Source organism: Tamandua tetradactyla, chromosome 5, assembly GCF_023851605.1.
Source record: "Tamandua tetradactyla isolate mTamTet1 chromosome 5, mTamTet1.pri, whole genome shotgun sequence".
Lineage (NCBI taxonomy): Eukaryota > Metazoa > Chordata > Mammalia > Pilosa > Myrmecophagidae > Tamandua > Tamandua tetradactyla.
Genome location: NC_135331.1, coordinates 85,207,727 through 85,273,315, shown reverse-complemented (window position 1 = coordinate 85,273,315; position 65,589 = coordinate 85,207,727). Strand labels below are relative to the sequence as shown.

Here is a 65,589-nt window from a genome sequence, read left to right as displayed (position 1 = left end):
TTATATGTTCTTGATATTAGTTCATTATCAAATAGGTATTTTGCCAGTATTTTCTGCCAAAATGTGTGGCTTGTTCTTTTAATTGTATCTTATAAAAAGCAGAAGGTTTTTTTTTTTTTTTTTTAAATTTTTTATTAATCAAAAAAAAGAAAAGAAATTAACACAACATTTAGAAATCATTCCATTCTACACATGCACTCAGTAATTCTTAGTATCATCACATAGATGTATGATCATCATTTCTTAGTACATTTGCATCGATTTAGGAAAAGAACTAGCAAAACAGCAGAAAAAGATATAGAATGTTAATATAGAGAAGAGAATTAAAATAATAATACTAATAATATATATATATATAAAAAGGAAAAAGAAAAAAACAAAAACAAAAGATACAAACACACAAACAAACAAACAAAAAACCATATTTCAGGTGCAGCTTCATTCAGTGTTCCAACCTAGTTACGTTACACTTAGGTATTATTGTGCTGTCCATTCTTGAGTTTTTGTATCTAGTCCTGTTGCACAGTCTGTATCCCTTCAGCTCCAATTACCCATTATCTTACCCTGTTTCTAACTCCTGCTGGTCTCTGTTACCAATGATATAGTCCAAGCTGATTCTCGAATGTCGGTTCACATCAGTGGGACCATACAGTATTTGTCCTTTAGTTTTTGGCTAGACTCACTCAGCATAATGTTCTCTAGGTCCATCTATGTTATTACATGCTTCATAAGTTTAGTCTGTCTTAAAGCTGCATAATATTCCATCGTAGGCATACACCACAGTTTGTTTAGCCACCCGTCTGCCGATGGACATTTTGGCTGTTTCCATCTCTTTGCAATTGTAGATAATGCTGCTATAAACACTGGTGTGCAAATGTCCATCTGTGTCTTTGCCCTTAAGTCCTTTGAGTAGATACCCAGCAGTGGTATTGCTGGGTCGTAATCCATTCTGCCATTCTATGTCTTTTGATTGGGAAATTCAGTCCATTAACTTTTAGTGTTATTACTGTTTGGATAATATTTTCCTCTACCATTTTGGCTTTTGTATTATATATATCATATCTGATTTTCCTTCTTTCTACACTTTACTCCATACCTCTCTCTTCTGTCTTTTCGTATCTGACTCTAGTGCTCCCTTTAGTATTTCTTGCAGAGCTGGTCTCTTGGTCACAAATTCTCTCAGTGACTTTTTGTCTATAAATGTTTTAATTTCTCCTTCATTTTTGAAGAACAATTTTGCTGGATATAGGAGTCTTGGTTGGCAGTTTTTCTCTTTTAGTAACTTAAATATATCATCCCACTGTCTTCTAGCTTCCATGGTTTCTGCTGAGAAATCTACACATAGTCTTATTGGGTTTCCCTTGTATGTGACAGATTGTTTTTCTCTTGCTGCTTTCAAGATCCTCTCTTTCTCTTTGACCTCTGACATTCTAACTAGTAAATGTCTTGGAGAACGCCTATTTGGGTCTATTCTCTTTGGGGTGCGCTGCACTTCTTGGATCTGTAAATTTAGGTCTTTCATAAGAGTTGGGAAATTTTCAGTGATAATTTCTTCCATTAGTTTTTCTCCTCCTTTTCCCTTCTCTTCTCCTTCTGGGACACCCACAACACGTATATTTGTGCGCTTCATATTGTCATTCAGTTCCCTGATTCCCTGCTCAAGTTTTTCCATTCTTTTCCCTATAGTTTCTGTTTCTTTTTGGAATTCAGTTGTTCCATCCTCCAGTTCACTAATTGTAGCTTCTGTCTCTTTAGATCTACCATTGTAGGTATCCATTGTTTTTTCCATTTTTTCTTCTTTGTCCTTCACTCCCACAAGTTCTGTGATTTGTTTTTTCAGATTTTCTATTTCTTCTTTTTGTTCAGCCCATATCTTCTTCATGTCCTCCCTCAATTTATTGATTTGGTTTTTGAAGAGTTTTTCCATTTCTGTTCGTATATTCAGCATTAGTTGTCTCAGCTCCTGTATCTCATTTGAACTATTGGTTTGTTCCTTTGATTGGGCCATATCTTCCATTTTCCGAGCGTCATCCATTATTTTCTGCTGGTGTCTGGGCATTTGATCAGATTTCCCTGGGTGTGGGACCCAGCTAGTTGAAAGGTTTTTCTGTGGAATCTCTGGGCTCTGTTTTTCTTTTCCTGCCCAGTAGGTGGCGCTCGTGGCGGTCGTTTGTCTGCAGGGCAGTCGGCCCGGGAAACCGCGCGTGGAGGCGGGGGTCGCTGGCCGTGGCTTGGGGGAGTGCTGGTCCAAATTGCCCAGCTGGCCCGAGACGCCAAGCGTGACGGGAGGGCCCCGCTATCCAATGTTCCCAGTCAGACCGGGGAGCCACGTGCGTGGAGGGGACCCCAGACGCCAGCCACCCCAGCCGGGAAAACGTGCACCCCTCGGGTATCTCACAGCAGTGGATTCTCCCTACCCGTTCAGCCGTTCCAGAATGGGGTACGCTGTCTTTTTTGGTCTCTGTCGTGACTCCGGGAGCTGTTTCGTATTGTTTCTGTTTCTTTAGTTGCTTTTCTGGAGGAGGATCTAAGACCCGCGCGTCTTACTAAGCTGCCATCTTCTCCGGAAGTCAGAAGGTTTTTTTTTGTTTTTGGTTTTGAGCAGAACGTTTTAATGTTGAAATAACGCATTTGTTTATACTACTTAAACTTTATTTTACACAGACATTTCAATAGTTATTAATTCAGTTCTGAACAGAGCTTTCATTTTGGACCAAACTATTTCTCATGGCAATATTTGGCATTTGAGAAAAACCAATTTTTGTTTTTGACGTAGTGTACTCTTACATTTAAAAAACTATGTATACATTCTTGAATTTCAGTTTACCGAAAATAGGATAGCTTCTACTTAACAGCATAAGCTTTTGTTTTCCTGCCAAGATATTCAAACCTTATGTTACATTCATGTTCCAAAGTTGTTTACAGCCTTAACTTCCTGTTTTGTTCATGACATAAGTAAAAACAAGTTTGATAACACACAGAGACAGTTTTACTATAATACTAGTACAAAATTAAGAGTTCAAGATCAAATACCAGAAGCTGAGAATACTTTAAATGTGACTTATGAAAAAGAGTGGCTTATTTTTTAATGACAAAAAAACAAAATCACATTTGGGTGGGCCACAGCTCAGCAGACAGAGTTCTCAAAGACGCGGGTTCGATTCCTGGTGCCTGCCCATGCAAAAGTAAACAAACAAGAAACCAAAACATCCAATAACAGGACCTTTTGGCTTAGAATTAGAAAATTATTAGTCTGTTTAATTAATTTAATTGAGTAAACAACCTAAGAAATGAAACCAATTCTGACCTTATCTCTAGTAACAAAGTTAGACATCTCTGTGTGTATATACAAGCACATCTACATACCGTGAAAGTGAAAATACGATTTTGAAAACGATTAGAAAAACTCATCTGATGTTTTGTTAGCAAGTATCAGTTTACACGCACACTACTCTAAGGGCTATCTGGGATTGCCTCCAAAGACAACCTAATATCTCTGTAACCTGGAGCCATTCTTTGAAGTTGGTTGGTCCATAACCTTCCTCTTTTACCTAGATTTGTTTTCCACACTATCCAATTTTCTGACTACCGTTACTCCCTTAATGATGCCTGCCTTTTCTGCAAACTCTTTCTTGGGTTTTAGGCAGTTTAAGTACTGGCATATATCCACTGACTACAAACACACTCTTGACCCAAATGTAGATACACATTCTCCCGCTTGGTTGACAGAACTTAAATATGCTAGATTGTATATTATATATGGCTGCAATGAAACCTCCTTAAACAAGGGGCATGTAGCACGAAACCAGGAATGAGGCTGCATGCCTCCAAGAACGTTAACGTGGAACAGGACTGGAGCGTGTAGCCAGGAATGAGGCTGCAAGCCTCCAGGAATGTTATGCCAAAACAGAACAAACCGGGAGTGAGGCTCCGAAGGCTCAGGAAGTAGGTTTTATTAGTCTGTGACCATAGGGCTCAGCCGAGTAGCTTCTGAAAGTCAGCCTTGATGAGGGGCTGATACAAGATATTTATAGACAGAATGGCTGATAGCATTTTCCTGCTGGCATATACTTGAGGGAGGTGATTGGCTGCTCTCGGGTGGCCAGAACCAGGAAGTGTTGAGAAAGCTGTTTACGGATGAGGATGGGAGGTTACGAGGGTGGAGGAGGGGCCTGCTTGCTGCCAGGAACTTGTTTGCTACCTTTCTTCTTTTGATGCTTGCTCACACTAGTGAGCAATTGCATCACTTACATCTCATCTTCCTGTTTTGTTTTTTTTTTCATTTGTTTGTTTTTTACATGGGCAGGCACCGGGAAACAAACCCAGGTCCCCTGGCATGGCAGGCGAGAACTCTGCCTGCTGAGCTATCATGGCCCACCCACCATGATCTTCCTGTTTTGATAGGTACTGGTGTTTCCACACCACCAGGACCTGGGCCGTTGTTTTCTTTTCAACCAGAGCCTCTATGTGGAGCGCCACAGACCGCCTATCAGGAGCTATAAGAGGCATGGCACAAGGAGGCATATGCCTAGAAGGCCTAGGACACTGATGATCAGGATTTTGAATCCCCAAAAGGCAGAAAACCACCCCCGAAATGGGTCACCTGGGCTTCAACTTTTCCATGTTTGTATAGGCATATGGGCTAGTTCCCTCATCTGATTGGTTAATTCCCTGATGACTTTCCCATGTTTGTGTATTTGGAGGCCACAGTCAGCCCAATTAAACTTTCCACAAACCTCTCCCTCATTTGCCAGAAGATAGTCTAGAGCCAGCCTGTTTGATAGATTGCAGCTCGAATCTTCAGCCAGGGAGTTTAGGGCCATTGCGGTCCTGTTGGTTATTAACTCCAACATGGCTTGAAGACAGATGACGCGGTTAAGCATATAAATAGGATTCTATAGCCCCAGGACCCATCTTTTGCCCAGGTTGCAGGTCCATAATACTGGATTATTCGTTTTGGGGGTCATGCATTATCCTTCCAATTCCCAATGTTTATTATTCCTGCACTTACACTTCTCTTCTGTCTGGAATTCACTCACATAGGGTATCCTAGTTGTCCTCCCCATGCTAGAAGGGCTAGGAAAGGCTGGTCTGATGGTTCCTATTGCGCATGACCCAGTCCACCTGGTGGATAACTGCCCATAGGCTGTCTCCCCACGTATCCAATAGAGCCCTGCGGGAGCTAGCCAAGGGCCAGGAGTGCTTACATCCTCCCAATATTTTGTCAGATTAAGCGCAGGAAAGGGGATGATAGGCTGTTACGTTCATTCTCTTTCCAGGTAGTTTTCCTGGTGTTCATGTTGTACATCTGCTATCCTAAACATGGGAGCTCACTGACTGGTATGGTGAATGATGAACCGCATTGTGCCATGCAATGTTTCCCCCCCCATAGCAGTGGCTGGACTCCACTGGCTGCCCTGAGGCTCAGGAAATTCAGGGAGAGTGATACTTAGGTTTGCGGGCACTTCTCATTCCTGGGCTTCCCACGGCCACTGATCTCCTATTCCTGTTCCACAGACATAGCATGAGGTGATATTGAGAGAGGCTATCTGCTTAGCCAGCTGTACAAATAGGTTCTGGGTGCGTCTGGGCAGGTCTGACTCTTGTCTGAAGTAAGTGGAGTAAGGGGTCCTGTTTAGAATCGGTTGGTAGGCCTGTGTTATCTGGTATAGCAGGATGGGACCCTGTGCCATTTGTCGGCATATTGGCCCTGACTCCCAGTTAGGGGATCCCCAGGACTGTGTACACCTGTCTATGAGGAGGACTGGGAGTGGTAAGCTCCTTAACCAGCGGAGTTAAAACTGTACTGAACCTGGGTGCAAGAGGGAAGTGTCCTGAATGTCCCTGAAACCTGTGCTGGTGGGTGGAGCTGACTGCCAAGCTCCCTACCACGGTCATGCAAATTTACAATCAGGTGTGTGAAGCCTAGCATCGTATATGTGTGTTGAAGGTTAGACAGACTGGGGCTTCCTTCAGGGGCAGTAGCAACAGTTTTTCCTTGGTAGACCAATGAGTATAGCATTACTTGATCCAGTGAGGTGGGGTTATAAGATACCAGGGGACCTTTCTTTAGGCTACATACAGAATACTGGGTTCTGTTAAGAATGCAGGTCTGAGAACTTCCCTAGTATAAATACTGGTTATAGAAAACTGTGGTAGTTTCCACCTTTTCCCCAACATTGGTGTTCTTGAGGCATGCCTGGCATGCGTCATTCCCCTTGGAAGGGCTTATGACTATGCCGAGCAGAAACAGAGGAGTGAGGAATACGAGGCTGGCTATGGGGAATGCCACCACATGAACGTACAATTTGCCTCAGGGAAGGAATGGAGACACACACTCTGGGCAGTGGCTAGGAAAACCAGGAGCATCCAGGAACACAATTAGAAAGAACAGGAGGCTAAAGGAAGTACACACAGCACAGGAGCACTTATGTGCTGGTTCACAGCTCCTCAACTTCGGCCATGCATAGATCAATCAGCTTCTGGGGGTGACTGAAGCAGGGCTTGAAGATCTCCTCAGGCTTCAGCTTTGGGTTGACTAGCTGCTTCTGGTGAGCTAGAGCAGGGCAATAACGATCACTCAGGCTTCAGCCATAGGCTGGTCAGTTGACTTTGGCTGGGTAGGAGAAGGGTACAGTGGTTTCTGAAGGGTGATGTACACTGGGTGTTCAGTATCAGGGGTGCACTCCCAGGGGTTGTCTGCAGTGGCCCTCTTGACCCGAGAGTGTTGGATCCAAGGATGATCTGGGCAGCTTTTACAGCTGTTGGCATAGCTAGAACAGCACGGTAAGGACCTTTCCATTGAGACTGGAGGGACCCTTTTTTTTTTTTCAGTCTTTTACCCATACCAAGTCCTCTGGCTCAAATTCATGTATGGGGGTGGGGTTAGGTAGATACTAAAAAACTCGGGAACTGCTTCTAACGCTTTTCCTTTTAGCTCACTTAAAGCTTCTCCTAGCTGAATCAAATGCTGGGTTAGACTTAAGTTTCCAATTTCCCTGCAAGATTCTGGTAAGGGGTGGTAGCCTCCCATACACTCCTTCAAAAGGGAAGAAGAAACCTTCTTTCTTTGTAGAGGCAGATCTAATTCTAAACAGAGCTACAGGATGTGCCTGTACCATGTCAGTTTTGTTTCCTGTCAGATTTTTTTTCTTTTTTTTTTCAATTGTCCCTTCAGAGTCCAGTTCATTCGTTCCACCTTACCACTGCTTTGTGTGGCCAGTAGGCAGCGTGGAGCGTCCACTTAATCTGTAAGGCCTTTGCCAGCTTTTGGAGGGCCTCGGCTACAAGGGCAGGGCCATTGCCTGAGCTGATGGTAAGTGGCATTCCATACCAAGGAATGATGTCCTTTAAGAGGGCCCGTGCCACCTCCTGAGTAGTTTCCTAGCGGATGGGGTACACTTCCACCTATCCTGAGAAAGTGCAGATGAATACCAGGAGGTAGTGATACCCTTGTGCCTGTGGCAATTCAGTGAAGTTGACCTGTAGGTGTTCAAATGGGCTTAAGCTGGCTAACTGGTTGTTTAGTCCTCCCATCCTGGTGCTAGGTTGTTTGGTGTTGTTTCTTTGGCAGGTAACACATCTTTTATGTGCTAGCTTTACCCAGGAGGGGACCCTTGGTGTATAAAGATGGGTGCCCAAACTGGCAGTGAGGGCCTTTTTCCCAAAGTTGGAGTTTTGCACAAGGTGGTCTGATACTTGGTGAAGCTTGCAATTGACAGCCAGAGGTGTTCCTTCTGTTCCCTAAGGCTGGAGGTTGAGTGAGGGACCAACACAGTTAACTTCTGCCTCATGGGCTAGGAGGGCAGTGGCGGCAACGACTTTTAGGCAGGAAGGCCGTCCTAGTACTATGTGGTTCAATTGTCTGGCGAGGTATGTTACAGGCCTTCTCCATGATCCGATCCAAGGGTTTGGGTTAAGATCCTGATGGCTGTCCCTTCCCACTTGTGGACGTACAGGGTGAAGGATTTCTCCAAGTCTGAGAGGCCTAGACTTGGGTCCTGTGTGAATGCCATCTTTGGATGCTGGAAAGTGTGCTCTTGCTCAGTTTCCCACTGGAACAGGCCTCTGTCGCTCCCCTTTGTGACTTCGTAGAGAGGTCTTGCTAAAAGTGCATAGTTTGGGGTCCAGACTTTGCAGAACCTGGTTACCCCCCAAAACTCTCTGAGTAGTTTTCTGGAAGTGGGTGTGGGGATGGCACTTAAGCTCTGGCCCTAGGCTTTGGGTCCCTTGCTGTAGAGGCCCAGATATTTGACATGCTGCTGGCAGATTTGGGACTTTTTCTGGGACACATGGTAGCCTGACTGGTTCAAGTGGCAAAGAAGGCGCTCCATCCCTTGCTTTCAGTCACTGAGGAGTTTGGCGGCAAACAGGAGATTAGCTACATAGTGTAGGACAGTGTAGTTGTAATCTTTAGCTGGAATAATTGCAAGTTCTTCACTAGTGCTTGCCCTAAAATAGTGGGGGCGGTCTTTTTTGTTTTTTTGTTTTTTTTTTTTTTTTGGTACCATGCTGGCAGCACTGACTATGTCTACCTTTCAGCCTAAAAACGGCTGAGCTCTCCAGGGGCTGGGCTACTACCGAGTGTTTGGCACCATAATCTACCATCAAGTCCAGTGCTTGCCGACCCAATTTTACCTCAACCATGGGTTCCTGGGGGCTAGAAAAATGGAACCCGGTCTGTCCTAGTTAGAAAGCTCATCACCGGCTAGGGCAATGGTGGCAGGATCAGGGTGAGGCCTGGAGCTGGCATCCTGCCTTCTCCTGTGTACCGGTGGGGCAGATTTGTTGGGGCACCTCTTCCAATGCTCTTCCCCCTTGCAGTAGGCAAACTGGTTCCATCTCAGGGGAGCTAGAGCTTACCGGCCTTTTTCTGGCTGGGGTCCTCTGTTTTGTTTGTCACGCCCGGTCAGGTCCTCAGCTGCCATCACTCTGGGACCTCCGGAGTGGCCGGACTCAGCAGGGCCTTGGGTGGCATTTCTGGGCTACTGGGGGAGTCTGGGCTCATCATGAGGAACTCAGCAGGGCCATGGGTGTTGGTGGCACAAAATAAGGTGGGGGGTCTTCTTCTTCTTCTGGTGTACTGGATAGAACTGGGACCTTGGGCTTGCATTTCGATTTCTTGCAGAACTTGTCTGCCACTTGGGCGAGAAACACCTGGCACCGCCCATCTGAGCAAGTCTCTTTCCACCCTGGCTTCTTCTTTGAGACTTCCAGCCAGGTAGCAATGTAGGAAAACTGATCTGGGTGTTCAGGTGCCCCTGCCACTACACTATAAACTGCCTTTACCTTTTCTAATTCAGAAGTTCCCTCAGATGGCCAATCCACCCCAAAGGTGGTCCATTCTAATTCACACAAATTCCTAAGTTGGCCGGGGGTCAGCTTGACTCCCCAGTCATCAGTAAAAAGCTTTCTTAAAGTTGGACATCATGCACCATAATGGTTTCTTGCTGATGTCCCCTCCCATATCGCAGGCGCCAACAGATAGGGAGAGAGTTAATAATCGTACAACAGAGGTTTCAGACAAACAGTCGCTTCATTCAGTCTGGCCATCCCCAATGTGGGTGCAGGAATTGCAGGGTCCGGTCTCAGTCGCAGCCCGGAACACCACCCCTATAGCCCAGGACTTCCTTTCACCACACAGTCACACACATTCAACCCAACACGTCCTTCCCAGAACCAGACCAGAAAACTTCCCTGGCCATCTGGATAGAGACTGGTACTCGGATAGTCTTGGGAGGTGATCAGGCTTCCCTTTCACTCAGGCTCCCCTACCCTTTTTATGAGTGGGCTGATAGCTAATGTATCCAGGCGCTTACCACTCAGACAGGCAGTACTCCCTGGTGCCTGGTTCCAGAAACTGTCCTGGATCCGTTGCCACTCTGGCAGTGATGAATGCCCTAGCCAGGGAGGTCAGGAATCCAAGAGATGGGGAAAAGCCCCATTGCTGGCACTAGATTCCATTGAGTCTGTGGTCTAGGTGACGTCGCCACTGCTGGCGAGAAAGGTGAGAATATCACCTGCCTCTTGATCCTGGATGAACCCCCAGAAATGTAGCAGGAAACCAGAAACAAGGCTGCAAGCCTCCAGGAATGTTACACAGAAACAGAACAAAGCCGGATTGAGGATCTAAAGTTTCAGGAAGTAGGTTTTATTAGTCTATGGCTATAGGGCTCAGCCAAATAGTCTCTGAAAGTCTGAACCTGATGAGGGGCTGATACAAGATATTTATTTATAGACAGAATGGGTGGTTGCAGTTTTCTAATATGGTAATTGGCTACACTTGAGGGAGGTGATTGGTTGCTTGCTGTTGGCCAGAACCAGGGAGGGTTGAGAAAGCTGAGCTTACAGAAGCGGATGAATGGTTATGGTGGGGAGGGGCCTGCTTGCTACCAGGAGCTTGCTTACTACAGGTGAGGTTGTAATATTTTGAATATGGGCTTCAAGAAATGCTTTGCCAGTCTCTGCATTGTAAAATTTAATTTCCACATCCAGTAGTTTGGGGACCTGAAATTTGAAAAATGTTCTAAATATGTTTTTTCTCCACTCTGGGTTGTATAACTCACCATACACACCAAGCTTCTCTAAAGACCTGAGAGTTTGGGCTCCAATGTCAGATAGCAAGACAGAGTGATATCTGCTGGTCCTTCTCTCCCAGGTTTCCTTGCTTCAGCTTCTGACTTCTCTGTCTGTGGCTTTTTCTCTAAACTTCTCTGGGTGTTTCTCTCTTTTAGCTTCTCTATGAAAGAATCCATTTTTTTTTCTTTTATGGGCCATGCATCAGGTGTCATATTTAAGAAATCTATCTAATGTAGGGTCATAAAAATTTTCTCCTACATTTCCATCTAGAAATTTTAGGTTTTTTAATAAGTCTATAATTCAGTCTGAATTACTTTTTTATGTAAGGTGAGATGTATAGGGAGGTGGTGAATGTTGAGGTTCACTTTTTCACATGTGTATGTCCAGTTGTTCCAGCAGCATGTGATGAAAAGACTGTCCTTTCTCCATTGAATTTCCTTTGCATATTTGTCAGTATGCAATCGAGTACATGTACATATTATTTTTGGAATTTCTATTCTATTCTATTGATCTTAGTGTTTAACCTTTTGCTAATAGCACACTGTCTGGATTACAGTAGCTTTATGATAATTTTTCAAATCAGGTACTTTGAGTTCTCAGCTTTTGTTTCTTTTCTTTCCTCCCCCCACTACTTTATTGAGCAATTCATGAATTGGGCAGCTTCCTATTCAGAGAGTAGAAGGGAGCTCCCTTGTTTCTTTTTAAAAATTGTTTTGGCTATTCTAGTTCCTTTGCCTTTCCATATAAATTTTAGAATCAGCTTCTTGATTTAAAAAAAGAAAAATCCTTCTGGAATTTTGGTTGATATTACATTGAATCTGTTGATCAATTTGGAGAGAATTGACAGCTTAATAATGAGAATTTCAATCTATAAACATGTTATATGTACACTTATTTAGGTTTCCTTTGATTTTTTGGTTATGTGTCGGTGGTTTCAAACAGATACTGCACAAATTTTGTCGCATTTGTTTTTAAGTATTTCATGTTTTTTTGGTGGTGTAAATGGCATTAAAAAAACTTTCTTGTTCATTTTGAGGAGGTAGAAATACAGTTCAGATTTGTATTTTGACCTTGATAAACCTGCTTATTAGTTCTAGTATTTTTTTTGATAGATTCTTTGAGGTTTTCTTTGTAGACAATCATGCCTTCTGCAAATAGAGATAAGTCTTATTTCTTCCTGTTCAACGTGGATGTTTTTATTTCTTTTTCTTTCCTTATTGGACTGTCCAGGACCTCCAGTAAAATATTGAATAGGAAAGCAAACATTCTTGCCTTGTTTCTCTTCTTGTAAAAAGCATTAAAATTTTCAACATTAAGTATGATATAAGCTATAGATTTTTTGAGGAAGTCTTTTTCAGATTAAGAAAGTTCCCTTCTGTTTCTAGTTTGCTGAGCGTTTTTATCATGAATTAGCATTTCATTTCATCAGATGTTTTTCTGCCTCAATTGATAAGATCATGTTTTTTTTTCTGTTTTAGTCTTTTAATATGGTGAGTTACATCGATTGATTCTCAAATATAGAGTGAGCTTTGCTTTTGAGAGTAAACCCTACTTAGTCATGATATATTATCCTTTTTATAATTAAAATGAATCAATTTGTTCACAATCAATTGAACACAATCAATATGTTTATGAGGGATATTGGTCTGTAGAGTTTTCTTTTTTTGTAATGTCCTTGTCTGGTTTTGTATCGGAGTAATGCTGGCCTTATAAAATTAATTGGGAAATACTCCCCCTGATCTGTTTACTGGAAGTGATTATATAGAATTGATATTGTTTCTTCTGTAAACATTTGGTGGGATTCATCAGGGAAGTCTTCTGCCTTTTGTTCCTTAGATAAGAAGTGTCAAGGCAGGGCTTTCTGCCTTTTTACTATGGTGTCATTTCCTCTGTAGCATGAGGGAAGCTTTTTCTTTTATCCTCCCTGCCCCTATCTTTCTCTTGAACACCCTGTGGAAATTTGTGGAGAAAAACCTCCAAGTGAGTGTGAACTCCCTGTGTGTAAGTGGCATAAAAAATAAACAATAGAGGCATTTTTCCCTTTAACCCTATTGTCTGAATTTATGTTTAAACTTGATATACATTTTTCCCCTGATATACATTTTAGAACACTAAGGTTATAGTTTTTTCCCTATATGCATGCTTTTTTCCCCTCATGGGCATGCACTGAGAATCAAACCTGGGTCTCTGGCATTGCAGGTGAGAACTCTGCCTGCTGAGCCACTGTGGCCTGCCATATAGACATGCTTTTTTAAGATAATGATTATAAATGCAACTAATTTGAGACAACAGGAAAATAAACACTTTCACCTGCTGGTTTTTACCTCATTATCTCCTTTGTTATTAAGATGATAAGGCTGTGGAAATTAATGTTGGGATATAAATAGTTGATACAATTTTAACATTTTCCATAATCTTGAGAAATTTCTCAGTATCATATAATCAGAACATCAATTAAAAATACAGATATACATGTTGTATAAAAACACATTTAAAAACAAGACTGGGAAAATTTTTAAATACTAGGTCATTATTACACTGAAGGTGAGGTGGTATTATGAAGAGGCTTTGATTCCTTTCCCTTTATCAGGATATTCTTCCACATTAGAGGAAAACATCAACTCTTAGATCCATGCCTGGTCTATAAGACAAAAACTCCAAGATAATCCAACCTGAAGGGCACCACCTGATTAACTACAATCCATGGATGGGAATCTATTCCTTAATTCCTGCTGCCCAGAGGCTACCATTAACAGAAAAAGGTGTCTAAAGGTGGATTCTGTCACTTGTCATTTGTTGACTCAGGGATAGTATAAGAGCAGTGAAGTACAAGAAAGATGTTAATGTGGTTGGATCTAGGGTAAGAAAACTTCAGATGTCTACTGATGTTTTAGCAAAGTCTATCCTGTCAAAAGCTGAAATTGTACTTAGAGCCAAAAGCATGTAGAGAAGACTCTGGAATGGATATGCTAGTCTTGTATTGCTGCAGAAGGTTCGAGAGATTAGATAACTGATCTCCTGCTAGAACGCATATCACAACAATATTACACACAGCACAGCCAGCCAAGGTGCTATGAGAAAAGAGACCATTCAACCTGAAAATCCAGTGCACTGGAAGTGCAACATCTCTGGTTGTCCAGGAAGGCTTCACGTCCATTGACATGTCTATGTTTTCTATGATCTTTATCAACTCTGAATAATCAGTGGCCTGGAATAGGCAGTTTTTTCCCACAAATACTTTGCCTACAGGTTGGATAAGGCCAATAGGTGCAGTGAAGATAGACTGTTGCTCTGGACTACTCTGCTCATGGTAATGATGTCTTCATCTTCCTCTCCTAGCTCATTAGTGTACAGTAATTCTGCTGGCTGAGTCTTATTTTTTTTTCTTTCGAGGTTTTTTAGTACATTCCTCCCCAGCTGGCTCCACATGGATACCATTTTCATTTTATAATAAAGATGGACTAGACATCTACTTTTGAGTAAAGGAAGTCTCCAATTCTATGGACTGTGGTTAGGGATGAAAAAATGGAAACAGGCAGTTTTTTTTTCCACATGTCCAAAATCACTTCTTTTACAACCTAACATTGGTTTCTTCACATACCAAGAAGTAGTCTCATCTTCTTTGGTCTACTTTGAACTGGAAATATGCATGGTGTATGGATTCTTTAGTTGGGGGTTAACTGTCCTCAGATGACCTATGGACAGCAGCCTGATCAAGATCTTCCAAAGAGGCACTAGCTAGCATGCTTTTTCCTCTGGGCTTCCTTTTCTTAGGACGATTAGGTGGAATATCATCTTGAACAGCCCTTTTACTTGGCACAGGTGGAAGGGCTCATGGAGAATGCACCTGCTTCCTTCCCATATTGTCTAAAGCTGCACTGGGGGGAATGTAGGTGCCATCCCCTCTGTATACTCTTATGCTAACCCACACTTGGCCTTTAGAAGTTCATTGAAAAAATTTAGCTAATACTGACGTTCTAGTTTGCTAGCTGCTGGCATGCAACACACCAGAGATGGACTGGCTTTTAATAAAAGGGGATTTATTTCATTAGTTCTTCAGAGGAAAGGCAGCTAACTTTCAACTGAGGTTCTTTCTTATGTGGGAAGGCACAGGACGATCTCTGCTGGCCTTCTCTCTAGGCCTCTGGGTTCCAACAACTTTCCCCAGGGTGATTCCTTTCTGCATCTCCAAAGCCCTGGGCTGAGCTGCAAGTGCTGAGATGAGGTATGCTGAGCTTCTTGGGCTGTACTACATTGTGCTCTCTCATTTAAGCACCAGCCAATTAAATCAAACACCATTCATTACAGCAGGCATGCCTCTTAGCTGTCGGAAGATGTAAATCAGCAACAGATGAGATTCACGTACCATTGGCTCATGTCCACAGCAACAGAGCTAGGTACCTTCACCTGACCAAGTTGACATTGAACCTAACTACCACAATTTATTATCCAGGTAGATGGCAATCCCATCTTCTTATTCTATTCTGCCTCTGGCAAGTACATGCTCACGTGCTGTCTCTCCTTTAGGGCACCTGTCTTCATTTGTATCTCAGTCTCCTTGTTTTCCCCATAACCTCAACTTTCTAATGGGTTTAAGAAAAGTTTGGATTTTGCAGATGACTGTTGCCAGGGTGGTAACAGTACTCTTTATAGCTTTTCAAATTCACAGTGGAAGCCGGTAGTAAAAAAATCAATGCATTTTTGGTGTTCAACTCTAGATGATTTGATGTTTCTCCACAAAGAGCTTAATAAATAGAAATGGCTATTTTCTGAGTTTGAATGATGAGTATCTTCACATACCAAGACTTGATGACAATGCAGAATTCCTCAACTGTGCTGCCAATTTTTGTGCATTTTATTATCTACCCTGAAGCTCTACTGTCACGACTCAGACACCACCTGGATCAGGCAGCCCTTTAAAGATTTCTTGCAAGGTCTGTGCCTCATTTTTTTCTAATGCAACTTTATTGAGATATAGTCACATACCATATAACCATCCAAAGTGTACAGTACATTCAGTGGTTCGCAGTACCATCACATGGTTGTGCATTCATCACCACAATCAATTTTGGAACATTTTCATTACTCTAAAAAATAAAAATAAAAGAACACTCAAAACAACTCACACCCTTCCCCCCTATTATTTATTTTTGTCTTTATTTTCTTACTGGATAAAAGTAGTGTCAGCATATGGAAGCTATATAATTATGCAATCATCTTCAAGAATAAAGGGTGCTGGATTACAGTTCAACAATTTCAGATATTTTCTTTTAGCTATTTTAATATGCTAAAAACTAAAAATGGATATATACTGCATTAGAATAACCGCCAGAATAACTTCTCAACTCAATTTGAAATTTCTCAGCCACGAAACTTTATTTTATTTCATTTCTCTTCCCCATTTTGGTCAAGAAGTTTTACTCAATCCCATGATGGCAAGTCCAGGCTCATCTCCGGAAGTCATGTCTCCCATCACCAGGGAGATTTACATCCCTAGGAGTCATGTCCCATGTAGAGGGGGGAGGCATTGACTTTACCTGCAGAGTTGGCATAGAGAGTAGTGTACCTCATTTTAACTGTTAAATTCCTTGGTCTCTGGCTAAAAAGTCTTATTCCTCCTGGACCAGTTATGTGACTGAATGTAAACCAGATAATTCTTGCAGATGTGGTCCCCTGACTTTTGATTCTGGGTGGTTTTCCAAACCTCAGATTGGGTAGGGATGTATCCACTGATAATATATACTATGGTAAATCCATCCTTATCCTTCATTTTGTTTATCTATCCCAAAGGAAGTCAACTAGGAGTTGTTTTCAAGCTTGTCTTCCCCCTCATAGAAGTGTCTCATGGTGTACTATCTAAATTGCTGAAAAGTTTTAAGATTTAATTTCCAGTAGCCTTGGGAGTATGATTCTTATTTGGGTCACAAATTCTTATTTACTATGGAAATCATCATTTCTCATTGTTACAGAGAAAGTCCCTAGAACATTGAGGATACTCATTAAGAAGGAATTTCCCAAGTATTTAAACAAAGAATCAATAGAAAGCAAACTTGGATTCAGAGAGTGTGCTAGGTCCCATGGACAATAAAAGAATGGTTCTTTCCTTCAGGGTACTGAAGTGATACCCACAAATACAGACAATGCCGGAGCATTTTTCTAGAAAATACAGCCTGTTCCTCACTACCTGTAGTTTTGTTCATGCCTCTTTTACAGTTGTATGTTATGTTCATATTCTTCCTTTTTCTTGAGGTAATCATACTCTGCTGCTTCCTTCCCTTTTGCTTTCAAATCACATTTAAAAATGTTTGACCCTGCTGATCTATGTAGCAATCAACTTCTTCCCTTTGCTGTGTCAGAGAAGTGGTCTACATTTCTGCTAGTTTCTTCATTTCTTATCATTCTTAACTTCTGCAATCTTACTACATCTTGACACTCAATTTACACATCCAGAAGCCTTTCCTTAATCTTCTCTGTGGCACTTAGCGACACTCACTATTCCCTCCCCCATATTGAAATTTCTCTTTTTTGTTCCAGGGTATTTTTGGCTGTAGTTCAGCTTGCTCAGTTGCTTCACCTCTCCCTCACTCTGCCTCTCCCATGAACTTCTGACAGATTCCTCCACTACATTCCCAAGATGAGCTGAGACAAAACTTTGAAATAAAAGAAACTTTATCTCATGTTGTCTTCCATTTGTGCATCTTGTTCCTTATTCTTTTTTTTTTTTTAACCCTCTTGCAAGCGGGCCCGCATTCCATGAGTAGTTTGCCTTTTCCTTTTCTCCCTAGTGAATCCCTCAAATTATTAGGGTCTTATTCTGTACTGTCAAGATTTTCAGTGAAGGAGGCAAAATGTATAGTGGGACAACCTAGGGAGAACTGGGTGTAAATTTTTTTTTATTAATTAAAAAAATTACAAGATAAAAAATAAAAAAAAAGAAAAAAAAAGAGAAGGGATAATTGGAGCTGAAGGGATACAGACTGTACAACGGGACTGGATATAAAAACTCAGAAATGGACAGCACAATACTACTCAATTGTAATGCAATTATGTTAAAACACTGAATGAAGCTGCATGTGAGGTATAGGTTTTTGTTTTTGTTTTTTTTGTTTGTTTGTTTTTCTTTCTATTATTGTTTTAATTCTTATTCTGTTGTCTTTTTATTTCTTTTTCTAAATCGATGCAAATGTACTAAGAAATGATGAATATGCAACTATGTGATGTTATTAAGAATTACTGATTGTACATGTAGATTGGAATGATTTCTAATTGTTTTGTTAATTCTTTTTTTAATCAATAAAAAAAAGAAAAAAAAATTACAAGAAACACAAACATTCCCAACACATACACTCAGCAATTCACAATATCATCACATAGTTGCATATTCATCATCATGATCATTTCCCAGAACATTAGCATCAATTCAGAAAAATAAATAAAAAGACAACAGGAAAATATAACAAACAGAAAAAAAATTTTTACATGCCATACCCCTTACTGATCCCTTTCATTGATCACTAGCATTTCAAACTAAATCTATTTTAACATTTGTTCCCCCTATTATTTATTTTTATTCCATATGTTCCTCCCATCTGTGTTGGCTGGAGACAAAGGCCACATCTGAGCAACAAAAGAGGTTCTCTTGGGGGTGATTCTTAGGCTTAATTTTAAGTAGGCTTGACCTATCCCCTGTGGGGTTAAGTTTCATATGAACAAACCCCAAGACTGGGGGCTCAGCCTATAGCTTTGGTTGTCCACACTGCTTGTGAGAATATCAAGAATTCAACTTGGGGAAGTTGAGTTTCCCCCCGTTTTCACCATTCCCCGAAGGGGACTTTGCAAATACTTTTCCACTCACTGATCAAATCACTCTGGGATTCATCAGGGCATCACCTGGACAAACCAACAAAATCTCATGTTCTATACAAAGTTCCATGTACTTAAGGTGTTCAACCAACTATCTACATAAGTTATATTAGGAGATGCACTAGTCAAAGTATAGATTAGTACCAAATAAACAGTTTTTGCTTTAGTCTCACACATTAGTTGAAATTTTAAAATATTAAGTACCACCTGTTTTCAGCACACTGCAGTAATGACATTCTTTTGTTCTTCCTCATGCAAAAACATTTTTAAAATTTGTACATTTAGTCACTATCATTATACACTCTAGGCATTCCTAGATTATACCATCTCAATCTCTATCGTCTATCTTTCTTTCTGATTTCATTTATGCCCCAGCCCTCTTCCCTCTATCATTCTCATATGCAGCTTCATTCAGTATTTTAGCATAATTGTATTACAGTTAGGTAATATTGTGCTGTCCGTTTCTGAGTTTTTATATTCAGTCCTGTTGCACAATCTGTCCCTTCAGTTCCATTACCCAATATCTTACCCTATTTCTATCTCCTGATGGTCTCTGCTACCAATCAAAACCCCAGCAACTTACTTTTCAGAAATAGAAAAACCAATAAGCACATTTATCTGGAAGGGTAGGGTGGTCCGAATAGCTAAAAGTAAACTTTAGCTATTTTTAAAATTTGTACATTTAGTCACTATCATTATACATTCTAGGCATTCCTAGATTACACCATCTCAATCTTTATCGTCTATCTTTCTTTGTGATTTCATTTATGTCCCAGCCCTCCTCCCTCTATCATTCTCATATGCAGCTTCATTCAGTGTTTTAACATAATTGTATTACAGTTAGGTAATTTTGTGCTGTCTATTTCTGAGTTTTTATATTCAGTCCTGTTGCACAATCTGTATCCCTTCAGCTCCAATTACCCAATATCTTACCCTATTTCTATCTCCTGATGGTCTCTGTTATCAAGGAAATATTCCAAGTTTATTCACTAATGTCAGTTCATATCAGTGAGACCATACAGTATTTGTCCTTTTGGTTTTGGCTCATCACACTCAGCATAATGTCCTTAAGGTCCATTCATGTTGTTACATACTTCATAACTTTATTCTGTCTTACAGCTGCATAATATTGCATCTTACGTAAATGTCACAGTTTGTTTAGCCAACTGTCTGTTGATGGACATTTTGGCTGTTTCCATCTCTTGGTAATTGTTAATAATGCTGCTATAAACATTGGTGTGTAAATGTCCATTTGTGTCCTTGGCCTCGTGTCCTTTGAGTAGAGACAGCATATAGATGGGTCCTGTTTTTTAATCCATTCTGCCAGACTATGTCTTTTGATTGGAGAGTTTAATCCATTAACATTCAGTGTTATTACTGCATAGGTAGTACTTTCTTCTACTATTTTGCCTTCTGGATTTTATATGTCATATCTAATTTTCCTTCTTTTTACCTTTACTCATAGTCTTCCTTTCTACACTCTTCTCCACACCTCTCTCTTCTGTCTTTGTATCTGTCTCTAGTGTTCCCTTTAGTTTTTCTTGCAGAGCTGGTCTCTTGGTTACAAATTCTCTCAGTGATTTTTTTGTCTGAAAATGTTTTAATTTCTCCCTTATTTTTGAAGGACGATTTTGCTGGATATAGAATTCTTGGTTGGCAGTTTTTCTCTTTTAATAATTTAAATATATCATCCCACTGTCTTCTCGCCCCCATGGTTTCTGCTGAGAGATCTGCGCATAGTCTTACTGGGCTTCCCTTGTATGTGATGGATTGCTTTTCTCTTGCTGCTTTCAAGATCCTCTCTTTCTCTTTGACCTCTAACATTCTGATTATTAAATGTCTTGGAGTATGTCTATTTGGATCTATTTTCTTTGGGGTATGCTGCACTTCTTGGATCTGTAATTTTAAGTCTTTCATAAGAGTTGGGAAATTTTCAGTGATAATTTCCTCCATTAGTTTTTCTCCTCCTTTTCCCTTTTCTTCTCCTTCTGAGACACCCACAACACATATATTTGTGCACTTCATATTGTCTTTCAATTCCCTGAGTTCCTGCTCATATTTTTCCATTTTTTTCCCTATAGTTTCTGTTTCTTGTCAGATTTCAGATGTTCCATCCTCCAGTTTACAAATCCTATGTTCTGTCTCTCGAAATCTACCATTGTAGGTTTCCATTGTTTTTTTCATTTTTCTACCGTGTCTTTCATTCCCATAAGTTCTGTGATTTGTTTTTTCAGACTTTCAGTTTCTTCTTTTTGTTCTTTCCTTGCCTTCTTTCTATCCTCCCTCAATTCACTGATTTGGTTTTTGATGAGGTTTTCCATGTCTGTTCATACATTCTGAATTAATTGTTTCAGCTCCTGTATGTCATTTGAATTGTTGGTTTGTTCCTTTGACTGGGCCATATCTTCAATTTTCCTAGTGTGATTTGTTATTTTTTGCTGGCATCTAGGCATTTATTTACCTTAATTAGTTTATTCTGGAGACTGCTTTCACTTCTTTTATCTAAGGTTTTCTTGCTGGATGAATTTGTTGTCTATCTGTTCCATGACATTCCGTTCAGCTTTATCTGGACCTTTAGCTTAAGTTTAGTTTAACAGAGGAGAATTTTTCAGTTCTTGTTTCTTTCCCTGCTTGTGTGGTGTCTTTCCCCTCCCCACACTTAGGAGGGTCTACTTAGATATTATAGACCCCAGCCAGTTTTTCCCAGACCAAACTGGCCTCCTATCAGGAGGAAAGAGTCACCTGTGTCAGTTTTCCCTGAGGGTGAGACCCAGCAGGTTGAAAGACTTTCCTGTGAAGTCTCTGGACTCTGTTTTTCTTATTCTGCCCAGTATGTGGAGCTTGTCTAACTGCAGGTCCCATCAGCTTAAGATGATGCAGTACCTTTAACTTTGGCAGGCTCTCCCTGCTGGGGGCATGGTGGAGACAGAGAAGAGATTGTAGGCTGGTTTTAATGGCTTCAAATTACCAAACCCTGGTGTCTGAATTCCTTGATGGAGGGATTCCACCTGGGTGGGGCTTCACCCCCCCCCCCCCGGGGAAGTCACAGTCTCCAGATAAGCCCCCAAAAGAGCTCACTTCTGCCTATGCCTGGGGCAGTTGCAGCCTGAAAAGTCCTGCTGCTGTATCCAGAGGCAGTCAAGCCTTTGTAGATACACAGCCACAAAAACCTCTGTTTCCTTCTTTTTTTCCCCCCTTTTTCTGTCAGTCCTGCCCCCTTGGTGCCGGGGCAAAAATGAGCAACCTCCACTTTGATCGGGTTCACCTAAGCTGGGGACCTATTTTTAGTAGTCAGAATTTGTTAATTAGTTCCACAATTGGCGTTTGATTGCGCCCAGTCCCTGCTGCCAGTAAAGTCCTTTCTTTTCCCCTCTGGGAAGCAGCCTGTGGGGGAGGGGCGCTGGCCGCCGCAGCTTTGGGAACTCACGATTCTGGGGGGTGCTCGCAGCTGGTCCAGCTGGTCCAGACTGGGATATGCTGTGTGTCTGGTCACTGACGTGGCTCCAGGAGCTGTTCTGTACTGTTTCTGGTTATTTAGCAGTTGTTCTGGAGGACGAACTAAAATGCGCACGTTGTTAAGCCGCCATCTTGACCCAGTGTCTGGATGTAAATTTTTACTCTGTCATTTCTTGCTTTTATGACTTATGCTACATGACTTTACCTCTCTGGGTTCAAATTTCTCATCTTTGACATCACATTATTTCACTGGAGTGGTTAAACAGAGTAATATGTATAAAGTGCCTGATACCTAGGAGGTTTCAGTCATAGATCTCCATTGCTCATAATTCTAAAGGAAAGAAGTGTCTTCTATGGTAGTAAAACAGAACACAATCAACTGATTCTTATTAACCCAAGTTTTAATAGCCCATCTAGGGGAGCTAGCCTGGTCTGGGACCTAAACTGGGGGTCTGGAACTTATTTCCAATATTGCAAATGATGTAGTCTTTTCTACTTCATGCTGATCTTAAAAATATCTCTGGGGGTAAACAGTATAAGAAAACAAGTGATCACTTAGAAAATTTGTTTGGTAGTTAGAACCATCTAAAAACATAGGGAGGGACGATGTTATCAAAGCCTCCTTGGTGGTGAAAAGATTGGGAGCCATTGTACCAGTGTTAGAAAATATGAGATGCAAGAAGTGGCGTCATTTTAAGTGGAAACTTCCAAACTTGCCCCATGGAAGGAATGCTTGGTGACTGGGCCTTAGAGGAGAGGGCTTGTCTAACCCATTGTCTGAGTGTGCAAAAAGTGTTGTGCAGGGTGGGCCACGGTGGCTCAGCAGACAGAGTTCTCACCTGCCATGCTGGAGACCTGGGATCGAGTCCCAGTGCCTGCCCATGAAAAAAAAAATGTTGTGCATACCTTGAGAGACTGAGTGAAGATCCAGCTAGAATAAACTGCCAGGTCAACTCATAGGCACAGGACATAGTCATCCAAGCCAGCTCCAAATTCTGAATAATCCAGAGCCTCCCAAGGATTGTTCCACTTAAAACTAGCATGACTGTGCACTAATCCACCCCAATGCAAATTAATGTCCCTCTGGGGAATTATACACGACCTTGGATTGTATTTCCTATGGGGAACAAGTATCCTGTAGGACACTGTCAGGCTGTGGAACATTGTGGAACGTTTACTTACTGTGTTGTGTATTTATTCATGTTGCTTTCAACCAGTAAACTTGATTCACTCAGGATATTTTTTCACACCAACATGGAATTCTTCTAGGAATTCAGAAATGCAAAGGGCAGTGATCCTGGCCCTGGAGTAGCTCATAGAATTTGGTCAGAGAGGCAGGGACATAGATAAGTTTTCACTGCGTGCAATTTATTGAGCATGTGGGGCTTGGGGAAGTACATCAGAGAAGAGAATTCATTTGAGCCAGAGGTAGAAGGTATGTTAGAAGAAAGAGCTGTATCCTTTGGATTCAACTCTTTGATCTCAGATGAGTCTTTTTTTTAACCCCACAACAAAATTTTTTGGAACATAGAAAGGGGCCATGTTTTATCTTTGAATTCTTTCAGAAAATATTTGAATGCAGCTCATTTTTTAAGTTAAAAAAAAAGAACAAAGATAGTACAGGTGTTACCCGAAAGAATTCAAGAATCCCAAACTTGGGAGGAACTTTGGAAAATGATCTGTCTAGCTCTCTGGGGGAATGTCTAATGTCTAATGTCTAAGGATGGCAAATTCATTACCTTCTATGGTTTTACTTCAAAATATTTTATTTCCCTATCACGTGCAAGTTTTTTGTTTTCTCATTAGCTACTTCATACAGAAAGAAAACCAACTGCTTACTCCTCTCAATAGCTGGGGAAGCTAGTTATAGGAAAGAGTTCCATGGTGAGAAGGCTATGAAATAGGATATGTAAGCCTGACTTCTGTGTCCATGGGACCTGCCTGACTGGAGGTAAAAGTGTGAGTTCTCCTTAGAGACTAAAAGGAGAGTTAGAACCATGTTTGGTTGTGTCTCTCTTTAGCCCAGATAAAGCTTGGAAAACCATTGGGTCCTGGCTTTTTAGACTGTGATCCAAGGACCAGCAATATCAGCTTCATCTTCAGTTTGTTAGAAATGCAGTATCTCAGGCCCAACCTCAGACCTAAGGAATCAGGAGCTGCCTTTTAACAAGATCCCCAGATAATTTGCCAGCATATTAAAATTTAAAACATTTTCCCATTTCTAGCCCCAAACCCTAGATTTTCCACCATCCAAAGCAGCAGTCTTAAGCTTTAGTATATACAACAACCTAGGATGCTTATTGAAAATTTGGATTCCTGGCACGCTCTCAGAGAAACAGATGCAGTACCTCTGTTTAGGAAATGGAACATGCATGCCATGGCTTCTACTGGCAGTCAGTGGGCATATCCAGTTGATATGTGAAGGACATAGAACTTTTGCTCTCCTCAAGAATCAGATGGATGTGATGGCAAGGAAACTGTCACTGTCATCTCCTCACTGATGACCAAGATAGGTCTAAAATGATAGAAACCACTGACCCATGCCATTTAAAACCTATTTTGGAGTAGGTTTTCATAAGATTCCATGTACATCTCAGGGATACAGGGTCAGCTGTGCCCCTGGACCACAGAGCCCAAAGAATGGGACTATTTTTCCTGTGAAAGAATCTTGAAAAGTAAAAATGGTGGCCTCTTTATCTGCATTAGAGAAGGTCACCTGCCCCTTCCTGAAATCTAAGGTTACCCCTACCTTCTGGGGATTTCCATCTAAGGATAGTTTGGTTTCTGGAATAGTGAGAGCCCAGAACTGTCCCCTGGTGGTCCTCACAGCCCAGATTCCCTCCCTCTGACTGAGGGAGATCCTTCCCTTTCTTCTCACTGACTCTCGAGCTACCCCTAGGATGCAGTTTCCTCAATATGACAGTTCCACTGTCCAGCTGTGGGTCCCAGAGGAGTAGCCCTCTCGACCCAGCACATAGGCATTGGTGTCGAATCTCTTGGGATGAGCAGATGGCCCTTGCAGAGAGCCTCTCATGGTCACACTTTTCCCATCCTCTGAGACCAGGAGCTTTGGGTGAGTAGTGTCCTGGTCCAGAACCACTTCTGTTGCTAGAAAAAGAGAGCAGTGGGTTAGTGCTCCACTGGACTGAAAACAGACTGAGATCCTACTCCTGGCTAGACTTGAAGCAAATAATTTCAATCTGTTCCTTAGTTTGCTCCTCGGTAAGATGGGCGAAATCATTATTATTATTACTGAATACTATTAAATTTACATAGCATTTTGCAATTTAAGAAGTAAACATTTGAGGCTCAGCAACTCCAGGAGGCAAAAAAGGAATATGTTACTTATTCCTTACAGGAGAGGAAGTTGAAAGATGAAGTGGTTTGTGTACAATCACTTGGATAGCATGGCTAGAGGTCAGTTCTAATATAACTGCTGGAGACTGGTCTTACTTTTCCCATTTTCTGCATTCTCCACATGAGGGAAAGGATTTTCCACTAGGTCTCTATTCTTTAATTTCCATTACTCTCTTTCTGTGGTTGCTGTAACAGAAGCCATTTCTGACTGATGTGGAGAGCTCAAACTGTGGTTCACAAAAATTCTAGGCATCTTTTGGTCTCTCTTTGGGTTGATGGCCATGACTTCTAAATGAAATAGAAAATCAACATTTCTTTTAAAAGACTTAAGTCTGAATTGATTCCTCCACCAGAGAATCTCAGACTTTGCCCACTATGCTATTTTAAGTACAGTGTTCTCTGAACACAGACCTTTGAGGGTCTTTTGTTATGTGAGTCACAGATATTTATTAATCTTGTACATATGCCACCAGGGAAGGAAATTGGGCTGCCTTCATTGACTGTGAAGTCTAAGTTGGTCTTTTAGCTTTATGGAGATGTTTTTACCTTGGATAGTTTTCTTTTTTCTTCTTTTTAAAAAATATTTCTATTGACAAATCTTTACACACATACTTTCCATATGTAGTTTACAATCAATGGCTCACAATATCATCACATAGTTGTATATTCATCACTATGACCATTTTTTAGAACATTTGCATCACTCCAGAAAAAGAAATAAAAAGAAAAAAGAAAAAAACTCTTACATACCATATCCCTTATCCCTCCCTCTCACTGACCACTATGTATTTTCATTTACCCAATTTATTTTACCCCTTATCCTCCTTATTATTTATTTTATCCATATTTTTGTACTCATCTATCCATACCCTGGATAAAAGGAACAACAGACACAAGGTTTTCACGATTACACAGGCACATTGCAAAAGTTATATCTTAATACAATCATCTTCAAGAATCAAGGTTACTGGGACAATGGCTCAACATTTTCAGGTACTTCCTTTAGCTACTCCAATACACCATAAACTAAAAAGGAATATTAATATAATGCATATGAATAACATCTAGGATAACCTTGTGACAGTTTGAAATCTCTCAGCCTCTGAAACTTTATTTTGTCTTATTTTTCTCTTCCCCCTTTTGGTCGAGAAAGTTTTCTCAGTCCCTTGATGCTAGGTCTCAGCTCATTCTCAGAGTTCTGTCCCACATTGCCTGGGAGATTTACACCCCTGGGAGTCATGTTACATGTAGGGAGGAGGGCAGGAAGTTTACCTGTGGAGTTAGCTTAGAGAGAGAGGCCACATTTGAGCAACAAAAGAGGTTCTCTGAGGGTGACTCTTAGGCATAATTTTAAGTAGGTTTAGCCTATCTTTTGCAGAAGTAAGTTTAATAGGGGTGAACCCCAAGATTGAGGGCTCAGCCTATTGATTTGGTTGTCTCCACTGCTTGCAAGAATATCAGAAATTCTCCAAATGGGGAAGTTGAATATTTCCTCCTTTCTCCCCAGTCACCCAAGGGGACTTTGCAAATACTTCATTCACTTCCCAGACTACTCTGGGTTATATCAGGGCATCACACTAACCTGGAAAAAAACAACAAAACCTCACAGCCTATTCAAGACTCCATGTATTTAAGGTGCCCAACTAAACTGACCATCCAATGAATAGTTTTCTTGAGCATGTTTACTCACACTCATGTGGTGAGTTCTCTTTTTGCAATTCATCCTCATTATTGCATGCAGCTCATTTATTTTATGACTTCTCATAGTTATCACTCATAAAAGTTGGGGTTCTGTTTGATAGCTAACCTTGATTCTTCATTTTTCCTCTCTATTACTAACCTGTTTACAAAGTGGGCTTGAAATGAAAACACATTTCTGTGAGGTGTATAGAAAAAAGAACCTTTCTGCTATTTGGCACCACCTATTAAAATATTATCAATCATAGTTTAACACTTTATGGTCAAATGTCATAACCCAGGGCAGGGAACAGACCCATCTGAGACATACCTGTAGCTTCTGGTGGCCTGGATGTTTGGCTCCAGTTGGACCCCACATTTTCTATGTGGAAAAGAAGCAGATTAGTCTCCAACCCTTCATGGTATATTGGAAAGCACACTGAACTAGGAGTCAGGACTCCCACTTATGCATCATGTTTTCTCACTTATTGACCTGTGGGCTTAATAAATTCATTTATTCTCATCTATAAGCTTGAGAATGATTGTTTATGTATTTACTGTTTCTAAATCCTAAATTTTCCAGGCAGTCATGACTCTCTGTAGCTTCATCTATCTTATTTAGACTTATTTTCTCAGGGTTGTACAGAGATGAGTGCTATTAAGGTTTGTGAGGCATATATCTTTCAGTGAGATAGTCACCAATTCTAATCTCTAGTCATGCACTGCAGTAAAATAAACATGGCTACAAATAACCTAATTAAAAATTAGGTAAAATACTCAAATAAGCATCTCTCCAGAGAAGATATACAAATGACCAGGAGGTACATGAATACATGCTCAATACTGTTAGCCACCATGGAAATGCAAATCAAAACCACAGTGAGAGGGCGGGCCATGGTGGCTCAGCAGGTAAGAATGCTTGCCTGCCAAGCCCAAGGACCCGGGTTCGATTCCCGGTGCCTGCCCATGTAAAACCACAGTGAGATACCCTTTCACGCCCATTAGAATAGCTGCTGTTGGAAAGAAAAAACAAAACAAAATTACAAGTGTTGGTAAGGATGTGGAGAAATAACATTCATTCATTGCTGGTGGCAATGTATACTGTGCAGCTGCCATGGAAGACAGTTTGATGATTCCTCAGAAAGCTAAGTATAGAATCACTATATGTCCCAGCAATCCCATACTAGGTATATACCCAAAAGAATTGAAAGCAGGAACTCAAACATATATTTACACACCAAATTCCTTTCATAACATTATTCACAATTGCCGAAAGATGGAAGCAACCCAAGTGTCAATCAAGCAATGAACTGATAAATAAAATGTAGTTATTACATACAATAGAATATTATTCAACTGCACAAGGAATGAAGCCCTGATACATGTGACAACATAGATGAGCCTTGAAGACATCATGTTGAGTGAAATAAGTCAAACACAAAAATAACTATTGTATGATCCCACTGACTTAAAATAATTAGAACAAGCAAACTTATAGACTCAGAATCTAGAATATAGGTTACTAGAGGATGGGGTGGGGATAAGGAATGAGAAATTAAGGCTTAGAATGTACAGGGTTCCTATTTGGAATGATGAAAATGTCTAGGTAATGAATGTGGCTGATGGGAGCATAACACTGTGAACATAATTAACAGCACTGAAATACATCTCTCAATAATGATTAAAAGGGGAAATGTTAGATCATATATATGGTAACAGAAAAAGAAATCCATGGAACTGCATTACACAGTGAACCCTAAGTTAAACCATGGACTTTAGTTATAGTACAGTTATAAAAATGTGTTATCAATTTTAACAAATGTTCCACACCAATGCAAGTATTAATAATAGGGTGGTATATGGGAATCCTATATTTTATGCATGATTGTGCTGTAAACTTAACTTTTCTAATAAAGAAAAAAAAAATGTCCACTGCATCCACTCTGCCCCCATAGGGGAAGGATGGCTAGGTAGCTCTGGTTGGGGAGAAACTGGGGACAATGGTCATTTAACTGCAGCATCACAACTGAAAGGACCTGGCCCTCAAAAGGAGCCCAATAGGGCGGGCCGCGGTGGCTCAGCGGGCAAAGTGCTTGCCTGCTATGCCGGAGGACCTCGGTTTGATTCCCGGCCCCAGCCCATGTAACAAAAACGGAGAAACAGAATACAATAAAACAAGAAAATGTTTAAAAATGTTTCCCTTTCTTCCTTCCTTCCTTCCTTCTATCCTTCCTTCCTTCTCTCTGTCTTTAAAAAAAAAAAAAAAAAAGGAGCCCAATACATTTTAGATTTCTCTACCAGTTGGATTCCCACATGGTATGGTTGGAATAATATTGGAGAAGATATCATGTATTCAGTGAGTTTCACTGATATAATGCCCTTTCAATTCTCTAATCTCACAGAAGATTAAAAAAAAACAGATAGTCAAAATCCACAGAAAATATAGAAGACCCCTTTTTGCTCCAGAGCTTTGAGTTCTTTTCCAATGGACTCCAAGAATGATTCTCAGTGATCTTCAGCACTTCAGGAAATTTGCTTTCTTCTAGGCCTTTGGAGAATCCAAGTGCCAAGAAACTATTACAAAATGGGGAGGGGGAGAAGCTGCTAAAGAGCTTCCCTGTCTTCTTTACTTATAGGAGGCAGGAAAATATTCTTCCTCTTTTTATAACCCAATGTGTAAACTCACTTTGTTTAGCTGCCACAGTAAGCTTCATCTTGCGCTGTCCTGGATCCTTTTTCCTGGTGCTTAAATCATTGCCACTCCCAGATTTCCATTGACATTGCTCCATGCCAACTGACAAGGCCTCTGGAAAAAATAGAGGATTGATTACTGTGGAGGGAGAGTTCATTTAGACGGAGAAGGGGCAGAAAATTTTGCCTTAAGCTTGCCTCGCTGTTGGATGAATTCATTAAGAGCAGCTGCCTTCCCAGTAGACTCATAAAGTCGACTCATTTTGTTGTTAGATCACTTTGAAAAAAGGTAAAGAGTGATGTAGTAAAAAGCATAATCTTTCAATTGAAGGAAAACTGGGTTCAAATCCTGATTCTGCCTCCCAACTGTGTAACCTTGAGCAAATCACATAATTTCTCCTCAGTTTTATCATAAGTACAAATAAGGGATAATAAGTAATGTGAGCATATTTGAGAAAAATGAAATCACTAAGCACAATGCTGGCATCTATGAGGTACTCAATAATTCATTCCACAGATTTATTGACTTCAAAGACCTCCAGCATTTCTGTGGGTGACTCCTGGTTAGAAAATGTTCTTTTCCTTTCTCCAAATAGGCAATTTTTAAAAAAAAAATAGGGTCCCCTAATCTAACAGTCCATTACAAATTCTTCTCTCTTAACAGGTAGAGGCAAGAGCAAGAGAGTGAGAGCAAGTATACTTCTGACCTCTGAAATGCTTCAGTCTTTCTTGTATTATATCAGCCTTATTTGTGATACTGAGGGCTCTGTTTTCAGGGCTAGGGACACTGCAATGGGGGTTGGAAACTGAACCCATTTCCACCTGAATGAAAGAAAGGACAGTAGTTAAGTGATCCCTAGATACCCTGCTCTTAGAGTCAGAGGTTCCTCAAGCCTGAGGTATAATCATTGTTGTAATAGATGAGGGGGCCCTTGAAAAACAGCCCCTCTCTTTCCTGCCAAGTTGAGAAATAGAGCAAAATAAGGTAGATGGACTATCTATATATAGTTTCTAAGACCCATAACATCTAAATTGAAGGGCATAGTTTATAGTATAAGAGCCAAATGACTTCTTAATACTGACACCCAGAATTAGATAGACCCACCCATCCCATCAAGGATAATCCTTCCTGGACAAGTTCCACAACTGCCAGCATGGAAGAACAGAGAGGAATCAGACTTTGTTGTAGTCTTTTTCCCAAAAGGAAGGGGAGAGGTGCTAAGCTAAGGTGTCCAGCTATTTCCCCCAATTTACCAGTTATATAAAGCTAACTCCATTTTCTCTGGGCTCCATGAGTAGAGGGTAGAGAAAGACTAGAAGTGTGCTGAGGTAAATGTCCTCCCATGGAAACCAGTGGCTGGTATAAGGTGTTTCCCTCTAACATTCATACAGCCAGGTGTGCCTCTGTTGTCTCCGTATTGAATAGCCTTTTGTCCAAATCAGGCAGTTGGATTATTTTGTGCCAGCAGTGACATTTGGGGAAAGGACATTTATGATTCAGTGGTACTGGGGAAATCTGTGATGGATGGATAAGGGGAAATATTACCTTTTGTCTGATTTCTTCACATCCTAAAAAAAAATAAAATAGCAGAGCTCACTTTCCCCATCTTTGTGCCCTTTTTGGTTGTTTGAGAAAGTGATAAATTCCAAAGAGTAAGGTCTATTTCCTGCTCAAACCTTTACTATTACCCTATCATCTCCATATGTTTTGTGAAGCCTTTACAGGGCACCAAGAAAATATACTTTAAAAGGGCCTAATGAAACCTACTTAAAATTAGGCCTAAGAGTCACCCCCAAGAGAACTTCTTTTGTTGCTCAGATGTGGCCTCTCTCTCAGCCAACACGACAAGCAAACTCACTGCCCTCCCCCCTCTCTAAGTGGGACATGACTCCCAGGGGTGTGGACCTTCCTGGCAATGTGGGACAGAAACCCTAGAATGGGCTGGGACTCAGCACCAAGGGATTGAGAAAACCTTCTCGACCGAAAGGGGGAAGAGAGAAATGAGACAAAAATAAAGTGTCAATGGCTGAGAGATTTCAAACAGAATTGGGAGGTTATCCTGGAGGTTATTCTTATGCATTAAACAGGTATCACCTTTTTTAGTTAAGGTATAACAGAGAGGCTGGAGGGAACTGCCTGAAAATGTAGAGCTGTGTTCCAATAGCCATGTTTGTTGAAGATGATTGTATAATGATATAGCTTTCACAGTGTGACTGTGATTGTGAAAACCTTGTGTTTGATGTTTCCTTTATCTACCTTATAGACAGATGAGTAAAACATATGGATTAAAAATAAATAAATAATAATAAAAAATAAATAAAAAAATAAATGAATAATAGGGGGAACAAATTTTAAAATAAATTTAGTAGATTGAAATGCTAGTGATCAATGAAAGGGAGGGGTAAGGGGTAAAGTTTGTATGAATTTTTTTCTGTTTTCTTTTTATTTCTCTTTCTGAATTGATGCAAATGTTCTAAGAAATTATCATGATGAATATACAACTATGTGATAAAAAGAATGTTTATATTGTATGTTGATTGTTTTTATTAATAAAAATTTTAAAAAAGGGCCTAATGAATTTAAAAATATTCTTGGAAGAATATGTACTAAGCATCACTTGTGTTATCAGTGATGATGATGACAAAGATGGAGAAGATGGGAAGAAAAGGAAAGAGCAGTAGATAAGGCCTTTTGTGTTTTTACCTTAAGGTTCTCCATCCCTGAGTGAGAAGTCTCTTTCTCCATCTTATTTATCAGTCTGTCAAGATAGGTCAGTTCTTTGGACACTTTGGTGACATATTCATCTTCTCCACTATTGAGCTCCTTCTCCAGTTCCCCCATTTGTGCCAGGAATAGGTGTTCCTGAGCTTTCAAGAGCTCCCAAGTCTGTCTGTATTCAGACACAACCTGCTGCTTTTTGTCTTGTATCTTGTTCTAGAGTAAAGGAAAATGATCTGAAACCTGGAGACCCAGTGAACATGACTCATCAAGGAATACGAATGGCTTGTTGGTTAGACTTTGATGGAGCCTTACACTGTTTCCCAGATGGTGGGTAAATGTGTATGAAATTTAACAAACAAAAAGAGAATTGAACTCTAAGGATTGACTTCTATGCACCATTCAGTGTTCAAACATGGAACACAGTTTGCTTCCCAAAAAATTTCCCCAGAAGTCTAGCAACTATGAACAGATCATTCTGGAGTAGTTAACGTGAATTGGGACATTTAGGAGATGGAACTGAAATAATGAAAATTTACTGAAAGTGGACACCTAGGTCAAAAATGGGAGCTAAAGAATTTTCTGTGTTCTCCAGACCCACTGACTGTGACTACATTCCCTACCCAGCAAATGATGTTGGATCTCTCATATTCTCCTTTGTATGGGAACTTATCTCTTTTCCTTTTTTGTCTCTTTATCTTTCCATGACCAATCAGGCCAGAAGAGGGGAGTCATTTATTTCTCTTGAAAGTCAACCTGGATCCCTTTGCTAGGAAACTCTAATAGAGAGAAGTAAGCCATGATTTACTCACCATTAAGACCTGTACTGCCTTTTCTCCCTTCTGCTTCATCTTCTTAATCTCCTCCCTCTCTTTCTTCAGACTTACCATGCAGCTCTGGATTTGATCCTATAAAAATAGGACACTCATGTTTTTCATGAATCAACAGTTTTAATCTCAAAAACTTCATATATTCAAGGACTCACTGTTGTATACATAGCCATACTTATGCTCCTAGGCCTTAGGCTTCAGATTCTTCTCGACCAAACTAGGCCTCAGTTAACTTCCTCTTTTAGAAACGGCCCCAGCTTTTAGCTATCTGCCCAGCAACCTATGACAAGTATATCACCCCACACGCTAGCTACCTCTTCATAGGATAGCATAGTAACTGCATATATCACCTCATACCATCCTGCTTCTCATACCTGATAGGAAAAAAGCTAACCACACATTATAATATGGCATAACTCATTAACATACCTGCTTAACTCATTATCATGCTAATATAACCATACGTATAAACCCTGCACCCCAATTAGAAACAAACACATATCCTACCCTACCAATCACTATTAAACACCATCCCTTCTCCCAGTTATTTCCACCCTCTCCTTACTGCTATATAAACCCTTGTACTCCCACAAATAAATGTCCTGGTGCACAGACTTGCTATCTCCTCCTGGTCCCGTGGTCGTCATTTCTCTCGTTGACTGCGCGCGCTCCGAAACCAGCTCGAGCCCCCCAGAGGCGACTGATCACCGCCATCCCCTGTCCGCTGGCGCAGAGACCCCTCGAGACTGGGACTTAGCAAACCCCGGCCTCCCCAGGCGGGCGGAGCGCGAGAAACCTCGGCTGCCGACACCGCAACTGGCGCCCGAACAGGGACCATCCTCTCCGTCTTCTCGCCAGCCCCGATCACCGCGCTCGACTGGTAAGTGACCCCGTCCCTAACAGTGAGGGACCCCGTGCTCGTCCTTTAATACTAAGGACTCCGAGCAAGCCCTTCTAAAGCCCTTCTCCATGAAATACTCGCCTTATTGGCTTTTCTTAATTTGCTCTCTTGCTGTAATCTTTGCTATAATTTTGGCAGAAGTTGCCCCAAACGACTGGGATACTTTTCAAAGAATTTTGCTCGCCATAACATTTCTACTCATAATAGCTTGCATTAACATTCTTGTATTTTTGCCATAAATTAAAACAGTAGTCTTACTTTTCTTTCCTTCTACTGTGATACAATGGGCAACCGCATTTTGGTGCGCCAAGCGCCGCAGGTTCGTGCGCTGGCAGCCCTGCTAGACACTCATAAATGCAAAGTTTCGGTTCGCCAGCTCCAAGCTTATTGGGACCTCCTGCTCCCGTTCAACCCATGGCTTATCACCTGCCACTTGTGGGACCCTGCTACCTATGACCAACTCATCGATCGGGTCACCCAAAAAATGGAGCACGAAAACAAGCGTTTTCCCCCCCGGACTCTTACCTACGCTCATTACTATCCGCTCCTGCCTTCACAGCTCGTGGCCACCATCCGGTGGCGCCCCCCAAGAAGCCTTATCAGCAGCAAACTCAGCTAATTCAGAGGAGTCCCATCACAACTCTGACTCGGACTCCGAATCCTTGTTTGAGCAATTAAATAACGAGCTCGAACTCTGTCCTCCTAAGCTTAACAACCTGGCGACAGGGCAACATGGCGAACTTCCTCCTTCTTGTTTGAACGGAGACAAAGAAAACAGGAAGTGCCTTTACCCCGCCCTTCCTAAGAAGGGCGGTTCCTCGCCATCTTGCGAGCCACTTCCTCCTTCTCCCTCAAACAAAAAAGGGAAGTGCCTCCCATCCGCCCCCCCTCCACAGAGGGAGGAGCCTTGTCCGACATCTTATACTTCGGCCCCACCCTGCCCGCCATCTTGTACTCCTGCCCTCCAGCCGGCCATGCCATCTTGGCCGCCTGCTAATGCCCGCAATCCCTTTACTGCCGGCAACTCCTTCACCCCGCAGCCTCTCCTGCCGCCACCCATTGCTTGTTTTCCCCTGAATATACAACCTACCCCCCAGCGCCCCCTCCCGTGGTACCCCCTCAATCCCGAGGAGGTCAAGCGCCTCCGCAAAGCAGTAAAAGAGGATGGCTTTGGTAGTCCTTATGCCAGCCACCTCTTAGAGGAAATATCACAACAGCTGTGCACTCCCCATGATTGGACCTCGCTAGCCCGAGCCATTCTCACTCCCGGTCAATACGTTGATTGGAGAGCACATTTTAATTCAGAGGCAGAAAAACAGGCTGTTACTGGTCAGGCGCTTGGACTTAATCTCCCAGCAGAAGCATATACCCGAACGGGTTTATACTCCCTTCCAGCGCAATATGAACAAGCTCCTCCGGAGTTTTGGCTCCAATTAAGAGAGGTCGCTTTACGCGCCTTCCGTTCCTGCTCGGCAGCTAATCCTGAAAAATTTACCAGACTCACTCAAGGGAAGGACGAGGACTTTGCCTCATTTGTTTCGCGAGTTACAGAAACTTGCGAACGAAAAGTGCTGGGGGAACAAGCACAAACCGCCCTTGCAAAGGAGCTTATATTCGAGGGTGCTAATCTCGCCTGTAAGCAGGCGATACTGCCCATTAAGGAAAAAGCCATGCATGATTGGGTCCTTGCATGTAGCAACATAGACTCTAGTGCAGCTTCACTGGCCCAGGGCATCACCACGGCCATGACCCTAACATCGGGCTGTTTCAGGTGCGGCAAAACAGGACATTTTGCTAAAAACTGCACAACACCTAGCCCACCGCCAAACAGGCCCCAACGCAGGCCTCCTACGCCCTGCCCTCGCTGTAATAAGCGCTATCACTGGGCTCGGGATTGCCGCTCTTCTAGCAGAGCACAGCCTTTAAACTTGAAAGGGGGCATGTCTCAGCCCCGCTCCCAAGAGACACAAAACTGGATCAAAACCGGCCCCAAGCCATAATGTGGACAATCTCTATAACACCCAACAAGCCTATCCGCGAAATTAAAATAAACAATCGCTGGTATACAGGCACTGTTGACTCTGGGGCAGAAATTTCATGTCTACCTGCACGCTTTATGACCCAATGGAAAACAGAGGAGGGACCCTCCGTCATTGGAGCCACGGGCTCCGCTCCCTCTCTGTGTTCCGCCATTCCCATTAAATGGGAGGATGCGGAAGGCCACTCTGGTACCTTCAGGCCTCTCTTCCTAAACACCATTGACCAAATTTTATGGGGGCGAGATATCCTAGCAGCCTTGGGGGCATATATTACCACGCAGCCCCCTCAAGAATGCTTCCTAACCACAATCGGCCAAGCCCTCTGGGGACGAGCCATTCCCACAGCCGTGGGGGCCAGCAATACCACGCAGCCCCCCCAATGATTTACGCCACTGCTTGCGTAACACCTCCTGCACCCATTCCTCTGCAGTGGGACACAGAGGAGCCTATATGGGTGGAGCAGTGGCCCTTACCTCCCCATAAACTTACTGTCCTTAAAACCCTTGTAGCGGAGCAAGTGGAAGCTGGTCATATTGAACCATCCACTAGCCCAGACAACTCACCAGTATTTGTCATTTGCAAAAAAGCCTCCGGCAAATTCAGACTTCTCCATGACCTGCGGGAAATTAACAAACACATTCTGCCTATGGGCTCCCCGCAGCCTGGATTACCGCACCCAGTGGCCATACCTTCTCACCTGCACATAGCCACTATAGGCATTAAAGACTGTTTCTTCTCAGTTCCGCTGCATGAGCGAGATAGGCCCCGATTCGCGTTCACGGTCCCTGTCACTAACCATGCTGGCGCTGCTGAACGATACCAGTGGAAAGTTCTTCCTCAAGGTATGCGCAATAGCCCTGCAATTTGCCAAGCCTATGTCAACACCGCCATAGCCCCCTTACGGGACATGGCCTATTTTATCCATTACATGGACGATATCCTAATAGCCGCAGAACAACCTGCACAGCTCAACCAAGTGCTGAATTTATTAAAGTCCAACCTTACAGCAATAGGCCTAAAAATACAGCCAAACAAAATCCAACTCAAATCCCCATTCTCCTTTCTGGGGTTTACAATTAACCAGCATGTGACTCCTGCAGCGCCAAAATTGGCCATTCCGGAACGAGCCTCTCTTACAGAGCTCCAGCAACTCTGCGGGCAAATTAATTGGCTCCGATCAGCCTTACCAATCACTACAGCTGATCTTCAGCCCCTTTTTAAACTTCGCAAGTCCGCGAGCCCCCCCCCCCCCCGTCAGCGGTAGGGCGATCCATCAAGCTCACAACCGGAGCTAAAATGGCTATTCAAACTGTTAACGAGTCACTCAATACTTGTTGCCTCAACAGATTTAATCCTGACCGCCCCCTAGAGGCCTTAATCTTAAACACCTATCTCACTCCTACAGGAGTGCTTTGGCAAGAGGGCCCCCTGCTGTGGGCTCATCTAGCTAAAAGCAAGCTCAGAAAAATCTGCCCGGTGATCCAAATGTGGATCAACCTGGCTACAGACTTAATCACACTTGCCCTTCACACTTTCGGGGTCCAACCCAACACCATCATCTGGCCACTGAATGCTAAACAAACTGACCTTTTAATCCAAAACAACACCAACTCCTAGAAGCATTTTCAGGTAACTTTGACAACCACTACCCGAGCCACCGCCTTTTACAAGGCATATCACACCTGCCTTTCCAAAATCCCTCTCATCCATTCCCCTCTTCAGCTCCCTTTCCAAACTCGACCACAGTATTCACCGATGCATCAAAAACCAAATTCGCTCTCGTGGCCTTTCATCCCGGACAAAACATACCTAAACATTTCACTCATATCAATCAGCATTCAGTCTAAGTTGGTGAAATCCTTGCTGTAACACGAGCACTCAATTTATACCAACACCAGCCATTAAACATCTTCACTGACAGCTTATACACTTTCCAAGTTTGTCGCGTACTCGCCCTCGTGACCTTCTTCCCTGACTCTACACCCATCGATGATGCTCTAACCGATCTAAAACTCCTCCTAGAGCGGCGGCAGGCACCTTGGTTCATTGCACACATTCGCAGCCACTCCGGCCTCCCCGGACCGCTTGCAGCTGGCAATGAAGCAGCCGATAAAGCAGTCTCTGTCTCAGCTGTCAACACACTCGGTGACTCCATTAATACAGCCAAACAACTCCACTCCAGATTTCACTTTTCGGCCAACTCCTTACACCATCTTTGTGGCCTGCCCAAGGAAACCTGTAAACACGTAGTCTGCAGCTGCGCAACGTGCGCGCCTTTTGCCCCGCTTGGGCCCCTGCAGCCGCAAGGGGTAAATCCCTGTGGCCTTAAGCCCAATGCCAGATGGCAAATGGATGTCACCCACATCTCCTCGTTCGGGCGTCTAAAATATCTGCATGTAATTATAGACACTTACTCAAGCATGTGTTATGCTGTTCCCCTACCAGGGGAAGCCGCCAAACACTGCATTAAAGCACTTCATCAGGGAATACTCTTTATGGGAATTCCCTGGGACCTAAAAACAGACAATGGCCCTGCCTACCGCAGCGCCTCCTTTGCAGCCTTCCTGCACCTCTATAACATCACCCACCACTTTGGAATCCCTTATAACCCACAAGGACAAGCCATGGTGGAATCTTTAAATCGCAGGCTAAAAATCCAAATAGAAAAAGAGAGGAGTAATCTCCCTCAGGCCTCACCAGGTGACCTTGTCACAGCTGCCCTCATACACCTCAACTTACTCACATTTGATAAAGAAGGACTATCTCCCCTGCATAAACATTGGGGACCTTCATACAGGCCTTCCCTGGTCCCTTCAGTTCGCTGGCGTGACCCAGCTACCAATACGTGGCAAGGGCCAGCCCCTCTCCTTGCCCAGGGGCGCGGTTTTGCTTGTGTCTTTCCAGAAAATGAGCCACAATCAATCTGGATCCCAGCAAGAAACATCAGACCAGCCACGGAGACCAAGCAGACGCGAGCGACGCAGAATGAGGACGATGGTCTATCAAATGACTCAACTGGTCCTTGAAGAAGACTCCCCGCAGGAAGACCCAGCAAGCCAAAAAAGACGACTCTTTCTTCTATACCACGCAGCACGGGCTAAATGCAACGATCCGCGCCCCACCTTAGCCCAACTCCTTGTAATCATGCTAACACTTGCTTCTACAGGCTCTGCCGCAGAACTCTGGGCCGCCATCCAATGTCCCCCCAGAGTTCTCTTCATCACCCCTAATAGCCCTTTCTTTCCTTCCTTTCAGCTCAGCAATTGCTCACTCCAGCTTCCCTGTGACCCTTTTCTTCTGCCTTCCCAGGCCCCTATGAACATCTCAGATCACTGCCCGCCAAAAGATGCGCTCGTGTTTAAGCTAACCACATTCCAGAACTTTAATAATAATTCAGCGAAAATGCCGTGTCCTAACTCTTACACCAACTGTCTTTTCCTCAGGAATAGCGCCATAGTTGACTATGCCGGCGCGATCCACATTCACAGTGCCTTTAATCAACACGGCTATTACAAAATTGTTGGATATCTCCTTCATTCTATTTGGTGGTTCCCTGGAAAAGCCACGGGCAGCCATGCCGATATCAACCCCCATCACCATGCCCGTCCGCCCACCCCCCTATGCAATAAGCATAACTGGACTCGTCCTTTCTACTCCCCACCGCTCCTCAGCCAATTTTCCTGGGAAAACTGCCATCACCCAGTCGCTCCTTATCCAACTACTTCCTTTACCCTCTATACCGCTGGCAATAATATCAACACTACTGGTATATACAATCAAATTACTGCTCACTACTTATGTGGCGGATACTCCTGTCTTGATCTGCGACCTCTCATAGGCGTCATGCCGGTCGAGGTGGCAACAGTCATCCGCGATGCCATCTCTGGCCCCCTACCATACAAGCCCCCATTACTCGATCTTAGCGATTTTTCTTGGGTCAGTAATTTCTCCGTTCACACCGCCATCTTCGTCAACCCGCCATTCTTCTTCTTTCTCTGCAACAGTACAAATACTTTCGAAGACTGTGTCCTCGCGAATTTTTGGAACAACTCTTATTCATATGCCTTTATTGTTTTACAGCCCCGATTAATGTGGATCCCTCTAAACGTGTCCTCCTGGGTAGCCCCACAGCTTCCATATACGGTTAGAACCGAGGACCTACCCTCGATCTCCCGCCGCAGGCGAGACTTTGGTATATCTGCCGCGATCGCCGCCGCAATCGTCGCGTCTGTAGCCGCTGCTACCATGGCAGCCATTGCGCTCTCCCAAACATCTACGACCGCAGACGTCATCAACAACCTCACTCAAACTGCCGCTGGTGCACTGGGCAACCAAAACAATCTAAATCTTCTCATGCACCGTGCCGTCTTCAATTTGCAACAACAAATTGACCTTTTAGCCCTCGATGTCTCAGCTCTCTATGAACTCGCTTCCTCCACGTGCGATGGACGTTACCCTTTTACCCGCCTCTGTGTTACCCCTGTTCTCGTTAACACTTCCCAACCCCGCCTTACCTTGCGTGACTGGATCTTTACCTCCTATAACGAGTCCTTCTGGAACTATACTCATCACCTTCAAACACAAATACTTGCTATTGAAAACACGGTAGTCCCCAAAATCTCAGCTTCTTTTTTTTCCGACCTCCTTCGCAAGATCACTTCCTTCCTCAGCCTTCTAATCTCATTTTCTACGGCCTTCTTATAATCACTATTATTATTACCATCCTACTCTTCCGTTGCCTCTGTAAACAAATCTCAATTCATAAAAAACGAACAAAATTACTTGCGTTAGCTGCCCTCGAGCTTCAGAGCCCCTTTTCGGATGCAAGCAATCGCCAGCAGGCTCAAGTATGGTTGGCAAGTGTTGCCCACTCAGAGGATTAATATATCCTCTGGGGTGCGTGGCCTGCGAACGAGGCGAGCCCTGTCCTCGCAGGCCCCCAGGGAGCCTACCAACCACTTGTGGCCTAACAGGCATGCTTCATCCCCTCTCCTCAACTTGCAACCCATTCCTCTCCTTTTAATAAAACAAGAGGGGGAATTGTTGTATACATAGCCATACTTATGCTCCTAGGCCTTAGGCTTCAGATTCTTCTCAACCAAACTAGGCCTCAGTTAACTTCCTCTTTTAGAAACGGCCCCAGCTTTTAGCTATCTGCCCAGCAACCTATGACAAGTATATCACCCCACACGCTAGCTACCTCTTCATAGGATAGCATAGTAACTGCATATATCACCTCATACCATCCTGCTTCTCATACCTGATAGGAAAAAAGCTAACCACACATTGTAATATGGCATAACTCATTAACATACCTGCTTAACTCATTATCACGCTAATATAACCATACGTATAAACCCCGCACCCCAATTAGAAACAAACACATATCCTACCCTACCAATCACTATTAAACACCATCCCTTCTCCCAGTTATTTCCACCCTCTCCTTACCCCTATATAAACCCTTGTACTTCCACAAATAAACGTCCTGGTGCGCAGACTTGCTATCTCCTCCTGGTCCCGTGGTCGTCATTTCTCTCGTCGACTGCGTGCGCTCCGAAACCAGCTCGAGCCCCCCGGAGGCGACTGATCACCGCCATCCCCTGTCCGCTGGCGCGGAGACCCCTCGAGACCGGGACTTAGCAAACCCCGGCCTCCCCAGGCGGGCGGAGCGCGAGAAACCTCGGCTACCGACACCGCAACTCACATCATCCTAAACTAGGTTTATGATGGATTCAGAAGTAAATCTATAGAGATTCAAAGGGTTTTATAGAGAAAGTGAAAAAGAAATAGGATGGGGGAGTTAATCAAGAGTGTGTTAAGGAATATGACTAAGGTTAAATGAGAGAGTACCTTGAGGTCAATATTGGGATCATTAAGCAGGGAATTCCAGTAAACCTTCCCTGACCAATTCATCCTCTCTCTGTGACCACTTATCTTATAAATGATACACTTCCCATTTCTTTTATTCTATTGATTATATTATTGATGACCTCTTATTCAGACAATAAAGTAACGTTGAATGATGGAGTCAAGAGCCTGAATCATGATGTGTTTGATACTCTGCAGAGTTGAGAGACTGTATGAAGAGTAAGATGGCAGTTTTATGGTAGAAGGAAGGAGAAAGCCAAGTGTTGATAGTGTAGGGAAGAAACTATAGGGAAAATAGACTTGTATAAATCAAAGGCAATATCCCCTGTGGTTTCCAGGCAATTAAAGACAATTCAGGAGGTTGGGAACAGAATTTTATTGTTAGATGAAAAATGTAGAAGTTATTTTGTCTAGGGCACCAATTTGTGAGTCCCAAGGAAGAAGTGGAGTGATTAAATTTTTATTTTAAGAAAATAGCTTTTTGCCTACTCCTTACTCAAGTAGTAGAAACTCTTTGATTTGTTTGAATAGAATCTCACCAGTACAGTGCACCTTCCCATTCACCCTCCACTATGGTTCAAGTGATATCATCTACATCTTAACAATCCCCCAAACAGCTCCATCTCCATCCCTGGCTGCTATTGATAGGTCTAGGAAGAGCATAACTAAGGTGTGGTATCATCAGAGTTGTTCACCAAATATTTTTGTTTATTCCCTTTCTAGGCACATGGTAGGATTACAAGTCATGGTTGTGTGGGGACTGAGAGGGGATACCATGTTAGTGCTGGCCAGTTAGTTGTTAGCAGATGTGCTATATAGTTCTTTTCAGCTACGCATTTAACTGCTGGTCATAGGATCCTGCAGATCTCACTTTTCCCATGACATGGCAATAACCATTGTTCAAAATGGTGGCTGTTGTGTGAGCCTAGGTGTCCAAGTAATTGCAATGAACAAAACCCCCTTCACTAACCTGCAATAGATAGGTAACATGAGAAAGAAACCTTTTTGCATTAAGATACTGAGATGTAAGAGTTGTTTTTAATGTAGTATAATTTAGCCTATCTGGATACACTGATAGACTAGGGTATTTGATTCCTAGATCAAAAGTCTAGACTAGGATAATCAAAATTATTTTCTGGGATTTTCTACTTTGGGACCAGAGAAGTTGACTCTCAGTCTTTCTTCGTTGGCAAAGATGAGAGGTAGGAAACTAGAAATGGCTATGTTTATGGCTTGTACAGGAAACAGGTTTGGAAAAATTTATCCAATGCAGAAAAAAAGAGGAAACAAGAGATGGGAGTCTTAATTACATTCAAGCCCCTGTTCTAGTTATAGCTGAGGTTCAGTTGCAACCCTGCTTTTCCTTTAGTTTGTTAAACAGGAAAATACATCCCTACTTCAACAAGCTTATGTTGGATTTTGCCATTTTCAGCCAAAAAAGACCTGATTAATATACCCAAGTTTCACTTTTCTAGAAATAGCATGGTGCTTTTATTTTGCCCAGGTATATGGCCTACCTCAAATAAAAGTCCTATTCTTCCAGGGTTTTGTTGCTATTTTCAATTTTCAACTTTGTGTCCAATGATGTTTCCTTTACACTCAGAAATCTCAAGGGGATTTCTGAAAGTCTGTGAAGTCCTATAGTAACACTGAATTTTCTGTCTCCTACAGGTAGAAAAATTGTGATGCCTTCTGGTCTCTGAGAATTTTAGAAGGGAATTAGAATGCATTTGCAAATAATTTTTAACAATATGAAGCAGAATTGGAAGAGAACTATTGTTGCATTTAGAATTGTGTTATAATTTATTTTTCTCTAATAGTGCTAAAGCTAATAATGAAGCCACCCAAAGGTTTATTCCCAGGTTAGAAAAGACAGTAAAAGGGTGTTACCTACCTTGTAAGATCTAGGATCTTTCCCCTTCTGCAGTACTGAATGGCATTTGTGCTCTATGAGGTCTTTGCAAACCACACACAAGAACTGCTCATCCTCTTGGCAATAGAAAGAGGCCCTTTCCCTGTGCCGTTCACAGAACAAAACTTCTTGGGCTGTATTCTCACTCTTAGCCTCAAACGTTAGGAGACTGGAGACCAAGCTGGCCAAAATCAATTGGGCCTGATGTCCTTCTCTTGAAATGGTTTCTTGCAGAATGGGCAGGACTTGCTTCCCTTGGTGGATTTGAAAGTTAAGCAGCACTCAGTGATGCAGACGAAGCAGAAGCTGTGGCCGCAAAGGATGCTCACAGGGTCTTTCATGTACTCCAGGCATATACTGCAGGTCACCTCTTCCAGGAGGTTCCCAATAGAGGGCCCAGTAGCCATGATGTGCTGCTGTTCAAGGTAGCTTCAGCAATTCCTTCTTAACTAACTTTATGCTGTGTGACAGGAGGAGGATGTGGTTAGGAATTCAGAAAGGATTTCAGATGGGAATAGCAGTTGTTTAGAATGGCATCAATGTATATGCCATTCATGCCAGGCTGCTTTAATAGCCTTCTAATTGATTCCCACACACATATTTTTATCCCCTTCATTCTCTTCTCCATACTGCAGCTAAATTTGAGACATTCTCAAAATGGAAGTCTCCTCTTCATTTCACTGTTTACCATGTCACACAAAGGAGGGCTTATGAAGTCTGGCCTATATCATCAGCCTGTCTCTCTCTCCCACCTTGTTTCCCTCCAGGTATGAGAGCAAACAGTTAAGTATCAACATGAGCCAGGTACTGTTCTAAACACTTCACACGAATAAGATAATCCTCACAACATTCTTAAAACATCACCCATTTTACAGGTGAGGAAACACACATAAGGGGTCAACTTGTCTGGGGTTATAGAGTTAAGTGGTGGTGGAGTAAATACTCAAATTCAGGCAGTCCAAGTCTAGGCCTGCACTTTTTTTTTTTCATGTTCAATGTAGCTTTATCTGTAATAGCTAAGGCCTAGAAATTACCCAAATATGCACCAACAGGTGAATGGCCAAATAAACTATGGCACAGCCATACAGTGGACTACTCAGCAATGAAAGGAATGAACCATTGCCACATAAGAAAATAATTATGCTAAGTGAAAGAACAAAAAGAATACATACTGCACGATTCTATTTCTACAAAGTTCTAGAAAAAATGCTGTATGATTCCATTATTCTATGTGCTCTGATAAAAAGTGGAATCATACAGCATTATAAATGATTATAAATCATACAGGATAAAAAATGGAATCATATAGCATTATAAATGGAATCATACAGCATTTTTCTAGGACTTTGTAGAAATGGAATCATGCAGTATGTATTCTTTTCGTCCAACTTCTTTCACTTAGCATAATTATTTTGTTATGTGGCAATGGTTCATTTCCTTTCATTGCTGAGTAGTCCACTGTATGGCTGATTTTGCCCTGGCTCTAAGGATCTGTGTCTTGTATATCCTTGGAGACTTTCTTTCATCTGTCCTCCAAAGACTGGGGGTCTGTTTATTCCTCCTGGACCCTTTCCAGGAGTCTGGGTCCTGTCCAGCATCAAGTATGGTATCAGGTATATAGCAGGTGCCTGAGGGATATTTGTAGACTGTATAATGACCTCAGCCTCTCAGTCTTGGGCCTTGGAGTTTGCTCCCTGTGCTGGTTTGAAACTGTTATGTACCCAAGAAAAGCCATGTTTTAATCCTGATCCAATATTGTGGGGACAGCCATTTCTTTTAATCCTGAATCAACATTGTAGGGCAGAAGCATTTGATTAGATTATGCCCAAAGAGATGTGGTGTGTCCAATTTTGGGTGTGGCCTTTTGATTAGATGGGGATGTATCTCCACCCATTCAGGGTAAGTCTTGATTAGTTTACTGAAATCCTTCACAAAGAAATATTTTGGAGAAGGTGCAAAGCTGATAGAGACACTTGGAGATGCAGAGGCTTGGAGAACAGCTGCTTCAGAGCTGACAGACACACATGTTTGGAGATGCTTGGAGTGCTGACAGAGAAAGCAGATGCCTAAACACAGGCAGAACCCAGCAGACATCACCATATGCCTTCCAATGAGATGCTAAGCAAGCCAGAACTGAGAGTTGTGTCCTTGAGGAGCTAAGTGAAGGCCCATAGTTGCTTAATGAGGAAACCCCTGGCATCAGAAGCTGGAAGCAACGGAACTGGTAACAAAGACCAGCAGACACCAGCCATGTGCCTTCCAGCTATTTGAGGTGTTTTAGATGGCATCAGCCTTTCTTGAGTCAAGGTAACTTCTTGTTGGTGCCTTAGTTTGGACATTTTCTTAACCTAAAAACTATAAACTTATAACATATCAAATTCCCTTTTTAAAAGCTGTTCTATTTCTAGTGTATTGCATTCCAGCAGCCTAACAAACTAATATACTTCCTATAAGCAATGTTGTCAATGCTAACCAGCTATTTGTTTGCTGATATAGCCTTACTTCTCAGTCCCTGTGCTCTGCCCACCCATGGGAAATTCCCTACTTCATCCTGTAGAATAATGGCTCAGATGAATGTGAGACTTCAAAGACTTTGGACATCAGGTAATAGCTTCACTGATGTCACCAAAGCCTGCTGCTCACATTTGCCCCACCTCTAAAGGCACATTCTGGAACCTCTGCCTTTCATGCCCTACCTAGTGTCTTATCTAGTGCTCTTAATTCCTTCCACAGTCAGACTTATGCTGGGCAGTGGTGCATGATACATATAGCATCTTCTGACTGAAGATTGACCCTGCACCTGACCCCCCCACCCTCAAGGCATCCCTCCCCATAACTCCTTGGAAGCATACGAAACTTTAACTGCTATAACTCTGAAAACTGTCCACTATGAGCATACCTTGTTTGTTTGTTTTTTTTTTAAGCAGTTTTATTGAGATATATTCACATACCATACAATCCATCTATATTGGTTTGGTAAATGCTCAAGTCAGATAATCTGACTTAAGAAAGGTGGATGAGTCCAGAACACCTCTGTCAGCTGGGAAGGCATGTAGCTAGCCTGTCTTCTTGTCCTTTGACTTCTGGTTTCAAACAGTTTTGTCTGGGGTGTCTTCTTTCTGCATCTCCAAACATCTCTGGGCTATGAAGCAACTGCTCTCCAAGCCTCTGAGCTTCCTCCAAAATGTTTCCCTTTTTAAAGTATCCAGTAAACTAATTAAGACCCACCTTGAATGGGTGGGGTTATATCTCCATCTAACCAAAGGTCACACTCACAATTGGGCGCATCACATCTTCATGGAGATAGTCTGATCAAAAGGGTTTCCACCCTACAGTATTGAATCAGGATTAAAGGACATGGTTTTTCTGAGGTATGCAACACTTTCAAACTAGCACACCATACAAAGTGTAAAACGAATGGCCTATAGCATAACCACAGAGTTGTGCATTCATTACACAGTCAACTTGAGAACATTTTCATTACTCTGAGAGAGAAACTCCATACACATTAGCTATCACTTCTCAATCTCTCTATCTTTCCCCAGCCCTACATAACCACCAATATAATTCTGCCTCTATGATTTATTTATATTTACATTTTATACAAATGAAATCATACCATATATAGTACTCCTTGCTTGGCTTCATTCATCCAGCATAATTTTATTATTAATATTATTACTATATATTTTTCTTTTTCTTTTTTTTTTGCATGGACAGGCACTGGGAATTGAACCTGGGTCTCTAACATGGCAGGCGAGAATTCTGCCACAGAGCCACTGTGGCATTATTTTTAACTAGAGAAGTTCTAAGTTTACGCAAAAGTTATGTAAAAACAACATTCCCGTATTCCCCCTATTGTTGACACTTTGCATTGTTGTCATGTTACAATTGATAAAAAATTGCTAAAATATTACTGTTAACTATAGTCTGAAGTTCACATTAGGTAAATTTTCCCCACATACCACCCTATTATTAACACCTCGAAATAGTGTCATATATTTGTTATAGTTCATGAAAGAAAATTCTTATATTTGTACTTAGGTCTGTATTCTTAACCACTATGATATAGCTTCCTCTACCTTTCCTGAAGGCCCACTATACTGACTAATATCCAGGATTTCTCACCAGCTGTTTCCATCTACCTGAAATACCCTCCTTCTCTGTCAATTCTTGTTCAACCTCAGGACTCAGTTGAAAAGTCACCTCACAGGAGGACATACTGACTCTGCTCTCAGACTAAAGTAGGTGTCCTTGTTCTACTCTCCAAATGCCTGACTTTCCAGCTAGACTATTTACCAGATAAAGACACAGAACATGTCTGACTTGCTCATTGTTACCTTCCCAGTGCCTGGTACACTCAGTAAATATAATTTGAGTTAAAAAATTAATAAAGCCCCCCCAAAAGTTATTAAGAAAGACTTCTTGTTTCTGGTAATGGCTCACTAGGACATTCAGACCAACACTCGTGCTGAAAACAGCCCTTTTTTTTTAATGCAATATACCTTGCTTATGACTACAGAAATTTCAGATGTTTGCAGGGCTATTATGTGAAGAATTATACTTATTATATGTGACAGTAGAGGTCAGAACTTGATCATTTCTGTAGATCAAGGAGATGGAATTGGACTCCTCATAAGGATTTTCTTTTAATTAGACTGAGTGGAATGGATTCTCATGGTAGATAGTGGGTTCTCCATTATTAAAGGGATTCAATCCTCTTGAGATTGTATAGAGAATTTTGATGTTGTGAGGAGTTCAACCACTTGAGCTTCCTCACTAAGGCTGTTATTGTAAATAGAGTACTGGGCCAGGTGTCAGACAACCTGGGTTCTACTAGCTATGTGATCTTGGACTAGGTACTTCTGAGTCTCATTCTTAGTATCTTTTTTTTTGCATGGGCAAATACCAGGGATTGAACCCGGGTCTCTGACATGGCAGGTGAGAATTCTGCCACTGAGCTACTGTAGCCTGCCCCTTAATATCTTTTAGTTAAGTTGAGATAATATCTGACCTACATCACAGAGTTATGAATGGATTAAATTAGGTAATACATGTAAATCCTTATGTGGTGGTTTGAAACTGTAGGTACCCAGAAAAACATGTTCTTAAATTTAATCTATCCCTGTGGGTATAAGTGCTCTGTAAGGAGGGCCTTTTGATGAGTTTACTTCAGTGAAGGTGTGACCCACCTCAGTCAGAGTAGGTCTTGATTCTATTACTAGAGTCATTTATAAGAGAATGAACTTCAAATAGATATACAGGGAAAGCTACCGAGGGCATAGCCAAGAGCTGAGCATCAACAGAACCCTGAAAAGGAGGAAGAGACTAGGAGATGCTGCCATGTGTCTTGCCATGTGACAAACTAAAGACCAAGGATCACCGACAGCCAGCCACAGAACACCACAGTCTTAGGCAAAAAAGTACTGTCTTGATGATGTTTTGATTTGGACTATGTCTTAGCCTCAAAACTGAGCAAATAAATTCCCATTGTTGAAGCCAATCCGTTTCATGGTATTTGCTTGATCAGCCCAGAAAACTAAAACACCTTGTTTTCTTTTTTTTTTTTTTTTTTACATTATAAAATCCCAGATCAACTCTTTTTCCTTCTCCTAATTTTTTGGGATTGTACAAAATCATTATAACAGCAGCAATTAATGAGTTTTTAAAACTTTAAAGGAAAAAACTCATCTGCAATCCTATTATCCAATGTAATAATTGTACCAACATGACCAAGGATGGCTTTGAGGACTAGCACATGAAACCATTTCATGAAGCCCCACAGGAAGAGTAGTGATGGTTGTTTTGGAGGATTAGAAGGAAAACTAAAGTGAAAGTTGTTTTGGGGTAGCAGAGAAATTAATGATTGTTTTGTCTTCTTTCTCAACCCCACTGAACAATACTCAATATTTCTACTCCTCCCTTATCCTGTCTCTTCAAGTGTAGATACATAATTGAGCTACAAGTCAGATCCTGTTTGCTCTTTTCCCCTCCACAAATTAATACAAAGAGAATTTGTCACAAACACGATACATGGTGAAGAAAGAAGGAAGGGTGTACAGGAGCCTATGTTTGCCTGAGATACTCTACCTGCTACAACAGAGAGCATTTAGCCTGGGAGGAGATAGAGAGAACCCAGAAAAGAGAAAAGAAAGAATAGTTTTACCTATTCTGGAGTTAAAACATTCCCCCAGTAAGCCATCAGTGGTTAAGAGATTTCAAATAGAGTTGAGAGGTTATTCTGGAGGCTGCTCTTAGGCAAGCTTCACTTAGATACTGCTAATTGCCATGGTTTTGCCAAGCCCCAATCAACATCATTCCTGTTAACCCTACAAAACACCCAGGGCTCTATTTAAGATCCTACAAAAGTTCCATACACTGAGTTTACTTTTCAGAAACCTAAAACTTTCAGATGGTTCCTAGGCCAGGTAAATTCTGAAACCCAGAGATGCTAGCATCTCCAAGAACATCAAACAGCTCTGTTCCCCCATCCCATATTGTTGACACCCCTTTCCAACATGAAAAAAAGTTAGAATGAGTATAGCCCACATATCCCTAAAGATTTTGAGAGGGTCAGAGAAGAAGGAAGAGTTATAACAGAGAAGTTAGGGTTTAACAAGTGAGTATGACAACTGAATCATTATATTGATATTTCTTTTTAGTCTCTAGTGTCTTGGAGTAGCTAGAAGGAAATACCTGAAATTGTAAAAGTGTAACACATACCAAACTTTGAAATCTATTCTGTAACTACTTGTTACAATGTACTTTGAAATGTATTGCTTTTTTTGTATATATATTTCACAATAAAAAATATTTTTAAAAATTTCCCCCAAGGAACTGAAACAGACATTGTTTCATTTTGCCTCTCCCTTTGTAGCATTTTGGATAAAGGTTCAACTAAGGAATTTGTGTCAATCCCAGAAGAGTCCTGCACAAAAGCTACTCTCTTCCTGAATCAAGTTTGTGTCCAGTTCAGCTGGGACAGACACTCCTCCAATCCCCATCCTGCTTGACTCCTTCCCTCCCCAACCTCCTCATCTCTTTCAGCAGAGCAGGGGGCAGCAATAAAAGCAGTATATTCTTGGAGACTAAGCACTCTGGCCAGGATCATAGGGAGAGCTCTTCCGTGGGAATGGATGATACATTTTCTGGCCTCTCTTGGAGATAATGCTCTCCTTTCACTTTCATTTCTTATTTTGGAGTGAAAATGAAACCAGATTATTCTACCCAAGAATAAAGTTTCTTTTTCCCAATAGACAATAAGGAAGTGATTTATTTGCCTTTTCTGTAATTTACTAGTTCTGAGTCAGTTCCTCAGTAAATCAGTCACTTGGGAAACCTTCACCTACTTGCCTCCTGGCAATTCAAACTGCCCAGAGAACTTGCTATTTTTATGAACTCTGCTTCCTCAACAACAGATCTAGTGGTGGCAACCGGAGCCAACAAAGGATTTGACCTCATGAATAGCCAAAGGAACAAATACAGTTATGCATCCTTCTGAGTCTTGTTCCCAAATGGTGAGCCCATGGGGAGGGATCCCTTACACAGGGGAGGGTAAGCATGAGAATGTCACAGAATAACTGCTATTATATTCTTCCATGTGCTTAAACTTTTTGTTTCTAAAGATCTTAGCTAAGATGACATGGATTACAAACTTATACTCTCTCTTTACTTTGAACTGTCTTGGGTGTCCATTTTGTCATCTCCATTTATTTATGTTGAGACAATCATTCAATCAATATTGAATGTATAGTTTACTGGAAGCAAGTTATATGGAATAGCAGGGGTATGATTCAAAATAATTGAAATTCAGTATAGTAATATAAATTAATATATAAATTAAAACTTCTAACTTGTATTCTTTCTATTCGCTAACTCTTTATTATTAAATTGCTTGCTACGTGATATAAGTTGTAGTGTAGAATGTTTATCAAATCATAATAATTTCCAAATTATTTGTTGATTTTTAGAAAGTTTTAGTATGACTTTTTAAACTTTTTTATTAATTAAAAAAATTAACAAACAAAACATTTAGAAATCATTCCATTCTACATATATAATCAGTAATTCTCATGACTTTTTTTTGATGTAGCTGTCATTAGCTAAGTGATGTACCTATGTGAGCCAGGATTTAAGAACGGGGCCACATAAAAAGCATCCAGTGGCTTCCCCAATAATTTGTGTTTAATGTAACATCTTTTATAACAGCAACTATTTTGATCCTGGTGTTAAATTCTCTCTTACTTTTGCAATTACATTAAAGTGTTTTTAGAGAGTTCATTCCAAGATGGTGGCTTAGTGAGAGGTGGAATTTAGTTCATCCTCCAGAGCAGCTAGTAAATAGCCAGGAACAGTACAGAACAATGGCTGGGGACACATCAGTGATCAGACACACAGCATACACCAGCCTGGACAAGTTGAATTAGCTGTGATCCACCAAAGAACTGTAAATCCCCCAAGCCATGGAGGCCAGCATCCCACCCCCACATGCTGGTTCCTGGAGGGGAAAGGAAAGAGACTTTACTAGCAGCAGGGGCTTACCTCAACCAAGCCCCAATTGAGGAATTAATTAACAAATTCTGGCTAGAGAAGGAAATGAGGGCGACTGAGGAGGCGATTTGGGAGTGTGGCTGACTTGGGAGAGCCTTCTGCACCATTTAGGGTGGCCATAGTTGCACAGGCTGAGGAACTGAGGGGTAGAAAACTGGAGACAGGCATGGAATCCTGGAACCCATGGGAGTGCAAGGATGGGAGCCAGGGACTAGGAAGTAAACTAGGCTGTGTTTCTTTTGGGATGCTGCCTTCACCAGCAGAGCCCTGTGACCGGCTACTCACCATATACCCCACACCTCACGTGCCAAAATCCCATCATCCGCTCCCATTCCCTGTGCTCCAGGGGCCCTCACCCCACCAGCCCCCAGTGCATATACCTGCCCCACACCCCCACACCAAGTGCAGCCCAACCCACCTCTCCTGCTTTCCTCCCAAGCACTACCTCCCCCTCCCTGTTCCCTGCAGGCTGTTGCCAGCCCATAAAGCCTGTGGGCAATAACCTCCATACCCAGGCTGCCCCCACCCCAGCCCATAGTGTTGCATGGCCTCACACCACCCCTCCAGCTCTGCGCATCAATTTATGCCATTCCTAGACCCACGTCATTTAGCTCAGGGAAACTTAGTTTACAGCAGTCCTAGAACTGTGCATGCACACGGCCCTCAGCCACACTTTCCAGCTCTGAGAAAGTGCTAACCTGCTTATTCAGGTCACATCTGCCCCTAATTCATGAAGGCATAACACTGACATGCTGCCACAGCTCTACACATGTGGACAAAGGGCCCCGTGCCTTAGACCACTGCACATCAGGGTTACACCCCCAAGACTGGTGCACCTTCACAACTACATCCTCCCTGGCCACTGGGCTTCCATGTTCACAAACATCAGCTTAACATCCCCAACCTGTGCCTATACCAACCCTGAAACAAATCACTGCACTGAGTACCACACCCCATACTCTTGCTCCCTGCTGTACAACCATCCCACAAACACAAGGCCTTAGACTACTGAAAGAAATAAACTCCCAAACAAAATTAATCAAGATATTTGTTGCAGAAGATCACTAAGCATATCACAATGCAGACAGATATAGACTTGCTTAATGACCAAATTAAAACACCAGAGGAGACATGGATGTTGGAACAACTCATCAAAGATGTTTATACAACTCTACATAATAAAATAAGTGGGATGGTAAATGACATAAAGGAGATCAAGAAGACAGTAGAAGAGCATAAAAAGGAATTGAAAGAATAAATAGAAAAACAGTGGAAATCACAGAGATTAAAGACTCTGTTGACCAAATAAAAAACATACTAGAGGCACACAACACCAGATTTGAACAGAAGGAAGAAAGAATAAGTGATATAGAGGACAGGATAATTCACTTCAAAGACTCAAAACAGCAATTGGTTAAAAGATGGAAAAAAATGGATGGGAACTCAGGTAAATGATAGACAAACCAAAGTGCAAAAATATAAGAATCATTGGTTTCACAGAAGGAGAAGAGAGGAGTAAATGGCTAGGAAGAGTAGTTGAGGATATAACGGGGGAAAACTTCCCAACCCTCATAAAAGACATAAATATACAAGTCAAAGAAGCCCAACAAACTCCAAAACAATAAATCCAAATAGGTTTTCCCCAAGAAACATACTAATCAGTCTGTCAAATGTTGAAGAGAAGCAGAAAATCCTGAAAGCAGCAAGAGAAAACAATTTACTACATACAAAGGAAACCAAAAAAGACTGAGTTCAGACTACTCAACTAGCACCCTGGAGGCAAGAAGGCAGTGGTATGATATATTAAAATCTGGAAAGAGAAAGATTTCCAGCCAAGAATTCTTGGCTGGAATTTACCCAGTGAAATTGCCCTTCAAAACTGAGGTGGAGATTAAAGTTTTCACAGACAAAGAAGTCCTGAAAGAATTTGTCAATGAGAGGCTGGCCCTACAAAAAATAAAAGAGGAATTCTGCCAGCTGAAAAAAAAGACAGGAGAGGGACATCTGGAGGAGGGCACACAACTGAAGAGTGCAACTAAGGATAATTTAAAGAATACAAGAGAAAGAGGGAAAAGAATATATAGATCTGACAAATAAAATAAAGAAGATAAGATGGTATTTTCAAGAAATGCCTTTTCAGTAATAACTTTAAATGTTAATGGACTAAACTTACCAATTAAAAGATACAGATTGGCAGAATGGATTAAGAAACACAATCCAGCTATATGCTGCTTACAAGAGACTCATCTTAGACACAAGGATACAAATAGATTGAAAGCAAAAGGATGGAAAAAGATTTTCCATGCAAGTTGTAACCGAAAGAAAGCAGGAGTAGCTACACTAATATCAGACAAAATAGACTTCAGATGTAGAGACATCATAAGAGACAAAGAAGGACACTATATACTAATTAAAGGGTCAGTTCACCAAGAAGATATAACAATCATAAATGTTTATGCTCCCAATCAAGGAGCTCCAAAGTACATGAGATAGACAATGGCAAAACTGAAGGGAGCAATAGATATTTAAAAAATATTAGTAGGAGACTTCAATACACCACTCTCATATATAGATAGATCAACCAGACAGATGATCAACAAGGAAATAGAGAAGTTAAATAACTTGATGAATGAATTAGACCTACCAGACATACATCATAGGTCATTGCACCCCAAAGCACAGGGATATACATTCTTCTCTAATGCTCATGGAACATTCTCCAGGATAGATTATATGCTGGGGAACAAAATAGGTCTTTATAAATTTAAAAATATTGAAATTGTTCAAACCACATTCTCTGATCACAGTGGGATAAAGCTGGATCTCAACAACTACCAAAGAATGAGAACATTCATAAATACATGGAGATTAAATAACACACTCCCAAACAACCAGCGGGTCAAAGAAGAAATTGCTAGAGAAATCAGTAGCTATCTGGAGATGAATGAAAATGAGAATACAGTTTATCAGAACTTCTGGGATGTGGCAAAGGCTGTGCTGAGAGGGAAAATTATTGCCCTAAATGCCTATATTTAAAAACAAGAAAGAGTAAAAATTGAGGACTTAATAGCAATCCTGGAGGAATTTGAGAAAGAACAACAAACTAACCCCAAAGCAAATAGAAGAAGAGAAATAAGAAAGATTAAAGCAGAGATAAATGAATGGGAGGACAAAAGAGCAATAGAAAGAATCAATAAAACCATAAGGTGGTTCTTTGAGAAAATCAATAAAAATGATGGGCCACTAGCAAGATTGACAAAGAAAAAAAGAGAACGGATACAAATAAACACAATCAGAAATGAGAAGTGTGCATTACCACAGACCCTGAGGAAATAAAAATCATAACAGGATACTATGAAAACTATATGTCAACAAACTAGACAACTTAGATGAAAAGGACAAATTCCTGGAGACACACAAACAAACTACACTGGCTTAGGAAGAAATAGAAGATCTCAACAAACCAATCACAAGTAAAGCGATTCAATCAGTCATAAAAATCTTCCTACAAAGAAAAGCTCAAGGCCAGATGGTTTCACAGGGGAATTTTATCAAGCATTCTAGAAACAACTAACACCAATTCTGCTCAAACGTTTCCAAAAAAATTTTTTAAATGGTACCCTATCTAACTCATTTTATGATGCTAATATCATTTTAATACCCAAATCAGGCAAAGATGCTCTAAGAAAGGAAAACTACAGGCCAATCTCCCTAATGAACATAGATGCAAAAATTCTCAATAAAATATTAGAGAATCAAATCTAACAACACATTAAAAGAATTATACACCATGACCAAGTGGGGTTTATACCAGGAATGCAAGGATGGTTCAACACAAGAAAATCAATTAATGTAACATAGCACATTAAGAAATCAAAAGGGAAAAATCACATGATCATCTCGATTGATGCTGAAAAAGCATTCAACAAAGTTCAGCATCCTTTTCTGATAAAAACACTCCAAAAGAAAGGAATCAAAGGTAACTACCTCAATATGATAAAGGGAATATATGAAAAACCAATAACCAGTACCATACTCAACGGAGAGAGACTTAAGTTTTTCCCCTAAGACCAGGAACAAGACAAGGATGCCCACTGTCACCACTATTATTCAAAATTGTGCTGGAAGTTCTAGAGCAATCAGATAGGACAAAGAAATAAAAGGCATCCAAATTGGAAAGCAGGAAGTAAAACTCTCATTATTTGTTGATGATATGAGGCTGTATTTGGAAGATCCTGAGAAAATGACATAAAAGTTATTTGAGACAATAAATGAATTTAGCAAGGTGGTGGAATGTAAAATAAGGTGCAAAAATCAGTAAAATTTCTATACACCAGCAATGATCTAGTTAAGGATCCAGTTAAGGAAAAAAAAATTCCATTCAAAAAAGCAACTAAAATAATCAAGTAGTTAGGAATGAACTTAAGTAGGGATGTAAATAATTTGTACACAGAAAACTATGTAACATTTCTAAAAGAAACCAAAGGAGATCTAAATAGGTGGAAAGACATTCCTTGCTCATGGATAGGAAGACTAAATATAGTTAAGATGTCAATTCTCTCCAAATTGATAACGGAGTACCAATAAAAATTTCAACAATGTACATTGAAGATTTGGAAAAGCTAATTACCAAATTCATCTGGAAGGGGAAGAGACCCTGAATAGCTAAAAGCATCCTAAAAAAGCAAGATTGAAGTTGAGGGATTAACACTCCCTGACTTTAAAACCTATTATAAAGCCACAGTGGTCAAAACAGCATGGTACTGGCACAAAGATAGAAGCACTGACCAATGGAACTGAATCAAGAGTGCAGAAATAGACTACCAAGTCTATGGTCAACTGATTTTTGACAAGGCCCCCAAATCCTCTGAACTGGGACAAGACAGTCTTTTCAATAATTGGGCATGGAAGAACAGGATATCCATAGCCAAATAAATGAAAGAGGATCCCTGTTTTACATGCTACACAAAATTAATTCAAAATGGACCAAACACCCAAATCTAAGAACTAGCACCATAAAGCTTCTAGAAGAAAATACAGGGAAACATCTTCAAGACCTAGTAACAGGAGGTAGCACCCTAAACTTTAGACCCAAAGCACAAGCCAAAAAAGAAAAAATAGATAAATAGGAACTCCTCAAAAACAAATGCTTCTGCACCTTGAAAGACTTTGTCAAAATGGTGAAGAGGCAGCCAACTCAATGGGAGAAAATATTTGGAAATCATATATCATATACACAAAGAAATTATACAATTCAACAACAAAGGAACAACAACCCAATTATAAAATGGGCTAAAGAGATGAATAGGCATTTTTCTGAAGAGCAAATGCAGATGGCTCAAAAGCACATGAAGAGATTTAGCTATAAGAGAAATGCAGATCAAGACTATAATGAGATATGACCTCACACCTGTAAGAATGGCTGCTATTAAACAAACAGGAAACACTAAATGTTGGAGAGGATGTGGAGAAACTGAGACACTTATGCACTGCTGGTGGGAATGTACAGTGGTGCAGCCACCATGGAAGACTCTTTGGCAGTTCCTTAGGAAACTAAATATCGAGTTAACCTATGACCCAGCAATAACACTACTTGGTATATACCCAGAAGAGCTGAAAGCAACGACAGAAACAGACATTTGCTCACCAATGTTCATAGCAGCATTATTCACAATCGCCAAAAGATGGAAATAGACCAAATGCCCATCAACAGATGAGTGAATCAACAAAATGTGATATATACATATGATGGAATATTATGAGAGGTAAGAGAAAATGACACCCTGAAGCACATGACAAGATGGATGAGCTTTGAGGACATAATGCTGAGTGAAATTAGCCAGACAGAAAAGGACAGATACTGTATGATTCCACTTTTATGACCAGAATAAAGGTATAATCAGAGGCTTACAATACAGAATATTGTGGATTTAGAGCTATATAGAGGGTAGATATGGGTGAACCATTAGCTAATGATGTTGAACCCCCATGTAAGAGAATAGATAGGACTGAAGGTGGTTCTTTAATGGGTCTAGAAGTGAATATTACCATATTGAAGATGAACAAGATTGAAAGGGGTTGTATAGACCTATGTGTTCCACTGATTCATAGTAGAAATATGAATTAGTTCTCACAAGAATGACTTCAAAGATATGATTCTTGTACAAAGAGTGTTTAAGCCCAGGGTACAGGGGTAAGACTGCTGTTGCATGCTATGAGCTATGTTGAGAAGGAAACCATCAACACTACCACAGCAAAAGCAGAGGTAAATAATGGGGAGATGGACAAGAGTTAAGAGCAGGTTTAGATTTCCTATTTAGCAAGGGTGTGTTTATTGGTTTTCTGTCTTTTGGGACCAAAGAAATTATCTAAAATGGAGAATGTTGATGGACTGTGGACTTTGGGCCCATTACATGATGCCCAATGAATGCAGGTGGTTGAAGGATACACTGACTGAGAAGTAGATTAGTGCATGATGGTGTATACTTATGAACGAAGGTTGTGCTGCTACAAAAAGGAACAAAGTCGTGAGGCATGCAACAATGTGAATGAACATGTGGGACATTCGTGAGACAAAATAACCCAGAAAGAAAAGAACAAGAATAGTATTGGTCACCTTTAGAAAATGTTCATAAGAAAACTGGGGCCTTGAGTGTAAGCTTTTAGAGCAGACACATTAAGTCCAGAATGGTGATTATTGTTTCTGGATTTTGAGAGATTGTTTTCTATACATAATCTGATACTTAGAGATAAGAATGAAGCCAAACATGTTGGGGTTAAATTAATTCAGAACATAGAGATAAGGAAAACAGTGTCTATATCTCAGAATCGCACATACTCTTTGAGACCAATGGAAGAAAGTTTTAGTTGGTCTGGTACTGAAATTTTCTGTAGGGCATAATCTAACTCAATCTATCTGCATAGTTCATTTGAAGAAATGAAACACAGGGGGCACAGAATAAGAACGGGGTCCTTTAATCCTGTATAGGTTATTGTAATGCCTGGATACATCCTAGAGTATATCAAGTAGATAATCAAAAAGTATTGGCAAAGTCCCCTGAGGGAGGGGAGAAAGAATATGGAACTACTAAATCTTAACATCAGGGAATCCCCTGATGTGTGTCAAACTTTAGGGACACCCAAATCAATAGGCCATGCCCTCAATCATGAGCCTTACTCTTGTGAAGCTTATGTAGGTAGCAGAAAAGCTTAGACTGCCTATAGGCACGCTTTCTGGAGGACCTCTTTTGTTGCTCAGATGTGGCCCCACTCTCTAATTCCGCAAGTGAAATCATTGCCTTCCCCCCTACATGGGACATGACATCTAGGGGTGAAAGTCTCCCTGGCGACATGGGAGATGACTCCCAGTGATGTATCTGGCCTGGCACCATGTTTACAACAATTCCATCTTGACCAAATGGGGAAAAAGAAGTGTAACTAATAAAATATCATTTGGCAGAGAAAGTTCAAATAGAGTCGAGAGGCTAATTTGGAGGTTGCTCTAATACAAGCTTCAGGTAGACCTTGCTACCTATCACAACCTGCCAACCCCCAACCAGAACCATTCCAGCCAATCCTAAAGAACACCTAGGGCAATATATAAGATTCCATTAGGGTTACATGCACTAGAGTAACTTTCCAGAAACCTGCAACCTCCTAATCCAGATAAGTCCTGAAACTTAGCCCAGCCCCTCAAGGACACCAGATAGTCCCATCTCCCTACCCCATATTAGTGACGGACCCTTCCGTTATGAAAAATTTAGAACTGCGATAGCTCAAACACCCCTAAGGAGAGGGATGGAAAGATCAAAGGTCATGGTGGAGGTATAAATAGTAGATAGGACTTAACAAATGAATGTGAATGCTAAATCATTAAATGGATATCTCTTTTAGTCTCCAGTATCTAGGAGTATAAACCTAAAATTGTGAAATTGTAACCCATGTCAAAGTATGAAATATGTTCTACGACTAATTGTGGTACTGTGCTTTGAAATTTATAGCTTTTTTAAATATATGTTTTCTTCACAAAAAAAGAAGGAAAAAAGTCAATTGCGATGATAAAAAAAGTATTTAAGCCTTCTACCCTCCTATATTCTGGAGCAGCTTGATGGAAAAATATGAGAGGATCATATGGTTGCCCATAACAAACTCTGGGATCTGTCCTGTAACCACTTGTTGAAGAGTTCTTTGAAAACTACTGTTTTTTTCTTTCTTTGCTTTGTATATATGTTATAGTATACAATAAAAAAGTTTAAAACTTAATAAATTCTGACTATTGAAAATAGGCCCCCAGCTCAAGTAAGAGCTAAAGGTACTAGGAGTTTTTGCCATGGCACAGAAGGGGCAGGGCTGACAGAAGAAAAATAAAGAGGTTTTTTTGGTTCACACAGCACAAATTACTTGAAATGGGCTGGACCCTAAAAAAAGGGGATCACATAGAATCTGGGGATACAAAGAGAAATGTACCAACTTAAGCTCTTGATTAACATACCCCACAAACAGAGGTCCTGCTCTGAAAGGGATTTTTTTTGTTTCTACTATTTAACAACTCATTAGGTAGAACTGCAGGGCTTCTCAGGCTCCAACTGCCCCAGACAAGGGCGGAATTAAGCTTGTCTGAGAGACAAAGATGTTGGTCAGGTGAAAGGAGTTAATTCCCTGGAGTCTGTGCCTTCTCCAGAAGAGGGGTTGGGCCCAGATCAGGTGGAATTCCTCCCTCAAGGAACTCAGACCCCATGGACTGGAAAACTGAAGGAATTAAAGCCAGTTTACCACCTCTCCACTGTCTCAACCACATCCCATTAGGGAGACTGCTGAAGTTAAAGGTACCACATCACTTAAATACTAGTGGGAAACTGCAGGCAGACAAGCATCACATACTGGGTAGGATAGGAAAAACATAGAGTCTATAGGCTTGATAGGAATGTCTGTCAACCTGCTGGGTCTCACCCTCAGGGAAAACTGATACAGGTGACTCTTTCATCCTGAGAGGATATCTAAGCAGATCCTATTAACAAAATAATAATAATAGTAGTAGTAGTAATAATAATAATAAAGCTCTATATAGTCAGGGCATGAAACAGAAAAACAAGAATTGAAAATTTCTGATCTGTTAAACAAAACCTGTGCTAGGGGTCTAAAATAAGCTGAACCGAATGTCAAAGAACACATAAAAAGCAAAGCCATCCAGCAAGAAAATTCTAAGTAAAAGAGTGAAAACAATCTCCAGAATAAACTAATTGAGGAAATCAAATGCCTAGATGCCAGCAAAAAATAATGAGTCATACTAGGAAAATTGAAGATATGGCCCAGTTAACAGAACAAATCAACAATTCCAATGAGATACAGGAGTTGAAAAAACTATTTCACGATGTTCAAACAGACATAGAAAATTTCATCAAAAAATCAAATCAATGAGTTGAGGGAGGATATAAAGAAGGCAATGGGTGAAGAAAAAGGAGAAATTGAAAGTCTGAAAAACCAAATCACAGAACCTATGGGAATGAAAGGCACAATAGAAGAGATGAAAATCAATGGAAACCTAAAACATTAGATTTGAAGTGGCAGAAGAAAGGATTACTGAACTGGAGGATGGGATATCAGGAATCCAACAAGCAAAAGAAAATACAGGGAAAAGAATGGAAAATTATGAGCAGGGATACAGAGAAATGAATGACAACATGAAGCACACAAATATATGTGTTGTGGGTGCCCCAGAAGGAGAAGAGAAGAGAAAAGGAGGAGAAAGACTAATTAAACCTTACCATCAGGGAATCCTCTGATACTGTGTCAAGCTTTACAGAAACCCAGATCAATAGGCCATGCCCTCAATCATGAGGCTTACTCTTGTGAAGCTTATGTAGGTAGCATAGAAGCTTAGATTATCTATAGGCATGCCTAAGAGTTACTTCTGGAGTGCCTCTGTCGTTGCTCAAATGTGGCCTCAGTCTCTCTAAGCCCAACTCTGCAAGTGAAATCATTGCCCTCCCCCCTAAGTGGGACATGACATCCAGGGGTGAAAGTCTCCCTGGCGATGTGGGAGAAGACTCCTAGGGATGAATCCAGACCTGGCACCATGGGATCAACAATTCCATCCTGACCAAAAGGGGGAAAAGAAGTGTAATTAATAAAGTATCAGTGACAGAGAAAGTTCAAATAGAGTCGAAAGACTGCTCTGGAGGTTGCTATTATCCAAGCTTCAGGTAGACCTTGCTACCTATCATAACCTGCCAACCCCCAACCAGGACCATCCTTGCCAATCCTAAAAACACCTAGGGCAATTTATAAGATTCCTCAAGGGTTGCAGGCACTAGAGCAATTTTCCAGAAACCTGCAACATCCAGAAAGGTCCATGAACCAGATAAGTCCTGAAACCTAGAGGGCCAGCCTCTCTAAAACATCAGATACTTCCATCTGTCTACCACATATTAGTGACAGACACTTCCAGTATCAAAAATATGGAATTGCCATAGCCCAAAAAACTCTAATGAGAGGTATGGAAAGATCAAAGGTGATGGTGGAATTATACATAGAAGATAGGACTTAACAAATGAATGTGAGTGCTAAATCATTAAAATGATATCTCTTTAGTCTCCAATATTTTACAGCAGCTAGAAGTAAACACCTAAAATTGTGAAATTGTAACCCACGTCAAAGTCTGAAATATGTTTCACAACTAATTGTGGTGCTGTGCTTTGAAATTTATTACTTTTTTGTATATATGTTATTGTTCACAAAGAAAAGAAGGAAAAAAATTGATTGTGATGATTAAAAAGTATTTAACCCCTCTAGCCTTATCCGGGAGCAGCTAGAAGGAAGAATATGAGAGGATCGTATGGTAGCCCATAACAAACTCTGGGACCTATCCTGTGACCACTTTTTGAAGAGTGCTTTGAAAACTATTACTTTTTTTATTTCTTTGCTTTCTATATATGTTATGCTAAACAATAAAAAAAATTGATGGACTCTTAGCAACACTGACAAAAAGAAAAAGAGAGAGGATTCAAGTAAATAAAATCAGAAATGAAAGAGGGGACATATCCACTGCCCCTACAGGAATAAAAGAGGTAATGAGAGGATACTATGAGCAAATTTATGTTAACAAATTAGACAATGTGGATGAAATGGACAACTTCCTAGAAAGGCATGAACAACCAACATTGACTTAAGAAGAAATAGATGACTTCAACAAACCAATCAAAAGTAAAGAGGTTGATTCAGTCATTAAGAAGTGCCCCAAAAAGAAAATACCATGACCAGATGGCTTTACATGTGAAGTCTACCAAATAGTCAAGAAAGAATTAGAATGCTCAAACTCTTCAAAGAAATTAAAGAGGAGGGAAGACTACCTAACTCATTCTATGAAGCCAACATCACCTTCATACCAAAGCCAGACAAGGATGCTACAAGAAAAGAAAATTACAGACCAATCTCTCTAATGAAAATAGATGCAAAATCCTCAACAAAATTCTTGCAAATAAAATCCAGCAGCACATTAAAAGAATTATACACCATGACCAAGTTGGATTTATTATAGGTATGCAAGGATGGTTCAGCATAAGAAAATCAATTAATTTAACACACCATATCAACAAATCAAAGCAGAAAAACCACATGATCATCTCGATTGATGCAGAAAAGGCATTTGACAAAAATTCAACATTCTTTCTTGATAAGAACATTTCAAAGGATAGGAATAGAAGGAAACTTCCTCAACACAATAAAGGGAATATGTGAAAACCCTACATCTAATGTCATCCTCAATGGGGAAAGACAGAAAGCCTTCTCCCAAAGATCAAGAACAAAACAAGGATGTCTACTGTCACCATTGCTATTCAACATTGTGTTGGAACTTCTAGCCAGAGCAATTAGACAAGAAAAAAAAATACACAGCATTAAATTGGAAGGGTAGAAGTAAAACTTTCACTGTTTGCAGATTATATGATACTATGTTGAAAAACCCTAAAAATCCACAGCAAAACTATTAGAGCTAATAAATGAGTACAGCAAAGTGCAAGGGTTCAAGATCAACACGCAAAAATCTGTAGTGTTTCTATATATTAATAATGAGCAATATGAGGAGGAAATCAAGAAAAAATCCATCTGCACGTGAAAGAATAAAAATATTTAGGAATAAATTTAACAAAGGATAAAAAAGACCTATATTCAGAAAGCTTTAAGAAATTGCTAAAATAAATCACAGAAGACCTGACTAAATGGAAGGGCATACCTTGTCCATGGATTGGAAGGCTAAATAGAGTTAAGATGTCAATTCTACCTAAATTGATTCATAGATCCAATGCAATATCAATTAAAATCCCCAAACCTTACCATGCAGAAATAGAAAAAAAAAAACAATAGCCAAATTTATTTGGAAGGGCATGGTGCCCCAGATAGCTAAAAAGTACGCTGAGAGAGAAAAATGAAGTCGGAAGTCTCATACTATCTGTCTTTAAGGCGTATTATGAAACTATAGTGGTCAAAATAGCATAGACATACTGACCAATAGAATCAAATAGAATGTTCAGATGTTGGCCCTTTCATCTATGGACAATTGCTCTTTGAGAAGGCACTCAAGCCAACTCACCTGGGACAGAACAGTCTCTTCAATGAATCATACTTGGAGAACTGGATATCCACATGCAAAAGATTGAAGGGGGATCCATTTCTCACAGCTTATATAAAAATTAACTCAAAATGGATCATAGACCTAAACATTAGAGCTAAGACCACAAAACTTTTAGAAAAAATTGTAGGGAAATACCTTATAAAATTTGTGTGCTGGTTTGAAAGGATGGCTGTCCCCTAGAGAAGCCATGTTTTAATCAAAATCCCATTTCATAAAGATATAATAATCCCTATTCAGTACTGTATGTTTGAAACTGTAATCAAATCATTTCCCTGGAGATGTGATTTAATCAAGAGTGGTTGTTAAGCTGATTAGGTGATGACATGTCTCCACTCATTTGGGTGGGTCTTGATAAGTTTCTGGAGTCTTATAAAAGAGGAAACATTTTGGAGAATGAAAGAGATTCAGAGAGAGCAGAGAAGAATGACATAGCCACAAGAAACAGAGTCCACCAGCCAGTGACCTTTGGAGATGAATAAGGAAAATGCCTCCCAGGGAGCTTCATGAAACAGAAAGC

At 41.1% G+C, this 65,589-nt stretch overlaps 1 protein-coding gene and 1 pseudogene across 1 annotated transcript; both read right to left on the bottom strand.

Annotated features, from left to right (window-relative positions):
- Window positions 1-13,133: 13,133 nt before the first annotated feature.
- Window positions 13,134-14,440, bottom strand: LOC143682581 (transmembrane protein 237-like; annotated as a pseudogene).
- A 9,422-nt stretch (window positions 14,441-23,862) lies between these two features.
- Window positions 23,863-44,301, bottom strand: LOC143684330 (tripartite motif-containing protein 10-like). The gene is given in 11 exon segments (XM_077161191.1): window positions 23,863-25,005; window positions 25,429-25,542; window positions 27,263-27,313; window positions 29,618-29,737; window positions 30,330-30,398; window positions 30,401-30,444; window positions 31,169-31,191; window positions 32,327-32,557; window positions 33,154-33,249; window positions 43,877-44,088; window positions 44,091-44,301. Coding segments are annotated over 11 exon segments (1,686 nt in total). The 3' UTR covers window positions 23,863-24,490.
- Between the last annotated feature and the right edge of the window lie 21,288 nt (window positions 44,302-65,589).